Below are 68032 nucleotides of genomic sequence, written 5' to 3'. Positions count from 1 at the left end.
ATGACTAACAGGGATTCCATCATGATAAAGAATTTTATATACCTCCTGATAGATGATGGATTCAGTATGCAGAATGAGATACATTTTTTGATACAGCCAATGTAGGAATTAGTTTATTTTGAGTACGTATATTTGTCACAAAGATTTTGTTTTTCTTTTCTAAGTTGGAATTTAAAATACTTATTAATTGAAAAATAGGTTTGTTTGTTTTTTGAAGAGGATGGGATTAATTCAGGGGTAGAGTTTAGCAAGACATGAGCTTTGACAGAACAAGAAGGTGAAGGATTTGAGAATTGATGGCAGTGAGGAGTTGAACTGGTAAACTATAAGGTCAGGGATGGAAAGAAAGGAAAGTGAAAACAGAGCATGAAAAAAGATCCAAGTGGTGAAAAATTGGAGATTCTGATGATGGTCAAAAAATACATTTAGGAGGGGTGAGATTTTGAGAGAGTTGGAGTGATTTTAAGTTAGTTTTTTAAGGAAGTGGACCACTTGTAGGCAATGGTGAGATCCCCAGTGTGAGTATCCCTGTGTGTGCCTAAGATGGAGTGAAGGAATACCATAAGACTTAAGGAGATTGAACAATTAGGAGGTTAGGAAACTGGGGGAGCATCAATTTACATGTGTTGAAGTCTCCTACAATAAGAACAGATATTGGGAAGGAGAAGACAGTGAGTCAGGTGCTGAAATCCTTGGGAAAGGAAGGAAAATTACCTTGGCCTGGTAAACAACAATCACCATGTTTTGACTGACATGGAAAATTTTGATGCGATAAACTTCAAAAGAGGAAAGGTTGCAAAAAGAAACAAAAGAAATGATGACAAAAGCTGAAAGGAATATAAGAGTAAGAGGACTAGGATGAAGGGAATTTTGCTCCTTATGGAAAGGAAGGTTGTTGTTGTTCAGTTGTTTCAGACTTTCCACGACCTCATTTGGGTTTTTTTTTGACAGACATACTAAAGTGGTTTACCATTTCCTTCTCCAGCTCCTTTAACAGATGAGGAAACTAAGGCAAACAGGGCTAAGTGACATGCCTAGGGTGGCATAGCTATTAAGTGTCTGAGGCTGGATTTGAACTCATTAAAATGAGTCTTTCTAATTCTGGTGTGCTCTATCCAATGTGCCACCTAGCAGCCCCATGGAAAGGGAGGGCATAGTAGTAAAGGTAGGCTTGAAATCACTCCTATTTGGCTCTGATACTTAGACTAGTTTAGCATATTTTCTGGTTGAAACAATCAGAATTGAGTCAAGGCAACAAGCATTTATTAAGACTTTACTATGTGCCAAGCACTATATAGTTAAACAATTTGCATAAAAGCAAAACACTCAGAATCTGTAGAAAGAGATTTCTTATTGATTTGAGAAACTGAGACCAGCATGGTTCAAGGACCTGTGGTTGAAAAGGATGATACTGAGGAGAGTTGGCTCTATGGGCATCTTAAGAGAAGAGAACTAGGCTAAGCGAAATATGAAAAAAGAATCAGCTCTTTAATAGGGTAGGCAGAGATGGAAGGGACAAGGGTGAGATAGAGTTGAGAAGGACAAGGATTTGAGGACAGAAGGTAGAGTTAGCAATTGTTCGTGCCTAGGTGGCCAGTGATAATTATTGGGATAGGGAGATAGTAACAATTATAATGATAATAATTATTGTTAATAATAAATAGCAGTTACCATGCATATAAGAAAGTAGCTAGGTGGCTCAGTAGATAGAGCTGGGTCCACTGGGCCTGAAGTCAAGAAGATCTGAGTTCAAATCCGGTTTCAGATACTTACCAGCTGTATGATCCTGGGCAAGTCACTTTATTTCTGTTTACCTTAATTCAATGGAGAAGGAAATGGCAAACGACACCAGTATCTTTGCCAAGAAAATTCCATGGACATTATGATCCACAGGTCACAATGAATCGGATCTGACTAAAGAACAAGCATCTTTATAGTGCTTTATAGTTTGCAAAGTACTTTACAAATATTATCTCATTTGATTATCAGAACAACCCTGGGAAATAGGCGCTGTTATCCCCATTTTACAGGTGAGAAAACTGAGGCAAAAAGAGGTTAAGTGATGTGTCCAGAATCACACAAGTGGTGTTTGAAGCAGAATTTTAACTCAGATCTTCTTGACTTCAGGTCCAATGCTCTACTCATTATACTTGGTAGGAAGTTTGTTAACCATAGGGTAATCGTGAGTGGCTCGTGATCTGTGTACTTTTCTGTGTATGAGGCATGGATCATTGGATCTGACCTTCCTGATAGTTTGCATCATCTTACAAATTTCTTATGCCTTGATGGTTTTTAAGTCTCAATCTGCTAGTAACTCTAAGTTAATGTATCCTGTTTTGAGTAATTGTCAATGCTTTTGAGTCTTTTTATTTAGTATTTATTTTCTATGGAGGAAATAGATAGTTGTCCTAAACTTGATTCAAATTATGCATTGAAGACTTTTCTTTTGGGGGAGATCCTATACGTAAGAAAAAAAAAATCAAAGCTTTAACTACTGTCTCCCAGAGCTCAGGGTAGATGAATAAAGAAAAAAAGGATCTGAGAAAAGAAACTTAACCTCTCTCATTAGAGGATAAGCTCCTCTAGGAATAAACCCATTCAGTAAGAGGGATCCCTTAGATGAGAGGAAAGGGGCATAGCACTTCAACCCCTTAGGCCCAGTTGTGGGTTATAACTATTAGACATATAAGAACAAGGGTCATTTTTCAGTAGATAAATGGTCAAAGGATATGAACAGAGAGTTCTTAAAAGAAAGGAAAATTATCATCCACTATTTGAAAATAAAATTCCAAATTACTAATAAGAAGAGAAATGGGTAATAAAAACAACTCTAAGCTCTACCTCATATTTAATGGGTTGGTAAAGATAGCAAAAAAGGAAAATAACAATTATTAAGGGGCTGAGAGGATAGGAATACTAATGCTCTGTTAGATTTGAGAATTCATCTAACTATTACAGAAACAATTTGGAACTATAGCCAAAAGTTAATAAACTATGCGTACCCTTTGACCTAGCAATACCACCACTAAGTATATAATCAATGTGTAGAAATATTTATGGTAGCACCTTTTATTGTAACAAACTGGAAACAAGGTGGGTGCCCATCTATTGGGGAATGGCTGAATAAATTATGCTATATGAATGTAATGAAATAAATTATTAGTCCACAATAAATGACTGAAACTATAAGAATTCACAGAAAGTATCTATGAACAGATACACAGTACAGTTAGTAGAACCAGGACAATTTATAAAATGAGTACATTATAAAAGAAAACCACTATGAAAAGCTTAAGAACTCTGATCAATGCAAAATCACCAATCTTGACTGAAGGAAACTGACCCTGAAAGGTGATAGACCAGGGGTACAACATAAGATAAATATTTTCCTATATGGCCAAATTATGGGTCATTTTTATTGTCAATATTTGTTACAAGAGGTTTTAATTTTTTTTGGAAGGGAGATTTTTGCAGGGGACTGGGGACAGTAGTGATAGGGATAAAAAAAAAAGGAGAGAGAAAAAAGCATCCTTTAATTAAAATCCATAGGAGGAAGGAGGAGAAAGTTCAGAAAAGGACAATCAGGGCCAGATTAGTACTGAAAAATGATTATGTAATAAGTACTTAAAAAGAAGTTGTACAAAATAGAGAGTCTCACTTTCATATACAATCTTGTTTTTCTGTTTGGTGTATAAGAAAATGCCCATGTCTGTTGGTGTTTTATCAAGTTCACAAATCTTTTCTCCCTACCATCTTTGCATGTACATATATCTTTCCACTCTATCACATATACTCATCACTGAACAGGTGACTTGCTTTGGGTCATACTGCGAAGAAAGTGAGAGAGCTACGACTTCAATGATTTTTCTGTGACTGAAAAAATTGGTTGGCAACATTTGGACCTAAGAGTAAAGGCACTGAGATTAAAAAATAACTGGTTCTGTGGCAAATAAATTTCCATTGTAGAAAACACTCCTGTTACCAGGTCTACGGAATCCTGGAGAAGGGAATGTCAACATTGTTATTGGTATGGGTAGGTCCTTTTTTTTTTTTTTTTATTATTTGTGAAGGTTGCTTAGATCTAGAAAAATACTTTCAGCTCAGAAATCTGGATCTGCTTGGTTTGCTTTATTTGCATAGCCTTTACTTTTTTTGCAAGCCAAGGTGATGAGTCAGATTATGTCATTACTTTCACCACAAAATTTATATAGTACACAAAACAGGCCAGAAACCTTTCCTTTGAGGAGAACACCAGAGCAAATATTTAACAGAAGTTTAATAAAGATTTTAAGGTCATGAGATTTCTCAGGAGTCTATCTCAAAATCTTGTGGTACTTTTTTCCATATTAAAAATAGTGCTACCAGTCAAAAAGTCTTTATATTAATTACTTCCTTTGATTACAGCTTTTATCTATTTTTGATCCAGATCTATGATTTTATCTGTGTGGGGACTTCATTCCACACCCAATACCACCTGAAAATTCTTAAGTAACAGTTTCAAGAGTTACCTGGGTGGGTGGGATAAGGTAGTTAGCAAGTGATTTCAATCAATCAGTTTCATATTAAGGGTCAGGTACTGTGCTTAAAACCAGGAGAAACAATGACAAACATAAAAGTCTTCACCTGAATGGAACTTACATCCTAAAGGGGAGAACGCTGTAAATCTATAATGAGCAAACTTGGACAGAGTAAAATGATTAAATTTATTGACATATAATAAACCTTTTAATTTTTTACATCTTTCAAAAACATTCAATACACAACATACCCTCTTTTTGCCACAGTGGCTCGTTGTACATAATCTGGCGCTGAGTTTCACATGATCTTGGTATGATACTTTAATTATCATTTTTGTCCTCCAAATAAAAGTTCCCTGAAATTAGGCACCGCTTTTGCTTTTTTTCTGAATACTCAGAACTTAGCACAAAATAAGCACTTAAAAATGCTTGTTGGCTATTTGATGCAATCACACTTTTTAAAATTATTACATTGGGTAGTAAATATAATAAATATTCTATTTTTCCAAGCCCATAGGTTTTGAATGGAGTTTAAATCAGTCAACCAATAAAATCAGTAAACACTTATTTAGTGTGTACTAGGTACCAGGCAGGTGCTAAACCCACCAGAGATAGAAACAGAGACAAAAGACTGTCCCTACCTTCAAGAAACTTATAGTCTAAAGGAATTTGTTTCTAGGTGATTTCTCTGTTTCTTGGATACATTTCTTGACTTTCTGGGATGTGTGGCATGGAGTAAGACTGTGCTGTAGTATTCATTCTGTCTCCATTTGGGAATTTGTGTAACTTGGAAACAGTTCTGCTTCTCAGGATATCCGTTCATCCCTTCTTCAATGGCACAAAATTTCCAGCTCCTCTAGCCCTAGAAGTTCCAGGCCTCATTAAAAAACAAATCCTCCCAAATAATTTTTTTGGGATGAATATTTTAGCACTGGATGCTCAGCTTTTATAGGCTTACCTGGGCCCATACTGACAATGATTTTGGAATAGCACTGAACTTGAAAAATTGATTTTCCTCCAGGAATCTTAGTACTACTTCCCTACTTCCCCTAGTGCCCTCTGAGGCACCAAACCGTGCATCTCCCAGTCTCCCATTTCCATTTGAGGATGTACTAACTTATTTTTTTCCCCTGGAAGAAAAGCTTTAATTCCAAATCATACAGGCAGTCATGTACTGGTCAAAAATAAGTCCCAGGCCAAGCCCTACTTGGTCATTTTTTGGGGTTCCAGTTGGCACAGAATGAACATAAATAGCAATTGTTCCTATTTTGGAAAGAAACTCTGAGGATCTTCCTCTGCCAGATCAATCTTTATTTATTTATTTAATTTTTGGTTTTTGGCTAGGTAAGATAAAGATTCTTTTTATTTATATAAATTTATATATGTATAATATTTTATTTTATTTATATGTAAAATATTTTATTATAAAAATAAATATTTTATTTATATAAATTCATATATTTATAAAAATTCTTATTAAGCTTTAATCACCGAATGGGTTTGCCTCAGTTAAACTGATACACGTTAAAAACCCTAACTTGAAAAGGTCAAGGTCTCCCACATCAACTTGGGCCATCTGCAGTTATCCTGATCTATATCTGGCCACTGAACCCAGATGGCTCCTGAGGAGAAAGTGAGGCTGATGACTTTGCACAGCCCTCCCTTACTTAAATTCAATTCACTTGCATAGCGTGGCATCACCTCCCAGAGTCATGGCGGTCTTCATTCATGGAATGAAGGACAAATAACATCAGTCAATAAGGATTAGTCCACAACTCTCCAGGCAACTTTTCCACCTTGACCTCAGGCAAGGAACCTCCCCCTCTTCCCTTTTCAGATTCCTTTTCTGGATTGTCTTCTCTTATTAGTATGTGACCTCTTTGAGGGGAGGGATTGCTTTTCTTTTACTTAGTCCCAGCATTTAACACAGTGCCTAGCCAGTAGTGTTTAATAAATGCTTTATCTATCAAGAAAAATGACCTCTTTTCAATCTTTTGCACTCCAGTCTTTGTACTGTCTTGTCCATGACAAGAATTTTTTCTACTTAACAAATGGTTAGCAGCTTCTTCTTTTACTGGTCATCTCAATGTCCTCTAACTTTAGCTTTCTTCCAGGTTACTTACTCTTAAGGTCTGCTTTTTTTTTTTCTGAGGATTAATTAAGTTATTTTGCAACAATAGTTTGTCAGTTCCTGGTGTTGTATTTTTTTTTTTAACATTTCCTAGGGCTTCAGTGAGACAGATTCTGTTTTACTTTGGGTTTGAATGATTCTTAAAATGCTTAACTTCACACCAACACCTCCTGCAATACCTCTGTTAGTCACTGAAGTGTGCCCTGTAAGACATTTGTATGTTTCCTTGGAGAAACATTCACTCTTTAAAATCACATAATTAAAACTCAGCAGTTACAGAAGATGAAATCAAGGTGAAGACACCAGCTTAATTTGGTTTCATCTGGTTTAGGTCAGATATTCTGAGTCACTAGTATCAGCAGAGTTGCATGCTCAGTCATAGCTTTCACAAAAATGAAAACACATGCAGATAATTGCTAGTCCCAAATAATTGGCACATTACTCTAGGCGAAGTATACACAAAATGTATGAAAAATAAATAAAAGGTAGTTTTGGGAAGGAAGATACAAGTAGCTGGATGTCATTTTGTGTGAATTCCAGCTGGGCTTCTATGTCTGATGCAAAGAATCACTCAGAGCTCCCGAATTCAGATAAACAATTATTTTATTAAATATCCATTATGGAACATTTACCTCCTTTCATCTACTAAAGAGGCAGAGTGTTATCATGCCTAGAGCGCTGGCATTGAAGCTTGAGAGCTGGATTCAAGTTCTGCCTCAGACAGAAGATGGGCTGTGTGATCCTGAGCAAACTGGAAAAATTTTAAGCAACAAGCTTCTATTTATTCTCTGGACATTTACAATTTTTTTCCAAATATAAGATCATAGTTTTTACATATATTATCCTAGCTTCTTCATGCAAATTGGTGTAGATGTCTAACATTATTTTGTAATTTTGAGAAAATTAGATCATTTATAAATTTTTACAAGTTTTTCATGGGGAAGATAGGAGTTGCTAATATTTTTATGAAGAAATAGGAGTAAAATCAGTTACCGACAACACCTTTTTAATGTTAGAGTATTTTCTTTTGGTTTCATGCTTAAATGGCAATTAGCATGCCCATATCCTCCATTATTTATCTTAGCACTAATGTTCCCAGAAGGCTACATTAAGAGGGACATAGATCCATAAAGCACTTAGGAATAGTTTTACTATATACCTAGTCACTGTATTATAGCTTCCAAGAACAGGGAGGGGATAATATCACAGTCCTCTGCCCTTATCAGACCTCATCTTAAATACTGTAGTACCATGATTTATGAAAGATATCAATATAAATTGCAAAGTGGAGGACAACAGAAATGGAAAGGGACAAATGAAGATGGGCTAAAGGAATTGGACATGTTCAACAAAGGATAAAGGAGAATGGGGTAGGGGTGAAAGGGTACATGAGAACTGGAATGCTACCTTAAAAAATCTGAAGGACCATCTTGAGGAGGAGAGATTATACTCATTACACAGTACCTCCCCTCCAAATAAGAACAATGGGTAGAAATGTCAGGAAAAATTTTCTAACAATTTGATGAATCCAATACCAGAAAGAACTGCTTTGAGAGGTTGTAGGCTCTTCTTCCTTGGAGGTCTTTGTCTGCTATATTAAGAGTACGGATTCTTTTTGTATGAGTTGGACCAGTTAGCCACTGAGGTGCTTTACAACTCTCAAAGGCTGTGAGCTCACTACTAACTGAAGCAATCCATTTCACGTTTTTTCAGGTAATTGGCATTAAGTGACTTACCCAGGGTCACACAGCTAGTGTCTGAGATTCTGATTTGAACTCAGATCCTCCTGATTCCAGGGCTGATGCTCTATCCTTTATGCTACCTAGCTGCCACACCCATTCTACTTTTGAATAGTTGTCTAAAATCTGCCTCTATTACTTTTATACAATTTTTAAAATTTGTTTTCTAAGACCAAAAAAGACCAAGTACAATCCCTCTTCAAATATTTTCTTTTGTCCTCTCTACCTCCTACAAAGTCTTCTCCAGGCTAACCATCTCCAGATGACATTACCTCCTATCTTCTTAGCATCTTCAGCACTATGCTGGTATGCAATTCCTGTCTGTGACCTTCCTAAAACATGTTGCACAGAACCAGTTGCAATATTACAGATAGGCCCTGCCAGGCATACTATGGTTGAATTTGGACACTATACTTCCATTATGCAATATATCATATTTGCTTTTTTAGCTGCTGTCATGATGAGATTTATCTTGGGCTTACAGTGCACTAAAAGGTCCTAAATTTAGTCAGTCATGTTTTCTATAGACTGTAATGGAAGAGTTGGTCTGTTGAATTTGAGTGAAGGACTCTGCATTTATCACATTAAATTTTATCCTATTAGATTTGGCATGGTGAGGCAGTACAGTATAGTGGATAAGAAGGGTGAACTAAAACCATGAAGGTCTGGGTTCGTGTCTTGTCTCTGATATATACTGGCTATGTGACTCATGACAAGTCCTTTAGCCTCTTATTACTCTTGGCAACTCTTCACAACTGCACATTGCAGGGAAGGTGCCCATACATACTGGTAGAGGAGGGGCTCCTCATGCCAATGAAATTCTAAGTCCAGTCCTTATCTTTGTCAGATTATTTTCTTTTCCTAGATTCTGCTCATTGCTCTAGCCTGTCAAGATTTTCTGGGATCCCAATTCTGTCACTCAGCATATTTGCTATCCTTTTCAGCTTTGTGACATTTTCAATTTTACAAGTATGCCATCTGTCTGTCATGCAACTAATAAAAATGTTGAGAAGTAAAAGCTCTAGGATGAAAGCCTGGTGGCATTAACTAGAGTCCCTTCAGGTTGACATCATTCTATTAATAACTATTTGGGGGAAGAGGGAGCAGCTGTTTAACCAGTTCCTGAAACCTTCCTAACTGTACTATCAGGTAGCCCACATCTTTCCATCTTGTTCACAAGCGTATTATTATAAAACACTTTTGTCAAATGTCTTGATGAAATCCTTATATGCTATTTTTATGTCACTTTCTTGATCTATAAACCTTGACCAAAAAAAACCAAGTGAAGTTAATTTAATATAAAATTTTTTCTTAAAATTTTTATTGATATCTTGTTTTTGGATTGCATTCATACTTGATCACAACTGTCCCCTTTTTCTACCCTGTCCCATGTAACAAAGTATAACCCTTTTAACAAAGAATAACGGGAAAAAAGCAGCAAAATAAAACTAACACATACAGCCCAATCTTGTCTGATAGTACATGGTGATCGTTGTTTCCTTCCTAAAGGGTTCATAAGCTAACCCTTTATAGAGTGTTTTAAAATTTTGTCAGAAATGAAAGTCAAGCTTATTGGCCCACAGTATAAGGAATCTAATTTTTTTCTCTGTTTGAAAGCCAGGACATTTGCTCATCAGAAGGCCTTTGGCAACATTCCTTCCTTCCATGATTTTTCAAACATCGCTCAGCAATCATATCCCTTAAATTTTTTCACTACTCCGAGAGGCAGTTTTTTCAAGCCTAGCGATTCGAGGCCAGATAGTTTCTTACATTCTCACTTGAGTTTCTTTCCTTTCAACTATTTTTGCTTAATATTCCAAAGTCTAATGATAATGGCTTTCATATTCAACTATTGTTTTTTCTTTTTAAAAATTTATTTATTTATTGTTGCTTTTTTTTTTCTCACCAAGAAAAATCATCTCCAGGCTGGTAAGTTTCTTTGCCTAAGGAAAAAATCATGAAACTTCCCTGTCAGATTTATTTCCTTAGGAAGGAAAACAGAAAAAAAGAATTGAGTTTTTTGATATGCATCATTACCCTCCCAACTGCCTGCAGAGTGGCCCAATCTCTTTCTTGATTTTCTCTTGGCTCTAATATTGCTTAAAAAGCACTTCTCCACAGGGTATTGACGCACGGACTAATGCATTCTTAATGGAAACAGCTGTCTTATTCTAATATATTTTTATATCAGAACAATGAAGCTGGAGAGAAAAGTGGTTATTCTTAACCTAAGGCTTGTGGGTGATCATGAAAAATAGGGGTGGTTTCTTCATGTAATAAAAACTGCCCTGGACTAGCCATAAGATTTGCATTCAAATTCTGGTTTTACTACTAACTATACCCATGACCTTTGGACACAACCACGAATGGTGGAAAGTGAAAAAGCAGTAATCGGGAGTTACAGCCACTTTTCAAAGCCCAGCTTTGCTCTTTACTATCTGCATGACCTCAGGCAAGTCAAACATTACTAGAATTTAAGTTCCCTGAGGACAAAGGCTAAGTCACTCTTGCACTGGTACCCTCCACCGCCAGCAGTGTCCGGCGCTTGGTATGGGTTTAATGTTGCTGGCGAATCGCTCTAGATTTCAGTTTTGGTGTTTTTTGGTTTCTTTTTTGCAAAGCCAAGGGGTTGGCGTAAATGATCTCCACAGTCCCCCCAGACCTCTCTAGCACCGAGTTCGCTTATCTGTAAAGTGGAGATCACCACAGCGGCCATGCTCTCTGCCTCGCAAGGTCGCCGCACGTTTTATGAAGCACGAGGAACTCTTGGCCACCTCCAAGCCCTAAACACCTAGGAGCTGGGATGACAGCGATGAGAGGATTCCTCAGCTACGAACAAAAAGCCTTAGACGGCAAACTCTCTGGTTGCCAAAACTGGAAAAACGATTTCTGCAAGCGCTTACTTCTTCAAACTCATAGTATTGTCAGCCCTAGGCGTTTTTCCCAACTGTGAAAGCCACTGGAGAGAACCTGCAACTCACAAACCCTAAGAAAGAGGAAGAGGAAGTCGGCGAAATCTCGCGAGACCCTTTCCGCGAGCCTTGTTTGCGTGTTTCTTCTGCACCAGGCACGCATACGTATGTACGCACGCCCGTGCGCCGGCTCCCCGCTGCTCTCGCGAGCCTTGGGGAGGGTCCGTTGGGAAGATGGCGGCGGCCGCGGGCACCCTTCAACTTTTGCCGCCGGGCGCTTCGGACTGAGCCTCCCGGAGGCGGGGGGCGGAGCGGGCGGCCCCGGAGCCCAGCGCCCCGGGAAGCCTGAAGCGGCTCGGCCCCCCGCTGGTGGGTGGGGAAGGGTGTCTCCCGTTGTGTGGCGGGCGAAGGCCCTCCTTCCCCGCCTCCGGGATGAAGGCTCAGGGAGAGGCAGAAGGTTAGTGCTTGGGGCCGAGGGGAGGACGGGCCCGGTCGGGCGCGGAGACACAGGTTTGGGGTCCTGCTGGAAGCGGGTGGACCCCTCTCAGGTTGGCAGAGCCCTTGCCGTCCCCTGCTGTAGGCGGCGGGCCGGAAACGGGAGGAGAGGCGGTCCGCGTTGCTGCTGACGTCCTGGCGGGGGGTCGTCAGGGGAGTGGCTGGACCTAGGTGGCCTCGAGGATCCTCTACCTGCAAGCCCGAGTAAACTCTTTGTAAAGGAGAAGCAGAAGGGCATCATGGATGTTCAAGAAATAACAGACGTGCCACAAACCCACGAATAACTGCTGTTCCGATCCAGAGGCTAGCTTGTAGCACGAGCAGCCCTCCGATCGAGCGTGGGGTTCGCTGCTTTTTTTTGAAAAAAGTCTATTAAGTAGCACGAATAATAGCGCTTTAGAGCTTGCGGAGCACTTGGCTAGCTTCATCTCATTTTCGCTTCACCACAGCCCTGGGAGGTAAGTGGTGATTCCCACTTCTCCGACTGGAAAACTGAGGGAGACACTTCCCGTGGTTTCCTTAGAGTCCCGGAGATCTAGTAATGGCCAAGGCTTAGGTCCTTCCACCCTGTGCACTGCACCGGCATTGATAGAGTGTAGTGATGTTTGCAGAACTTGCGTACGTAGGTTTTCTCGTGCTTAACCCTAACAACGTTTCTGGGAGGTAGGTCCTGTTATTATCTCCATTTTACAGAAGAGGAAACTGAAGCTGAGGGAGATTGACTTTCTCAGGGTCATCCAGCTAGTGCACAGAATTTGAACTTACTCAGGTCTTCCTGACTCCGGATTCAGTGTTTTATCCACCATGACACCTAGCTGTCTATGGTCTTTAGACTTTGTTTTGATACAGTGGATACTTTCCAACAAATATCCGGATGACATTCCTGCTCTTACTTGTCTTTTTGCTGCCCACCCCCATATTCCTTATTCCTCTAGTTGTCAGTGCTTTCCCCTGTTACTTTGTATTGTTTTATACTTGCTTGTGTTGTTTCTCTATAGTAGAAAATAAGCTCCTTGAGAGTATAGGTTGTTTCTGTTTGGTCTTGGTTTCATTTGGTCTTCCTAAGCATTGAGCACTGTGATGCTATAAATACTTATTGGATCAAATGACAAGGTACATTCTCTCAAAACAAAACCATCTAATAATAGCATATCCTTCTTAAAACCATCTAATGTAGATGCTATTATTATCTTCCTTCTAAAGAAACATATGGTCTAGAGAATAGAAAGCTGGCCTCAAAACTGGAAAGACCTGGACTCAAGTCCTGTCTGTTACACATGCTAACTCTGTGACCCTGAGAAAATCACTTCATCTCTTAGTACTCCAGGCATCCACAAGTTGCAGAGAAGGTGTACTAACTTGATTTGCTGGAGGGAGTTTTCCTATCTGGGAGTTTCCTCTACTAGTGAGATCACTGGTCCGGTTCCTGTCCCTTTGCAGATGAGAAAACTGAGACTCAAAGAGGTTAAGTGACTTGGTTGCCTTTATATAGCTAGTACCTGAGGCTGGATTTGAGCATATGTTTTACTGAAATCCAGCACTCCATCCATGATTTCTCAGTGCTTCTTGAGAGATGACACAGACTCCATTTACAATTTAATGAGGAGAAAGGCCAAGTGTACACCTCTGGTACCAGGTCTGGTAAGATTCAGTTCCACAAAAACTCATCAAGAACATAATATTTATCAAGGCAATGTGTTGTGTACTTTTTATATAGAGACAAAATGAATGTTATTCTACTGGGAGAAGCTGTATATACACATATATGCAAACATATGCACACGTGCACACACAAACACAGACAAATAAATGCAAAAATATAATAGCTAGAGCTTCCAAGAAGCAGCATTAAGAAAGGGCAACATTCCATACATAGGGAGGAATGTCAACATCCTGTACAATGTGGGAAAAGGATTGTGACAGTCTGGTAAAATATGTTGAAGGCAGAGTGAAGGACACTAAATGTCCTAGAGACAATAGGGAGCCATTGAACTTTCTTGAACAAGAACGTGACATGATCAGATCTGTGCTTTTGGATTGTTAATTTGGTAGCTGTGTAGAGAGGATGGATTGGAGAGAAGAAATGGAAAATAAGAAGAATAGTTAGGCTATTGCAGTAGTCCAGATTAGAGAAAGTGGGAGCCTAAATCTGTCAACCAGCAGGCATTTATTAAGTGCGTACTCTGTGTGAGACACTGTTAAATACTGGGGATTTAAAGGCAAAATTGAAACACCCAATATCCTCAAGGAGCTAATTTAGAATAAGTTGAGAGAAGAGGACATATGTGAAAAATGGAAGCAAAGTTGACAAGTTGTAGTAGCTGACTTAATATGGGGAGCAAAATCAAGGATGATGCCAAGTTTGGGAAATTGATTGTTATAGAGGAATTATGGTGCTCTTGAAAGAAATAGGGAAACTGGGAGAAGGAGGGATGGATTTGTTAGGGAAGAAGATAATGAGTTCCATTTTGGACATTTTGATAATAAATGTGAGAGACCCAGGCAAAGTATGACAAGAAATTTGAAGGGGTGTTCACTTTCACTCAGAAGTAGAGAGGGAGAGAGAGAGAGAGTGAGCAAGAGCAGAAAAAGTGCCATATGAGAGCTGGCAGCTGAGTTCCTTAAGACTGATGCTGGGGCAACTTAATTCCAAGTATAGGGCATTGACTAAAGCATGAAAACAGGAGAGTGCATGGTGGAGGATGCAGAATGGGAGATAGAAAGTAGTTCAGTTTGATTGGAATATGACATTTGTGAAAAATCATGCCTAGACAGTATGAGCTAACATTATTGAAGCTTTTTAATACTTAGGAAGGCACTTTTCTTTCAGTAACTTTGTGAAGTAGATAGCACAGGTACCTACCTAAATATTTCCTAAATATTTAGAGTATCTGGGATACCAATTTGAGAATTAAGAATTGAAGATCTTGAAGAACAAGAGAAGACAGTGTTCTCCTGTCACTTGTTTGGGCTAAGATAGATAACAGGATAAGCCAAATGACTCATACATCAGATGACAATGGACAAGTAAACAATGCTAGGTTGTGAAAGTTCTTTAACGTCAGGGTCAGGAATTTATGCTTAATTTAAAAAAATGTTTATTGATTTTTTTTTTGGTTTTGCATTTGTAATATATTACTGAATATATATTCTCTTTATTCTGCCACCTACTGGGTCCTCCCTTGTAACAAAAAACAGTTAAATAAAAACACACACCAAATCCAATTGCATATATAGCTTTCACAGCAATAGTCCCCCTAACAAAAGGATGGAGATATCTATATTTGTCTCTTCTCTGGGGATAAAATTGATCATTACAAGTACATATCATTCACCTTTTTTTTAGTATCATTTTTTTATGTTATTGTAGTTCACATTTTATTTGGAAGGCCACTGAAGTCTTTTAAATACAAGGCATAATATGATCATAGAGGTGTGTTAGGAAAATTAATAGGTTAGTGTGGAGACTAGATTGGACATGAAATAGTTTGGAAGCAAGAAGTTAGGATCCAGTTTTGATCATTTAGGTGAACAGAGTTTTGGCTGTGGTCAGGGAAGAGAAAAGTACCCTGATGAGAGAGATTGTGGAGATAGAAATGACATGACTTGTCAGCTAACTGGATATATAGGGGATGAGGGAAAGAGAAAAATCAAAGATGACACCAGTCTGGCATACTAGAAGAAAAAGGTGTTGATGTCAGTAGAAATAGAGAAGTTAGGGAGAGTTGGAGGTTTGGGAAGAGGGGAGAAATGATGAATTCAGTTTTGCACATGTTGAATTTGAGATCTTGGTGAGATGTACAGATCAGGGTAGCCAGCATCCAGGTGGAATAGGAGCTGTGGGGGAGGCAGTATGAGGAGGAAAATTGGGCTTGGACATAATAGTGGATGAGGTCACTCTAGGAATACAGGTGATTGAAAATTTTTATTAGTATTCAGGAAACTTTTCAATGTAGGGCATGACTTTCAGGTCTCCTCTATATGAAAGCACTGTTTGATCTTGGTTATTTTGGCAGACCAGGCAAAGAAGAGGTATTTTAGGTGGAAAAGAAGTAGACTTTTTCTGATGAGAGGGAATAAGTATAGAGTCTCCAAGATGGAAATGGGTGAAAGAAGTGTGGAATACTAGCTTGCTAGAGTAGAGCCTGAATAGTTTAGAAAGTAGGGAATAAAGTGAATTAAGGTTCTGTATAGGAGTTGCACTTGGTAATGATTTCTTTTTCTTCCTATCCTTTGGTCCTTTATCTTAATTGAAGTGAACTTTTTATTATCTCTGCCATCCAGTTATCTTTCAACAGATTATATTATATTGAGAATAACACTTTGAAAAGTGATCCATATAAAATTGAACTCTGACAACATTCCCTTTTCAGCCTTCATTCCTAGTAGCTTGACTATGCCTTTCCCATCCATCTCCTCTTCACCTACAAAGCCACTACTCTAGGTCAAATATTCCTCTCCTTTCATCTGGGCTGTTGTAGTAGCCTCTTTATTATTCTTTCTGCTTCTAGTTTCACTTCTCACCAATCCATCTTACACACAACTGCCATATGAATCTTCCTAAGACATGGCATGACCATGTCTCTCCCTTCACCAAAAATCACTATGTACCAAGACTTAGTAGAAAACAACCAAGAAGCCTCTCTGCAAGAAGTCTTTCTCAGTTCTCCTTAATTTTTGTGCCTTCCCTCTGAGACTGTTCCTAATTTATCCTTTATATATATTCTTTGTACATAATTGTTTGCATATTGTCTCCCTATTAGATTGTGAGTTCTTTGAGACAAGGACTGCTTTTTGCCTTTACTTGTGTCTCCAGAATTTAATATGGTCAGTGCTTGGCACATAGTAGTTGCTTAATAAATGCTTGTTATATGTTGGCTAACCCAACCATAAAAGAATTAAAAAGACTGATTAAAAATATGTTTTTCCTTATCTGAGATTTTTTGGAATAAGACTTTTAAGTTAAGGTAGTTTAAAAGTAAAATCAGGTTTTGTATAATACAGTAAAGGAAAGTAAAGATGTTATTTGTCTTTCTTTTGAGTTACAATCCTGCATTGCTGACTATGTGTTGGACATCTCCACCTGGATGTCCTATAGGCATTTCAAATTTAACATGTTTAAGACAGAATTCATCTTCCCTGCCTCCTCTCCACATTCCTCCACAGCTTTTAGATGTGCCTGTTTCTGTTGAAAGCAGCACATAGTCCCATTACTTAGTTTCAAACCTCATAGTCATTCTTGACTTCTTTAACCCTGTCCTGTACTTACTTCCTCTGTAGCTAATCAGTTACAAAGACTTATAAGTTTTATCTTCATAACATCATATCTACCCCATTACCACCACTAAAACTTCTACCACCTTAGTTCAGACTCTTATGTGAATTATTATAATAGCATCCCAAAATATTGTAAAAAGTCTACCTACTTCTGCTCTTTTCTCTCTCCAGTAACCATTGCATGTAGTTAACAAAATAATTTTCCCAAGCCTTATGTCTGAATTTGGCATTCCTCTGCTTAAAAGTCTTTAAGGGGTACCTGTGTCTCTAAGATAAAATGCAAACTCTTTAGCCTGGCATTTAAAGCTCCAACCTTTCCATTTTATTTCCCTTCACATACTTTGGGCTTCAGTCTAACTGGCCTACTAGCCCCCCAAATCCATATTCAGTCTCTGTGCATTATATAGATATTCCCTGCCCCCCCCCCCCCAATGGCAGGGGTGTACATTCTGCAAAGCTCTAGTAAGGGCCCACATTTTACTTGATGTCTACCTACCTGACCCACTCAGTTGTTAGTGCTTTCTCCCTCCTTTAATTATCTTATATTTGCTTATCTTCATATATATTGTGTTTGAATTTCCTCTCTTCCACAAAAGGCAGCAATTACTTTGTTTTCGTAGTCTCAGTATCTTATACGTAGTAGGTGAATAACAAATATTTGTTGAATAATAAAATCTTGCATTTATGTAGGACTTTGAAGTTGGCAGAACATTTTATTTACAATATTGCTGTGAGGTAGGTGTTCATAGAATCATACACTTTTGAGCTGGAAGAGATGTTGGCCTCCTTATTTTACAGATGAGTACACTGAAGCCTAGTGAAGTTGTGACTTGCCTAAAACAGGTAGTAATCATCAGAGATGGGATTTGAACCCGGGTTCTCTGACTCCAAAGCCAATGCTGTTTTCACTGTACCACTCTATTGCACATATTGTTATCTCCATTTTTCAGATGAGGAAAATGAGACTCTACAAGATTAAATGACTTGCCTAAATAACTACTAGGTGTTGGAACCCCATATGCAAGTCTAGTTTTCTCTTAGCTCTGAGTTCGGTACTCTTAACATTATACTACCATATTGCCTCTATAAAGTAAATTACACATGCACTCATTTCCTCATTCTGACCTCTGGTTTCTTGATTTTTCTCATTTTTCACTGTTCATCTCTCTTACTGTTGCTTCCCTTCCCTCTAAACTCACCTTTGCTTCTTTAGCTAGCTATAACTGGAATTCCTTGCTTTCATGACCTTCCCACCATCCAGCCTGGAAATTCTTGTTTCTAGGAGAAGTATTTTTTCCTTCTTCTCTTTTCTTAAAATAAGTATCTTGAGCTTGAGTTGTTATATCTTTTCACTATGATATAAATTTTTGAGTATAATGGCTATAATCTTTGTGTATTCTCAGTATTTAAGATGATGTTTTTCATATGATAGTCCTTTTATAAAATATTTGACAGTTATCTTTCCCTCACCCCTTATATATAATCAGTTAGCAAGTGCTGTTCATTTTACTGCCAAAACATTTCTGGCACTCATACTTTCCCCCTATTCCTATCTCTGTGTTACAGGCCATCATTATCAATCACCTGGATTATTGCAGTAACCTAACAAAAAAACAGAAGACTGTCAGACTTAAAAAGACTTCACTTTTTTTTTCTTCTGCAGAACATGTTTTATACTACTACCAAAGTATGATTTTTTTTTTTTAATGTGCAGATTTAATTATGTGCAGAAATCTTTAGTGGCCACTTTTTGTTTTAAACCTTTTCTTGGGGGCAGCTAGGTGGCACAGTGAATAAATAGAGCACTGGCCCTGGAGTCAGGAGGACCTAAGTTCAAATGTGGCTTCAGACAGTTGACATTTACTAGCTGTGTGACCTTGGTCAAGTCACTTAACCCCAATTGCCTTGCCTTCCCCCCTCCAAAACAAAACAAAACAAAACCTTATACTAAGTCTTCTGCCTCAGCCAAATTGAACTGTTGATCCTGCCTTGAACATTCCCTGTACTTATTGTCTGCTAATACTATTTTCCGTTCATGATATTTCCTCTCCTACTTTCTTGACCACCTTTAAACCCAACTCATGCTACTTCTTCCATGAAGCCTTTACTTCTCTGATGTGCTATTTTAAAAAATTAAATGTTATTTTATTTTCAAAGGAAGATCTGCCTTCTATTCTCCCCACCTCCTTCTGATGTGCCCTGCAGCTCCATTGAGAAAGTAAAAAAGAAACTCAAACGCCTCCCCCCTCCCCAATCTCTATCACAGACATGTATAGTCAAGCAAAACAAATTCTTGCACTGGACATATATCCAAAAAATATGTTTCAGTTTATATTGAATTCATTGTCTGTCTCAGGAGGTGAGCAGAATGTTTCATTGGGAGTCTTCTTGAATTGTGATTGGTCATTTTGTTGATAAGAATTCTTAAGTCTTTCATAGTTGTTTGTCTTTATAATGTTGTAGTTATTGTACAAATTGTTCTCCAGGTTCTGAGCCCTTATATCTTAAAATTCCTCAGTCTGATTGGGAACGGTTATCCCTTTGTGGTCTCACAAAGCACGTTTGTACATTTGTGGCTCTCTAATATAATCATATGACAACATATATAGTTATGTGTTTGTCTTATTCCTTTTCTAGACTGTAAGCTTCGTGAGGCAGGAACTATGTTATATCTCCTTCAGGGCCTAAAAAACAGTACTCTTCATTTAGGAAGCAGGTTATAAATGTTTCTGAATTTTGCCCAAATGCTAGATAGATAAAGGCCATATTCAAATTTATGACATCAGTTTGCTACAAGAGGTTCCTAAAAAATGATGTAAATATTCAGTCATCGAACTATTTACAAGTCTTGATGATATGAAATATAAGCGACCTTCTAATTATTTTCTCTCTACTTGGTTGGACAGCAGTGTAGTTCAGCTATAGCTTCCTTAGTTGTGGTCATTAGCTTGTGTATCTTTGCATCATTAAATATATTTTATTTTAAATAGTCTTTCTGTGGTTCATCTAATGTGAGATATCCTGTCTACTGATTTTATTTGGTCTCAGGTGAAATCTTATAAGTACCTTTTCTTGTTTATCCATTTAATCATAGTATGTTAGGCAGTTGGCTAAATGGCATTTTAGTTGTAATTGCTTATAATCTGGTATTGATATTGTTGGCTGAGGTAGTAATATTTGAGCATGTCTATAAATATTTTTCAGGAAAACAAAGTATAGTAGGTCATGGTGTAAATAAGATTTCCTAATGATATATCTTTGTTTATATTTTAGAGGCTGAGAAACTGACTAAGATGAGTTCCCTTTTGGAAAGACTCCATGCAAAATTTAACCAAAACAGGCCTTGGAGTGAAACCTTCAAGCTCATTCGTCAAGTTACGGTAAGGATGACAAGAATCTGGGGCAAAGGGTTTTGCTGAAAGATGCTTTAACAGATTACTTGCAAAAGTCATGGAATTATAGACTTATTCAAACTGGTATATCTTCATGAATTCGCTTCTACAGTTTCTTTTTTTAAAAAATTTATTACAGTATATAGTCTCTATATTGTTGCTATCAACTTTAGAGATCCACTTATGAGATGGTTATGAAATCCAATTAGTGATGTTTAAAAAAAAATTCAGGATCTTGTAAGTTAAGACACTGGACAGCTTGAAATAGATTTAGTGCTGTAATGGAAAAGATCAGTGATCAGTGCCTTGAGTGCTTTACTTTGTTAATCATTTATCAGCTACAATCACTTTAATAGTATAAGAAGAAATTATGTGATTTATAGTAAGATTATAATCCTGAGTGAAAACCTGTATAACTGAAAATGTGATGCAGTCCCAGGTGAATACCCGTGTTAGCTAACCTTAGGAATGTGATATAAACATTATAAAGTTTGTATCTTAAGTATGTGACTATAATAATCATACTTTATATTAAAAAGATGAAGAAAATCCTCTGAAAGTGTAAAGGAACTTGATAAAGTAAGAAAATCCTATAAAAGGCTAATTGAGACATCATAGAAAGAACAAATTTAGGACATAAAGACCTGCAAAATGTAATCTTGCACCACACATCAGTCAATTTCTAGAGGACTTTGCTGCACCACACATTAATCAAGAGACCTATACATAACTGTGAATCCTGTTATTTGGAGTTTCAGAATGTACTGGGCAGACTGCAGACGACCACCTTTTTTTCTGTAATAAAGGTTGATTTGTTTGCCCAGAAAGGCTTCCCAGTTTCTTTTTTACAGTGCTGGACTTGGAGTCAGGAAGATTTGGGTGTGATTCCTGCCTCAGACAATACCTGTGTTTGTTTTACCCTTTCAGCCTTAATTTCTTAATTCATAAAATTGATGTATTCTTCTCCGTGTTGTCAGTCTGATAGAGGTGCTGTGAGGGCCTAGTGAGTCATGTGTATGGAGCACTTTGTTAGACTTCAAGTTCAATATAAATGTCATTTATTATTGTTGCCATACAAAGTGTGTTTGATAGGCCTTTCAAGTCAATTTAAACAATATTAAATATTACCTTGTGTGCTAATATTATGCTAGGCCTTAAGCGTAAATACCATGTTTAGATTAAGGCATATTTCCTAGCTTCATGTAGGTTACAATCTAGTAGGGGAATATTGAATAGGAATTAGTCTTGTGATTTCACTGGTATAGGGAATATCCAAAGAGGAAACTTCACTAATGGAAGTGGGCACCTTATCTGTTATTTATAGTCTTAGATAGTTATGTAGAATAATGGTGTCAAACTCAAATGCAAGGGTCTCTGCAGCAGCTACATATTGATTTAGAAAACACAAATTAACATTGTTATATTTTCATTTAATTTGTTAAATATTTCCTAGATACTATTTAATGTGGTTCAAGCAGCCACACCTGACCTTGAACATGGAAAGGTGATGTGATTTGTTATGTGTTTGAGGTGGTACTGGAACCTAGATCTCCCTAGCTTTGAGGCCTACTTTTTTTCCATTATGCCATGCTTCCTCTTCTAGTAGAGGTATATACATTTAAAATAAAACAAGAGTGCTAAATAATACATAAGTGATTAAAAAACAGTACAAGGAAAATATTTTGTGCCATTTGAGGAAGAAAATGGTCATTACTGATTGGGGAATCAGCAAGGCTTCCTGAGAATAGAGCATTTGAATGGGGCTTCAAAAAATAATCAGGAATTCAGCAGGAGTGGATACGAGTTAGAGAATGATAGGGAGCAATGTAAGCATAGGCATGAAAGTAGAAAAGCAGAGATTCTGTATGAGGAATGGTGAAGAATCCAGTTTGGTTGGAACATAAATGTACATTAGGAGAGGAAGAAAGCTGGAAAGATAGAATGTAGATTCCCTCATAGGCCAGACTAAAGAATTTGAACTTTTTTAGCAGGCAGTAGGTGATCCTGAAAAGTTTTGGGCAGAAGGTCATAAACAGATTTAGGCATGAGGGAAAAGCAGGGTAATACCGAGGGAAAAGCAGGGTAATACCGAGGAAAGAATCCTGGGTTAGGATTCAGAAGGGACCTGGGGTCTAAAAATCCTTCGACACTTTGTCTCCATGGCAGTCTTTTTATCTTGTTGAGCCTTTGCTTTGTCATCTGTAAAATGGGAATAATAATACCTGTGATATCTGGTGAGATGATAATGTCTGTAAAATCTTATGTGAATATTTGTTGTACTTATGGTAGAGATTCTGCTATAATTCAGCGGTTACCAATAAGGTTAATTCAATATTCTCTTTTCCCTATACATAGGAAAAGCGGGTTGTGATGAGTACTGGTGGTCATCAGTATTTGGTCAGCTGTTTGGAGACCTTGCAGAAGGCTCTCAAAGGTTTGTCTACACCCTTCAAATACACAGCCTTTTTTAGGTCTTACCTCAGTCTTAGATATCATATGATATAGAAGAGACAGTGTGGCACAGAGGAAAGAGCTTTATACAATGGAATTAGAAAAAATTTGGATCCAAATCCTGCCTTTGATATTTTTTGGCTTGGTGACCTTGGATGAGTTATCTTCACTTATTTGAGCCTCAGTTTCCTCATCTGTGAATCAGGGATAATGTTTTTAGTGTAGGACTTACCTTACCTATCTTTTACTGTGAGGCCCAAGTGAAATAACATATTTGAAGCACTGTGTAATTCCTAAAGCATTCTATCAAGGTTAACTTCTTATTATCCTTAACACCAAAACTACAAATTCATATGATTTTTGATTTCTAGGTATTAGCCTCTCCTTTTACTAAATCTAGTAACAGTTATTTCTCTGATGGCATGGTCTTCTTTGTCATTGAAGGACACACACACACATACAGACAATTATATGTGAAAAACTTCTTAAACCTCTCCTTTTAGTCCTTATTTTTAATGATAGAGACCAAAAAGACCAGTGATGACAGTTCAGTGTGGTTGCCTGGATTAGGCCTTTGTGTTCTCTTTATAATGAATAATTTGTTACTTTAGGAGTAAATAAACACTTTCATCAAAAGCATTTTACATTGTTAGTGGAAAATGTTTTTTAGGAAAATGATCAAAAGATTTAAAATGAATTCAGATAATCAAGTTGACAACTTGTCCGTTCACTCAGATCACTGCAGGTTTTTTGCTGTGACTTGTCACCAATAAGCCTGGATCATCTGAACTGTATATTATTTCTGTGTGTGTTTGTGTTTGATGTTGCTCCTAATTCTTTAATACTATCATAAAAAAATGTTTGTGCTCTTTCGGTTAGAACATAGCTATCCTTGAATGATGAAAGTTGAAAAGTTCAGTCTTTAGCTCTTCCAATAGATGTTCCTTTTTTAAACCCTGGTTAGAATCTAACCTTCTTGTGGATCTTGGTACCAGTTCCTTAAAATTTGGAATCAGTTTTACCAACCGCATGAGCATGCAGATGTGTGTTTTGGAATGTCATCGAGGTGCCTCACAATGACCCACTGCCAAAGAGTACATAACAATATGATAACTAGCTTAGCTTTGAACCTTCCTGGTGATATTCATTTTCACCTTTTTCCAGTGACATCTTTGCCAGCAATGACTGACCGTTTGGAGTCTATAGCAAGACAGAATGCGTAAGTGGTTTTCTAACTGTAGACACAGAACCATTTTAAGTCATTGTTGATTTTGAGGGTGGAAGGAGGGAGTTCTTCATTTATCTTGTAATAATTATTTTTTGTTTGTTTGGTTCCTGTCAGACTGGGCTCTCATCTTAGTGCCAATGGTACCGAATGTTACATCACATCAGATATGTTCTATGTGGAAGTGCAGTTAGATCCTACAGGGCATCTTTCTGATGTCAAAGTAGCTCATCATGGAGAGAATCCTGTGGTATGTGCTCCTGAGATTTCTCTAGAAACTATTGGCCTTATACAGGGAGACAAATTAAAAGTGAATAGTTGATAATTCTTAGGATTTAAATGACAGGTTCAGGTATTTAATGAGCCACTGCATATATCAAGGGTTCCTAACCCATTTCAGTCCAGATGCTCCTTTACTTTCGAGAAACCTTCCTCTGCCTGCTATAAAATATGAAATGAGTGCTAGAGTTTACTATACTTATGCATATAAATAATTTTTCCGTTAAGAGAAATTAGCTCTTTGACAGGCTTCTCATATTCTGTATGGGTATGCAAAGGTTTAAACCCTAGGTTGGGAACCCTTGAACTGAATAATTGACTTGCTTTAGTATTGTGTTTTATTTTGTTACATAGCTTGTTATTACATGGAATTTAATATAAAAAATTCTAATATGAATTTCAGTTCAAATTAAGTAAGTGGAAATACCAGAATAACCTGTTAAAATGTAGTACTTGGTATTGACACACAGTGATGCTTTTAAAGAGAGATTCAATATTTAATGAGCTTTTTTAAAAGTAAAATTCCTTTTTTTAAACTAATTACTGTATTTGCCTGATTTTGAAAAACCCCATTGGATTATCAGCTTAAACGGATGTTTTCATTTAAGGTTTTTATAAGATGTTGTAGGAAAAGAGGGGAGAAACTCAGTGTTCAAAAACGTTGCGTTTTGATTTTAGAAAACGATATTTTTATTTTCAGAGCTGTCCAGAGCTGGTGCAACAACTGAGGTGAGAAAGTGATATTTAAATTACTTGATATTATTGATTGATAATGTTGTTCTGGTCTGTGAAGGAACTTGAACTTTTGGTAGGTTTTCGGTATCTTTACTTAAAATTTCACAGCAACTTTTTCTAAGTTACTTTTTATATCTTGGCCTAATGTAGCCTTGTGAACTCTGCAGAGAAAAAAAATACCTGTAACATAATCACTAAATAATGGGATGTTCAGAGAAGATATTCAAGTAACATGAAGAAAATCTTCCAAAGTTTTCATTTTTAGAAAGACACTTTTTTGTTAGTCTTCAACACAATTCATTTATCTGCCTCTGTATGTAAGGCCTCAGGTGGGCCTTTTTCCTTTTGGCAAAGTTGCTTGTCTAAGTGCTTCTACTTTTTTGGTGTGGCACTTTTCCCTCCTTCCATCCAGTTCTGAAACTGCTGCTCAAAATGTTACGTGGAGAAGAAATGTGTTAACTTGGATCTTGTTATAGACCAGAAGACAACTTTGTTACTTGGATTTAGATGAACATTTCATTGGTTAAAGTAAACTTCGGTTTGCCTGTTGAAAGGTTCTAGGAGGAAGGATGCTTTAAAATTTTTTATATTTAACATCAAAATCTGAACCTTCAGAATCCTACATGGATGTATTTTGGAATATATGACATTAACATAATATAACATATTAGCAGAATAAATTAGACTTTAAGTTTAAGCTTGAAGTCTTAAAGACCTTGGTAGAAATATAATCAGAATATACCTATTTGACATTAACGTAAGTGAAGTGGGAGACCTCTTCTTTACTTCTGTGCTCTGGATCAAAAAAAATTTTTTAATGAAATCTTTTTGTATTTGTATCACCTTTATTTTCTTTCTTTCCTTCCCTATTTAGTGAGCCAGTAAAGTATGGTAAAGAATTTTTAAAAAAAGAGGGGGACAAAAGCATCTCAGAAAAACTAACCAACGTATTAGGTACATCTTAGCGCATTTGAACTATTCCACACCCTTAGTCCCTTAACTCTGTAAGGAATGGAATATGTTATTGACTGTCACAGTCTCAGTACTAATATGAAGCTGAAGTAGAAATTTGTATTTTTTTTTGCTTTTGTAAATTTCAGCGCAGTGTTAGCATATGTAATTAGATAGTTTGGTTGGTTTTTTTTAACTTTTTTCTCCCCTTTGTTACAAGGAATACTATATATTTGTATTATCTGTTCTGTTAGACTGTAAGCTTCTTGAGAACAAGGACTGTTTAAATTTGGTCCTTATTGTTTGAGAGTCTCATTGGGAAGGGGAATCAGGAGGGATAGAGTATATTTGGAAATTTAAGTATTATAGAAATAAAAGACATCTGACTGTGACCCTGTGGAGCATAGCACACCAATATTGTCTATGGGGTTTTCTTGGTAAGGGTACTGAGTAGTTTGCCATTTCCTTCTCCAGAGTCAAACAAAGGTTAAGTGGGTTGCCCAGGGTTACACAACTAGTAAGTGTCTGAGACCTGATTTGAACAGTCATCCTAACTCTAGGACTAGAGGGCTATATATTACCTAAATTTCCCTTTGGATCCCACCCCTCCCTCTTTCCTATAGAGACATCCATCCATCCATCATAAGAAAGAACTTTAACATCAGTAAAATTTAATTTTAAAATTTAAAGCAAAATTTTGATGCAGAATAATGAGAATAACCATAATATATTGGTTGAAACATTAGAAAGCTATATTATCGCCATGTTACTTAAAAAAAGAGATGAATGTATTTCTTAGCTCTAGTAGATTTAACTTTAGCATAGTAAGAATGCTGTTATTAATACCAAAAATAATGTTTATGTAAGTCTTTTAAGATTTGCAAAGCACTTTACAATTATTATCTCCTTTAATCCTGAGAACAGTTTTAGGAGGTAGATAATGTTATTTATCCTTATTTTACAGATGAGGAAACTGAGGCAGACAGTGGTTTAGTGAATTGCCTAGGGTCACAGAGCTAGTAAGTATCTGAGGCAGGCTTTGAACTCAAGGTCTTCCCAACTTCAGGTCCAGTCCTCTATTCACTGTACCATTTAGCTGCCTCAATCAGTATTCTGTTAATACTTGAAAATTTATTTATGAAAAAGAGTAATGTATCAGCATAGCATATTATTTAGGGACAGATTTCTCACATTTGTCCAAAGAGAAAGAATACAGTTTTCATGGTGGCACACAGTACAACTAAAGACTACGTTTTGGTTTTATAGATACTAAATTAGGTGGTAAAGTTGGGGGTGGTAGATTGTGACCTGTATTCAGACAAGTAAGCCATCCTAATAGTGTTAATTAATCAAGGTCTCTTGATTTTTTCCTGTCTTGTTTAACTTCTTGTTAGCTCCTTCATCATAATAATGAGTCTGGGCCAGGGATAAAAGGGGAAACAAATTGTTGAACTTTATTATTTAGCAAGTACAGTAAAAAGCTTGGTAGAGAAACAGATTGTAGTAAATGACTGAAATGAGAACTTTAGATTCACTTTCTTTACAGTGAATAATTAAGTTAAAATTAATTTTTATCTTTGTTTTCACTAAACATTTTTGTCCTGTAGGGAGAAAAATTTTGATGAGTTCTCCAAGCATCTTAAAGGCCTTGTTAATCTGTACAAACTTCCAGGGGACAAGTACGTTCTTTTAATTTTTCTCTTTTTTTGATTAAAAAATATTGTTTCATTATAGACCATTGATAGATGTTTGTGTGTTATTGTTGTGCTAAGAAATTTGCTAGAATTGTTTGTAAACCAATCCATTTTACTGTTTTTACCCATACTGAGATCTTGGAAAATAGAGCTAACAAAAATCTCCTAAAGCTAGATTTAAATGTCTGTAAAGCTGATTATAAGGGCAGAAGGGTGAGTTACTGCATGTTAAATAATGCTTATTGTACTGCATTAGTATTTTTAGCATTTTGAACAATGAAGAATAGGTATTGTGGAACTAGGGGGTCATTGTTGCTCCATCTAGGATTCTGTCAGACAGACTTGCTACTTGAGTATCTGGACTTGGATCCTTTAATCTGAAATTGCAAAATCAACTTTAGTGAATCAAACTGAAGCTCAATCAAACTGTTTAAGAAATGTTCGCTTCCAGTGTATGCATTCTCTCTTCTTAACTTCCTGGTTATGTATATTGAAGTGAAGGACACAATTTGTTTTGTAAAATGTGTCCTATTGATATCTTTTGTTTTTTATATCATCTACATTTCTGTGATGTTCCTTCCATATCTCCTCTCAAATCTCTTATTAACAAAGAAAAAAAGAGAAAAAAAGTTCAGCAATAGTAGCTAATGTAAATGATGTTTCATATCCACAGTGTTCTACACCCATAATCCACCCCTTTCCACGAGCAGGGATACCACCTCATATATTTTCTTTCAGACTAAACTTGATCAATATAATTTGTAGCATTCATTTTCTATTTTATTCTTATTGTTCTTTTCATTTATTTGTTGTCCAAGTATATATTTTTCCTCGTTTTTCTTACTTTACTTTGTGTTAGTTCAAGTATATAAGTATTCCTATATTTTGCTGTGTTCATCATATTCATCAGTTTATAGTACGGTAATTATTCGTTACATTAATGTACCATAACTTATTTAACCACTCCTCAGTTGATGGGCATCTACTTTGTTTTCAGTTCTTTGCTACTTCAGAAGTGCTACTACAAATATTTTGGGGTTTATGTTTCCTTTCTTTTTCTTACTAACTCCCCTGAGTAGATGCCTAGGAGTGAGTTCTCTGGGTCAGAGAGTATGGACATTTCAGTTACTTTGTTTTTAGTATTCCAAATTAATGCTTACAATTTCATGCCAAGTTATTTTGGCTTCTTTTTTTTTTTCCAATTCTCTCTCCAGCAAACTAAAGACTAAGATGTACTTGGCTCTCCAATCCCTAGAACAAGATCTATCCAAAATGGCTCTTATGTACTGGTAAGATTGGCTAAAGTCAAAATCACATTTTATATGCAGGACAGTAGTTCTCAGATTTTATTATCCTTTCATTCCCAAACTACAGAATTTATATGCTGTCAAAACAAACACCCTGTGCCACATGGTACCACCATGTTCCAAACACCTGATTATTCCTGCATTATAATCTCTTAGGTGTTTTAACCACCAGATAGTCATTTATATTCCTTAGCTCTCAGTTTTTGTGGTACCTTACTCTGCCAAGGTTGGCCTCCCCCATTTAGAGAAATACTGTTATAGTCTCTAAATATAATGTTGATCAGATGTAGAGTCTTACTAACATTGTATGTTAAAATAAATAATTACCTTGACTAGATAGCGAATTGGGCCTATTCTATTGACAATTATAGTTAAAAGTGTTCAAGACAGATTGAGTGTTGAAGGAACCCTTAAAGCTAACATGAATAAGGAAAACTAATGGTCATTTGTGGTAAAACTTAGACCTTTTGTCTTATAGGAAAGCTACCAATGCAAGTCCCCTAGACAAGATACTTCATGGCAGTGTTGGATATCTCACCCCAAGGAGTGGGGGTATGTCATTATGTTTTGCTTATTTTGAAAAATGGGTATCTTTAGGTAATTAACCAGTTTATCTCAGGTTTGTTATTAAAATACGCAATAGGTGAATGTTACTGATTTTTCAATTCAGTGTCCATTTATATGTTCTGGTTTTGACTAGAAAGTCTAGAGTGGTTTCTTTTGTTTCATTAAGGAAAGCATGGCCTCTAGAGCTGTTCGTATGACATAAAACATAAGTCATAAAAGATTATGAATTACTTTAGAGGGTGAATCACTGTATATTTAACTTTTTTTTCCCTGGAGGAATATGAATGACTTAATGACTTTTATAAGTAATTTCACCTGAATTATAGCTCTATTTAGACATAAACTAATTTTAATTTCTGTAGGTCACTTGATGAATTTGAAGTACTATGCCTCTCCTTATGATCTATTGGAAGATAAAACAGCAACCCCTATCATTTTGCATGAAAATAATGGTAAGTCTTGTTTTTCTATAGGGAAGTTTATAGATAAATCAGTATCATATATTTGGAGGTGGAATGGATCTTAGAGGCCATGTGGTTGAACAACCTCATTTTACAAATCAGGAAATTGAGACTTGGAGAGGTTATGTGATTTGAGGTAGGATTGGAATTCTGGTTTTCTTGACTCCACGACCAATACTCCATCAAATATTCAGTACTTCTTAAGCACTTATGCAGAAATAAGGGATTGATCATTGTGTATTATTCAGGTGAAATGGTATAGGAGTGGTAGGTGGCTTCTATTTGCTGTTTTTATTGTTAATTCTTCATTATGTACTTGACATACATTGACAAATATGAATATTCACATTTACCAAAAGCAGAAGTATGTTATATATGGAATCTTGTGTGTCTTAACCTATAAATTATTTTAAAGTATATATTAAAATTAACTCAGTAGTGCCAACACTGCATTTGCTTGTCTGTGTCCATTTCTGAACTTTTTTGCTCTAATTTACTTTTTAGAGTGTGCAGTATAATGTTTTTCTCTGAAGCCTGTCTGTGAATTATTGTAATTGGCCCTATGTTTTCTGTTTTCAGAAGTTCTGGGTAGTTTTCTTGTATTATTTCTTACATTTGTGACTTAGGTTGTCCTGGGATACCTATAATCCTTAAGTTGTCTTTATGCATCTTGCCTTTGGGATCAATATATTTTGCTTGTATGGAAATCATATTTTCTTTTAACTTTATTACTTTTTTTCTTCAGTTGTCTTTTACTTCTGTTTATTTACATTCCCAATCAGTTATTCTGTCTTTTGTCAGGAAGACTAGAATTCAAATCTAATCTGAGACACTTAGTAGCTGCAGAACCCTGGGCAAGTCACTTAAATTCTGTTTGCCTCAGTTTCCTCATCTGTTATATAGGGGTATTAATAGTATCTATTTCCCAGAATGGTGTGGATCAAGTGAGATGATAATTGTAAGGCACTTAGCATGTATAAATGCTAGTTATTAGCTATCATTGTTATTAGTATTAGTTATTATTTAGTGACACTTGATACAGTGGAGTCAAATTTTCTGTTATGCAAATTATTTTATCTGAGCAGGCCATAAATTTTGCTTTCACAATTTTGATTTCTCTTTTAATCCAGTAAGGAATGTCCTGCTTTGGTTCCACGTTATTTTGGAAATTCACAGGGTCTTCTGTTGCTGATTAATTTTTCATTGTCTTATAATATTTATTCCTAGAAGTTTGTACTTCTTAGATGATGTGAAGGCCATATTCCCTTATGTTATTAATATCTTCTCTGTTGCTTTAACATGTTTGTACTCAAGGTCTTTGGGCAGCTAGGTGGTACATTGGATAGAGCTCTGGACCTAAAGTAAGGAAGATCTGAGTTCAAATTTGGCCTCAGATATTTATTACCTGTTTAGGCAAGTCACTTAACTCTGTTTGCCTTAGTTTTCTCATCTGTAAAATGACTCAGAGAAGGAAATGGCAAACCACTTCATTATATTTGCCAGAAAATCCCCAAATGGGTCCTAAAGAGCCCTACGTGACTGATTGAAAATGCAGGGTCTTTAATTGTGTTTTTTCCTATTGAGATCTTGATTAATTTCAGTCACTTTTTCCACTTACATTTCCCTTTTATTCACTATATGTTTCCTTTACCTTTGATGATGGTTTCCTTAGGGGCTGGACCTCCAAGCCATTTTAACTTCCACTCATACTGCATAATTTTACAGGCCTCAGTCTCTGCCCCAACTCATTTCTATGTGGACACAGCTGACCACAGCTGGATGCTGGAGTCTTTTGCTCTGTCACAACACAGAGTGCTGCCTCACTGCTGACAGCCTGAGCAATCTTTCTGCCTTTTGGTTATCTACTACTGAGAAGAATTTGATGGGATAGAGTTGAGTTCTGTGTAAAGTCCTTGAGTTAGCTTGAGCGGCCCTGCTGCTGGAGTCTGATGAGTGGTAGAGAAGGAGGTGCTGAATGGGATTAGGCTCTCTGCTGTTGGTTCATTAAATTGTCATTAGGATTTTTGGTGTGCCTTAGCCCATGGAGACAACTAAAATTGCTTTATAGCTTGCAAAATGCAAATGATTCCCATTTTGGAGAGATGTAAGAGGCTGGAAGAGTAGAGAAAATGTCCAGTCTTCTATCTTTTTGGTTTTGTGACCTAGAAGTCTCTTGTTCATTTAAAAAATGTTTTTACTTTTTTTCCTTTTGTTTTGGTATCACAGTCATTATTTCTTCTCCCCTATAACTCTGTACCACCACAACCAGCTGCTTAGAATTATATAGAACAGTCAAGGAAAAAGATTCACCCATGGCCTTGTCTAAAAATGTTTTATTTTTCTTTCGTCTATCACCTCTCCCAGGAAGCAAATCACTGCATTGGTCAGAATTCTTAGGCCTGTTAAAATTGTTTTACTTTAAAGAGTTATAGTCATTGTATAAATTGTTTTCCTAGTTCTGCTCACTTTTCTCTGCATCAGTTCATAAAAGTCTGTCGAGGTTTCCCTTTTGTCATTACTTATGACACCTATTAGGGTTTAAGTTTTCTGTGGATTTCTGAGAAATGTTTTCAGGTCATATAGAATCTTGTTTTCTTTGCTGCTGGATTTACTGTTATAGTAACTTGTGTAGGAATTATGGAAAATAAGAATTCATAGCTATCCCTAATTAGTTTCCTTAGATTTTTGTATTAAACCTAGAATATAATGGTTAGTATAAATAGGTATTTCTTTCTTGTATTGTGTTTTCCTGTGTCTGGTTTTTCTTATTGAGGGTCTTGGTTGATTAGAAAAAATAGCTTTTGGTATCTCAGCGGAAAAAGGTATTACTAATAGCTAAATTTTGTAGGCAATAATGATAATTAATAAATAGTAATCATTTGCAATTACTTCTACAAATTACTTTCTTCATAGCACCGCTATGAGGCAGGTAAAAACAGGTTATAGAAAACAAGACTCTCTGTTTAAGAAATTTTAACTTCCACATGTTAATTAATTTGAGGTAGCTATAAGACCACTGTTTGAGGAGAAAGAAATTTTAAAATTCACAGAAATATATGAATCTACAAAATATCTGTAATTCTCATTCCTGGTCTGCTTTCCTCAGCATGGAGAATTCCTTGTATGAGAATTTTCTCCACCTAGGCAGCTCTGTGGCTCAGGGGATAAGTCCTATGGGCTGAAGGGCACGTTGCTCAGGGTTACTCAGCCAGGTAAGAGACAGGCAGGATCTAAACCTTTGTGACTCCAATCATGGTTTTTCCGCTTTGCCATTCTGCTGCTATTTATAAATGTGGTACAAAATAACAAATACATACATATACACACATGTCATGCACACACACATATGTAAAGTACATGTATAGGATGCAAGCAGAATTCTATATAAGATAACCAAGGGAAGGGGTGGTATCATTTTTGACTAGGAAGATTAGGAAGGCTTCCTTGAGGGAGGTAATATTTGAGTTGAGTTTTAAATTTGAGGAGAGGACATTTCAAGTCATGAGAAACAGTGAGCAAACTTTGAGCATAGTGGACACAGCAGGTATTCTTGTAGACTGAAATGTGGAGGACAAAGAGGAGAATATTCAGAACAGACTATTGCCTGACTTTGAATGGCCTTGATTGTCAAATTAAGGATTTTGAACTTTATATGATGGACGGTAGGAAAACACTGAGGAATTTTGAACGCATAAATGATGTGACCAAAACTACGCATGAGGAAAATAAATTTGGCAATTGTATAAACTAACCTGTATTAGTTTATCAACTTTTTTAATCTATGTGGAATTCTAATGCATTTTTTTTCCCTCTTTCTCCCTTTCAGTTCCTCGAACTTTGGGCATGAATGCATCAGTCACAATTGAGGGAACTCCATCTGCCATGTACAAACTCCCAATTGCACCATTGATTATGGGATCACATCCTGTTGACAACAAATGGTAAGGAAAGATTATTTCTTAGTTAGATGATCCAGCTTCTAATCTAGTGGGGAACAAATGTTAAGAAAGATGCTATTATTTTTATTTGTTTCTTTCTCTGATTTACTACATTTAAATTGATCACATGTGATTGAATACATCCATATAGTATTGCCATTCATTTCCTTTTATCCATGATAGGACAAAGGTATTGCATTAAATACTGAAATATTGAATTAAATATTGAAAGGTGTTTATTAAATAAAATTTAATCATGGTACTTCTTAAAGAAGCTGGGTATAGATAACTGTGCTTCTTCCCCTTGTCTTAACAATTGCTCTTGCTCTTCTTTGGCCACACAGCTAGTGTGTGCCTCAGACTTAACCTCCTGAGTATTTACAATCATAGGATCATAAGACCTGACAGAGGCTTTAGAGGCTCCCTTGTGTAATCCCTCAGTTTATAGAGGAAGAGAATGATGCCCAGGAAGCTTAAGTGACTTATTTAAGCTTTACCTTTTGTTACTAATTTGGGAACATGTTGTAGAAACAAATGGGGATCCCAAAGTTATGCTTCTGACCAGTGTTTCAACATGTGTTAAAAGGGGAATGAGAAAAGGAGTAGGAGTCAGGCAGCCTGGGTTCTGATCCTTACTCCGCCACTTATTCACCTTTGACAAACCACTTACCCTCTTCAGAATTCCTTTCTAGTTTCCTCTTCTGTAAAATGAGCATTAGAGTAAAGTAATTGAAATAGTGAACTTGAAAGTCATTATGTTTAAGTATGGGTTTGTGTACATGTTTGGGTCTTGCTTTTAAGTTTTTGAAGTCAACTCAGAACTTAACTTTTTTTTTCAGGACCCCTTCCTTCTCCTCAATCACTAGTGCCAACAGTGTTGACTTACCTGCCTGTTTCTTCTTGAAGTTTCCCCGGCCAATTCCAGTATCTAGAGCATTTGTCCAGAAACTACAGAGTTGTACAGGTGAGTTTTGGGTATAGAGTCATACATTTACCATAAATATGAAAGGAAATTCTTCAAATCCAGATCTGTATTGTGTGAGGTAGCTAATGCTAAGAACATCCATAAAATAGTTGTTGAATAAATGAAGCAGAATCTTGAGGGGAAGAAGCTAAATACTACAGTCTGGTCATTATTTTATGCTTTGTTTCCCTAGGAATTCCATTGTTTGATACTCAGCCTCTCTATGTGCCTCTCTATGAATTGATTACTCAGTTTGAACTATCAAAGGATCCAGATCCGGTACCTTTGAACCACAACATGCGCTTTTACGCGGTAAGTGAGTTTCAGGGAGCATTATCTAGGTCCTCAGGTTATATTTCCTTTCCTTCCACTCTGGGAGCATTGTTGAGAGTAGATAAAATATTCTTTGGAATTACTGAACCATATCCCTTTTCCCTTAATCTTTTTATATAGTAGTAGTCCCCAAAGCTTTGGGCTGAGATACTGGACCTCAATGATTTGCCAAACCAAGTGACCAAGCCACTGTTGATAATTTTAAAACATTACATAGATACCATTGTTTAAATGTCTTCAGATTGAAGCTTCTTAATAGTATTTTTATTATTGTGATCTTACAAGTTGGTGTTTAGAATTTCTTTTCTTTTGATCATTTCAAATTAATAAAGTACTTTAATTTGGAAATGTCCTTGAGTGACACAAATGAATTGTCATGATTAAAAGAGGGGAAGGTATAAAGTATAATGTGGAATTTATATTTTGAGGATTCAATACCATAATGAATTATCAGTTAAAGGTATATAATTTCTTTTTTCCTTCCTCCTAAATTAATATGGACTCTCATTTGTGTATATTGATTTAATTTCATTCTTTCCTGTAGATATAGACTTTTCAAGGTCCATTTAACAAAGTTGGAATTTGTCATATTAATTGGTTAGTGAACTTGTGGAGATTTATATTATTCTTCAAACTTTGTTGTTGCTTTTTATGCACTAGGTTTTGGGAATACTCCTTCATGGTACTTGCTCACTGCATTTGATTGTTTTTTTTGTCGCCTAGGCTCTTCCAGGCCAGCAGCACTGCTATTTCCTCAATAAGGATGCCCCTCTCCCAGATGGTCGAAGCCTCCAGGGAACTCTCATTGATAAAGTCACTTTTCAGCATCCTGGCCGTGTACCACTCATCCTCAACCTAATCAGACACCAAGTGGCCTACAACACCCTTATTGGAAGCTGTGTCAAGAGAACCATTCTGAAAGAAGGTGTTGCCTCTTTCTTCTCATGTGTTTACTGGCAGGGTCTGGAAGACTTCTTATGAAGGAATTTCTGCTTTAACAACATAGGTGACATTTCTATAAAGCTTCAAGGTTTGCAGACTACTTTACATACATTCTCTTCTCTGAGCCTCACAATAGCCCTATGAGGGAGTGAGGTGCTACTGCTGGGATTGTTATCCCCATTTTACAAATGAGGTGACTGAGAGGTTCAGATAGCTGAGGTGATTTGCCCATGGTCACAAATCTATTAAGTGTTTTAAGAAGTAGGAATGAAACCCAGGTCTGTCTGACTCCAATTCCAGTACTTTTATCTACTGGGGTTGTTCGACCTTGATTGGGGAGAGCCACTCAGTCCTCACAGTCCCAGACTCCTGACTGTGCTTCACCCCAACCATCTTTCCTTCTGATCTCTCAACCTGTTGTGGGAACAGGAATTGAATGAACACTACCGTTGCTTCTGGAAAAGGGCATGTTACGGCATTGTTCCCTGGATCCAGGCACCATCCCTGAATCCTGGTGCTTCTCAAACCAAAACACCCTTCTTCAGCATGTCCCCTCCCCTTCCCTTCTCCCTCTACATAGTGTTTACTATGTGTTAGAACATAAGCTTCTCAAGAGCATTTTGTCTTGAGCTTGGAACATAGTAAGCCCTTAGTAGATGCTTTTTCCTTCACTCCTGCATATTGTTCTGTGCTGTTTCTCTCTGAGGAGAGTGGTAGAGTTGATGTTAACAGTAATAGGCAAGATGAATGATGATCAAAATCAAGGGGAGCAAAGTAAGTGCTGACTGGATTCTGTCTCATTGGATGCTGTTCATATGGTTTTGAGGGCTAGACTTGGGAGTCAGCAAGACATAGGTTCATATCCTAAGTCAGACACTGTCTGTTCTGGATCTCAGTTTCTCATGTGTAAAATGGACCTTTCCAGCTCCAGGCTCCTATCCTGTTAGTTTTTACACTTCTGTATCAGGAGTTGCTGCTCAGAACTACATTTCCCATCCTTTGACCCTGTACTTGCCTTCTAGTTGTAGCCTTATCACCATGGTTGCATAGTCATTGGGCTGAGCCCAGTGCGTTTTTTTTGTTGTTGAAATTGTACAGCTCTTTTCTAGGCAGTGAATTGGGGGCCAGCAGAGACGATAGCATGATTTCTGGCTGCCTTTGAATTCTTTCCCTAATCTCTGTATGTTTCCACTTCTACTATTTATGTCTGAGTAAGATTTGGTTCAGTGAGAGTAAGTAGGCAAGAAGAGTGGAGGTGATAAAAACTTTAGGGCTTATATTCAGAGGAACAAGAATTATATTCAAATGTAAAATATATTTGTGAATAGCCCATTCACTTTTTAGAGTGCTGAGGTTTATCTGGTACTTTCTAGCACTCCCCTGAGGTAGGCGGTGCAATTAAGCTTCAGTAACTTGATTAGAGTTTGTGAATTAAGAGTTCATATATAGAGAGAGAATTCAAACCAAGGTTCTCTTGGTTCCTTCTTTTCGTCCACACTGCTGTTCCTAAGTAATTGTAGTTACAGAACATCTTAGGTTTGACTGGCCTGTTTAATGTTCTTGAATATTGCCATTTGGGAAATCCCAGGAGAGATTCCTGGTCCCACTTAAAATGTTTGAGATAGCAGATCTACTCAGAATTTTTATAGATTTAGATATTATTATATTATGTTATATATTTCTTGTATAGAAATGTGTCCTTCATGTAGAATACTTTTTGCCTCTGAAATGTTGAAAAACTCAGTTGGGGCTTGGCATATTGAGTGAATATATGTAAGAATTGTGAGGTTCAGAGGCGTATAGACAAGGATATACCTCTTTCAGGCTCGACATTCTTGCTTACTAAGCCATGGGCTGGCCTGCTGACAGCTGCATACTCTGTTAGAAATGCAGTGTTTCTGGGCAACGAGTCTGGATCTAAACTCCCACCAAACGGAATGAAAAACTTCCCTCAGCAGCTTTTGTTTCCATTGCTCACTTCCAGCCCAGAGTATTCAAAACTGCTAACATTTTCCAGTCTTTAGAGGATTAACTGTATCTTTATATTGGAAAGATGTACATTTTGATGTATATCTTTTGAGAAAATATTCAGTGCATGGTTACCAGAGCTAATTGCAGCCAGCCTGTAGTCTATTTCTTTTCTGTATGCTAACTTCTATAGATGGCATGACAAGCTATGTGTATAGAGCTTAAAGACTGGGCCTCCAGAGAATGCATCTCTGTGATTTCAGAGTCTACAGTTTATTTCAAGTCTTTGTTTTTTCTGACTGCTTTATGGGCCTTTCTCCTTTCAGATTCTCCTGGGATCCTTCAATTTGAGGTTTGTCCTCTTTCTGATACCTGTTTCAGCGTGTCCTTTCAGCATCCTGTGAATGACTCCTTGGTGTGTGGTGAGTTGTGTTGTGTGTCCATTATCAGGGGGAGGTGTTCATAGAGATTTAAGAAATATATTTAATTAAAGTTAAAAGTCAAATCTTTTCCAAATAGCCCTTGTGTTTGTTTTTCAGTGGTAATGGATGTACAGGATTCAACCCATGTCAGTTGTAAACTCTACAAAGGATTGTCGGATGCTCTCATCTGCACAGATGACTTCATTGCCAAAGTTGTTCAGAGGTAAAGCTGTTCCTTTTGCAAAACTATTAATGGAATTTGGCTGGAGGCATGTTGCCTTATTTATTCTTTAAGTATGTATTAGCACTAAGGTGAAATTTATGAGGGAAGTAGAAATTCACTGCTTTGAATTCACCATCTGTTTGTGCTTTCTCTTTCAAAAGTGACAGTTTAAATTGGTGCTATAAGGCCATTATTAACAAAAGTTGAGATCTTCTAGCTGGTTTGGTATTAGTGCATTTTGGAGAGGGAAAAGAATGTTTCTTCTAAAAATACCTATGGCAAAAGAAATATGCTGCCCTCTATTTAGGTCTACCTTAATGCCTGTACCTATTGGGAAAGATCTCTGTGAAACAGATGTAATTGTCAAAAAGCAGTTTGGGAGAGGGTATTTAAGCTAACCAGCCTTGCGCTAAGCCAGAAAGTTTGGCTTGCAGTTTATTAGCCTTTCTAATGGAAATCATTTTCAAACACACCTGTTGGGGTTTTTTAAAAAATAATTTTCCTTAAAAATGTTATTTCTTAATTACTTTGAAATGAGCAAAATTTGATACCAACAGTAGTATATTTCATGTGGTGGTACCTTTCAAGAAAGAAATTTACCATAGTTTTCAGTTCCTGCCTTTTTTTCATTTCTGTATAAAAGTAAGAATTTGGGACTCTTTTTTTTGATGTGTATGCACAAGTTTAAGTGTATTTAGGGTCAACCATCATTGGAATGAGTAACTCATTCAAAGCTTTGGCCTTTGATAGAGATACTTTTCTTTTTCAGCCTGTTCACTATATATGAAAACCAAAATCAACAGGTTTGGGTCAGCCATCATTGGAACATCATTCAAAGCTTTGGTCTTTGATAGAGATAATTCTCTTTTTCAACCTGTTCACTGTTATGAAAACCAAAATCAGACAGGCTTAAATGAGATGTCTAAATATCACATGTTAAACCATCAAAACCTGTTTCCTTGAATGAAAATGTAACATTAGTCCTAGTCAGGGGCCATTGCAATATTAACTTGTCTTTGTTCTGTCTTACAGATGTATGTCCATTCCTGTGACGATGAGGGCTATTCGGAGGAAAGCTGAAACCATTCAGGCCGACACACCAGCCCTGTCGCTCATTGCAGAAACAGTTGAAGACATGGTGAAAAAGAACCTGCCCCCGGCTAGCAGCCCAGGGTATGGCATGACCACAGGCAGCAACCCAATGAGTGGTACCACTACACCAACCAACACCTTTCCGGGGGGTCCCATTACCACCTTGTTTAATATGAGCATGAACATGAAAGAGCGGCATGAGTCGGTGGGCCATGGGGAGGACTTCAGCAAGGTGTCTCAGAACCCAATTCTTACCAGTTTGTTGCAAATCACAGGGAACGTGGGGTCTACCATTGGCTCGAGTCCGACCCCTCCTCATCACACGCCGCCGCCTGTCTCCTCGCCAGCCAGCAACACCAAGAACCACCCGATGCTCATGAACCTTCTTAAAGATAATCCTGCCCAGGATTTCTCAACCCTTTATGGAAGCAGTCCATTAGAGAGGCAGAACTCCTCTTCTGGCTCACCTCGAATGGAAATGGGCTCAGGGGCCAATAAGACGAAAAAGAAGAAGTCGTCAAGAGTACTGCCTGAAAAGCCCAAGCACCAGACCGAAGATGACTTTCAGAGAGAGCTGTTTTCAATGGATGTTGACTCACAGAATCCCATCTTTGATGTTAACATGACTGCTGACACGCTGGACACTCCACACATCACTCCAGCACCTAGCCAGTGTAGCACTCCTCCCACAACTTACCCACAGCCAATACCTCACCCCCAGCCCAGTATTCAGAGAATGGTCCGCCTGTCTAGTTCAGACAGCATTGGTGCTGATGTGACTGACATTCTCTCAGACATTGCAGAAGAGGCCTCTAAACTCCCCAGCACCAGTGATGACTGTCCACCTATTGATACTCCTGTTAGAGACTCTTCAAGCTCTGCACATTCCCAGAGTGCCCTCTTTGATCCTGATGTTTTCCAAAACAACAATAATGAGAACCCATATACTGATCCCGCTGACCTGATTGCGGATGCTACTGGAAGCCCCAACAGTGACTCTCCTACTAATCATTTTTTTCCTGATGGAGTAGATTTCAATCCTGACTTGCTGAATAGCCAAAGCCAAAGTGGTTTTGGGGAAGAGTATTTTGATGAAAGCAGCCAGAGTGGTGATAATGATGACTTCAAAGGATTTGCTTCCCAGGCACTAAATACTTTGGGAATGCCAGTACTTGCGGGTGATAGTGGAGAAAATAAGTTTAAAGGCAATAGCCAAGCTGACACAGTAGACTTCAGTATTATTGCAGTGGCCAGTAAGGCACTGGGGCCTGCTGACATAATGGAGCACCACAGTGGAAGCCAGAGCCCTTTACTGAGTACAGGAGACTTGGGGAAGGATAAGACTCAAAAACGGGTAAAGGATGGCAATGGCACTGGGAATAGCAGTCTTTCAGGGTCAGCATTAGACAGTAAACCAGGAAAACGTAGCCGGACCCCTTCCAGTGATGGCAAAAGCAAAGACAAGCCTCCAAAGCGGAAAAAAGCTGACACAGATGGGAAGTCTCCCTCTCATAGTTCTTCTAACAGGCCTTTTACTCCACCTGCCAGCACAGGTGGGTCCAAGTCACCTGGAAGTTCAGGAAGATCGCAGACTCCTCCAGGTGTTGCCACACCACCCATTCCTAAAATCACCATTCAGATTCCCAAGGGGACCGTAATGGTGGCCAAGCCCTCTTCACATAGTCAGTACACCAGCAGTGGATCTGTGTCTTCCTCAGGAAGTAAGAGCCACCATGGCCATTCTTCTTCCTCATCTTCCTCTTCCACTTCTGCTTCAGGAAAAATGAAAAGCAGTAAATCAGAAGGTTCTTCAGGTTCCAAGATGAGTAGCAGTATGTATTCCAGCCAAGGATGTTCTGGGTCTAGCCAGTCAAAAAGTTCATCCCAGTCTGTAGGGAAACCAGGTTCTTCTCCCATTACCAAGCATGGGCTTAGTAGTAGCTCTGGGAGTAACAAGGTGAAACCTCAAGGAAAGCCATCATCACTTATGAACCCCTCTTTGAGTAAACCAAACATCTCCCCTTCCCATTCAAGGCCATCTGGAAGCTCTGACAAACTTGCTTCTCCAATGAAACCTGTACCTGGAACTCCCCCATCCTCTAAAGCCAAGTCTCCTATCAGTTCAGGTTCTGGTGGCTCTCATATGTCTGGGACTAGTTCAGGCTCTGGCATGAAGTCTTCAGGGTTGGGCTCCTCAGGCTCATTGTCTCAAAAAACACCCCCATCATCTAATTCTTGCACAACCTCTTCCTCTTCCTTTTCTAGTGGTTCCTCCATGTCTTCATCTCAGAACCAGCATGGGAGCTCCAAAGGGAAATCTCCCAGTAGAAATAAGAAGCCATCTTTGACAGCTGTCATAGATAAACTGAAGCATGGGGTTGTCACTAGTGGCCCTGGAGGTGAAGACCCAATGGAGGGTCAGATGGGAGTGAGTGCCAATTCTTCTAGCCATCCTATGTCCTCCAAACACATTATGTCGGGAGGAGAATTCCAAGGAAAGCGAGAAAAGAGTGATAAAGACAAATCAAAGGTCTCTGTCTCTGGGAGTTCAGTGGACTCTTCTAAGAAGACTTCAGAATCCAAAAATGTGGGGAGCACAGGTGTGGCCAAGATTATCATCAGCAAGCATGATGGGGGATCCCCCAGCATTAAAGCCAAAGTGACTTTGCAGAAACCTGGGGAAGGTAGTGGGGAAGGGCTCAGGCCTCAGATGGCCTCCTCCAAAAACTATGGCTCTCCTCTGATCAGTGGCTCCACTCCAAAGCATGAACGTGGTTCTCCTAGCCACAGTAAGTCACCAGCATATACCCCTCAGAACCTTGATAGTGAGAGTGAATCAGGCTCCTCAATAGCAGAAAAGTCCTATCAGAACAGCCCCAGTTCAGATGATGGCATCCGCCCACTTCCAGAGTATAGCACAGAGAAACATAAGAAGCACAAAAAGGAAAAGAAGAAAGTGAAGGATAAGGATCGGGACAGAGAACGGGACCGGGACAAAGACCGAGACAAGAAGAAATCTCATAGTATCAAGCCAGAGAGCTGGTCTAAATCACCTATTTCTTCAGACCAGTCCATGTCCATGACAAGCAATACCATCTTACAAGATAGGCCCTCAAGGCTCAGCCCTGACTTCATGATGGGGGAGGAAGAGGATGATCTTATGGATGTGGCTCTCATTGGCAATTAAAACCTTGTTTTCTAAAAGAAAAAGAAAAAAAATGCACCAATTAAAAGCTCCATCTAAAGAGAATTGTAGAAAATCATCCTAAGGGATTAAACCACAGGGGTCTGCTTTGCCCCAAATAATCTTGGGTGACATGGTTTTGACTGTACTTGGCAACATTAGACCTAGAGACCCTAGTATTGATCTCTGACTATGGGGTTTGTTTCTAGGCAGCCAAGAATTCTGTGTTCCTTTGCCAGAGAAAGTAGAAATTGCAGACTTGCTTTGGGTGGGGGGAAGGGATGTGGGAAGGGAAAGGGTGGGAAATAGTTATGCTGAAAATTTTCATATATATTTTTTTCTCCCTTTATCCATTTTTAGGCCATGTTTTAAACTGTCATTTTAGTGCATGTGTTGGAAAGACTGGGAAGGAAATGAAAAAGCAATACATTCCTTGATGCATTTGCATGAAGGCTGTTCACCCTTGTTCACTCGTCCATTTGAGGCAGGCGCAAATGAAGGATCTCAGTTGTTTTTAGACACTAAATAATGCAGGGCGTCTGTTTATGAGGAAGTAGTCTTGGGGACGGGAAGGTGATTTTAGCTATTTATTTGTCAATATTTTAATTCCTTGTTTTTATGCAGTGTTTCTCTTCTAGTTCTATGGGGTGTAGAGTTCAAAGAAATTGAAAAGAAAAGAGCAAGGCCTGATAGTACAAAGTATGGACCCAGAGTTGTCACTGCAGCATTGGGTCTAATCAGTCTGATTAAAGCCCATTTTTGAAGTCAGTTTAACAAAAAAACCAGAATGCTTTGAATTCTATACAAGAATTAATTTCATACAGTTTTTCATAGGGCTTATTGACACCCTAAAAATTGTTAGGGGGTACTTTCCTCCTCCTGGGGAGGGTAGGTGTTGATTTTAATTTCTTTTTTTCCTTTAAAAAAAAAAACCCAGAAAACCTGGGATGGCTTTCAGGATGTTAACATGTTTTTAAATACAACAGAATTGTGGTTTAATATCACAGCTCCCTAGTTTAATAACATTTAAATCACATCAGGGCTAACACTTCTTCTGTCTTTAAATGTGCCAAAAGCCCTCATTCCAATATTTTGCCTGCAGGAGAAGTGATTGCCTTTCCTGAAAGCTGAGTTCCCTATCTCCCTTCATCTGAAGGAATGGGGGCTTAGATCTCTGGTCACTCCACTGTGTGCTCCCTAAATGAGAGAAGTTATGAATTTGCATCCATAGTTTCTCTTGAATCAATTTCAAGCTCACTAAAGAAGTGAGGTGCCTGGAATGATAGGTGGGCATGGAGATATATCATAGCTACTATGTAGCTACATAATTGGACCTTTTGGAGAAACAGGTCTTCATCTGACTTCTTAGGGAATACAATAATAGTCATTATAGAAAGAAAGAAATCCAGGAAAACAGTCCAGGTGCAGCACAAGCTCTCATATTTGGAGGGTCCTCTTGAAAAAAAAATTTGCGGCCTTACTTTGATTCTGACACCTGCACTGTGCCATCCTTGATCCTGATCTGCATCAATAGGATGGGGCCTTCTATCCAGTACAGCTCTTCTGGGCTTTAAAAAAAAAAATTGCGCCAGGTTGTGCACTGTTTTTAGTGTCAGAGTTGAGTGACCTTGACAAATGAGAAAGTTTTTTTTCCAGCTCTGTTTCTGCAGGTTGGAAAGTCAGCTTTGGCTTTTTCTCCGGGACTGTCTTGAGTTCTTCCAGTGTTCTCCCTTGTTGGGTCATCCATAGGCCAGGACTGACTTTTCACCAACCCTGCCACCTTTGTGTCCCTAGGTAATAAATAGGAAGTAGGAAATGTTGCTAAGTAGAGCAAGGACAGTTATCTTTTGCCACATCAGAATCAAGTGACTTGGGTGACACTAAAGAGGACATGGGCAAGGTGATACCAGAGAGCTTTATCTCGAGATGCTGATACAGTGGCAGCCTCTCAGACATAAAAGCAGGTAGAACTTTTCACAGGTTGTCATCTGGTTTCTATCCTCTTCCATTGACTTCTGCAGCAAAATAAGTTTTAAGTTTTCTTTTTTGTGGGCAAAATTTTAAAAAGGGACATTAGGTAATATTGGAATACCAGGGGTTAAACTTTCCCAAATGGTTATTACACAAACCAAAACAATTAAACTGGGAAGCTTTTTCTCTCTTTCTCTCCAACCCAGATCAAAGAATCCTGAGTTAGGATGTAGATGAAGGATAAGCCCCAGCATTTTCTGGATGAGCACGTCCCACACATTGACCCAGCATCTGAACTTGCTTAACAGGAACCTGGGGTTAACCTGCTGCACCCTGCATGACAACCAGGGAGCACTGCATTTCTTCATGGGGTGGAGGAGAAGAGTTGAAATAAACCAAGCCTGGAACTCCTCCCTCCTCTTTCAAACAGCAAGGAAATTAAGCCTACATGTACTGTACTTTTCTTCAGCTGGTGTCTTGTGTATATTTAGTTTGACCTGATTCCCTATATTCCCCTCTCTATTCCCCTCTCCCCCAGAAGCAGAAAGCAATCTTCAATTATCAGATTAGATTTTATTTTGTCTTTTGGTTTTCTTGTTAGGAATGGTTAGTTAAAATAATAAGCTGCTCCAATGCACATGAGGATTTCAAATTATTCCTCCCCCCCCCCCCAAAAAAAAAATGTTTTTAAAGCAAAGTATTTGAGAGGGAAATGTGAAGCAGGGTATTACTTGCCAAAACAAAGATTGAAGATGTTGGTTTTATACTGATAGGATTCTCTTTCCTTGGGTCCAGGTCAGAAAATGCAATACAGCAGTATCATGAACTCCAGTTAGAACAGACTTTTTCAGGGAGCCCATGAGTTTATGCAGTATCCATGATTAAGTCACTTCTTGCAGATGCCACAGTAAAGGAGATACTTGTTCATAGTGCAAGGGTGAATGAATATTCTCTTTGGTGGGGAGGGGCTGTTATTTTGTCTTTATTTTTACCTTGGGGTTGGAGTCTTATCTTTTAGGGGGTTTAACATCAAAAGCAAGGATGGAAATTATACTAAACTGTAGGAACTGCCTTGTACAGTTCTTGAGTTCAGAAATGTGCATCAGGAGCAGGGGTGGGTCTTTTCTAAATCGTCATAGAAAGAATGTTTTCCAATTTGACTTTTATTTGTGCAATTCTGTAAATACTTTGGGATTTTCCTTTTTTTTTGAAAGTAGACTAAATGTTTTGTGTGTTTGTTTTTTTCCAAAACATTGCAAAAGAACCTGTTTATTTACTTGCAAATAAATTCCTTTGATAAGAAGCAATCTTGTCCCAAGTGTGATAGTTTTGCTCCTGAAATCTTACTTTCTCCCAAACTAAATGTAACTCCATATTTTTCCAAATCAACTATTCCTTTTTATTCATTCATTCCACAGAAAATTGTCTTTAAAATAAAACTTTTTTAAAAGCCATGGAAGACTCCCTGAAGAGATATCAGTGTTATTGAATCAATGGTGGCTTTGGCGTGGGTGAATCAGCATAAGCTGGAAAATAGGTGAAGAGATTATGTATTTCTTTTATCTTAAACTCCTTCAAGGGAAATGAATAACCCTTTAATTATATTTAATCACACTGTCTGTGGTTAGGCAGTAAAATCCTTTTCAATGGTTCATTTAAGTCTACAGGAATACGGCTATGGAGGCACAACATTTGAAGGAGACAAACACAAGACCAATGGGTGTTAACAAATAACTAAAATATGTGCGAAGAGCATTGATGTATGGGTTTTCATTCTAGAATCAGCCTGTGGTCATGATCATATTACAATAATAATATGGAAAAATGAAATACACAGACTTTTATAAGGACGTGAATGAGTCATGGCTACTTACAACTCATGTTTGATGATGCCATACATCAGGAAGTGAGAATTTTATGAAAAACTGACACAGTTTGATAGAGCAATACTATTTTGTCTTAAAGTTATGGGTATAGGACCCTGTTGCTGGGACCTTAAAGTCCAACTCTACCACAGACAAGGCTATGTTAATTGGCCAAGTGATTTTTATTTGTGAAGATGATAATTAACTAGAGAAAACTCCACAATTGTCCTTATGTTCTACTTTACTCAATTTTAAACATCAGACAATGTACAAATGCTTATTAAAGGGGTGTGAGAAACTAGTTCGATTCCTTTAACTTTTTTTGAACACATATATTCAAGGTAGATAGTACTGCTGTACACTAGGTCCCAGCTCCAATGTTCTAGCTGGTGTTACACTGGGAAAGTGGAAATTCATTGCGAACATCTGTACGAGTATTAACATCTTAACAAAGATTTAAAGGAGAGGGAGTAAGAACCCTTATTTAAAAAATTTCTGCCATCAGGTCAATGACTACATCATTTGACCTGTGAACCTGTTTCCTTATCTGTAGGATGGAACTATTTGACAAACGTTTAAAGTTCCTAAATGATGCTAAGACAAAACAAAAACAAAAGATGCCTGCTCACAAGGACCGAATATTCCAATAGGGGCATGTAACATTTAAAACAGAAATCCCTAGCGATAGATCACTGATTTCATTGATGTAGGGAACTTTTGGATGAGGAAATTCCTATGAAATCTGGTAGACACCTTCGCTGTAATTCAATTTTAGCATTTCGGAGCAGAGAGATTACTTCACTTGCTGAGGACTAAAGGTTTTACTACCTTCTCCAGGGCTGCCTGTCTTATATTTAAACAGTAAAACACAAAATTTGAGGAGGGGGACAGATTATAAAAGATTTCCAGAGGGCAGTACTTAAGTTGAGCCTTGAAAGGTGTCGATAAGGAGGAAATGTAATTCCAGGTATAGAGGCTTAGAGAAAGTCTATTCAGAGGCATATATATGGTGGGAGATAGAATACTGAATTCGGGGACCAGCAAATAGGCCAACTTGGTCGGAACATAGCAAGCATTAAGTAAAGTAATATTTATGAAGATTTTGGCAATTGTGTCGAAGATGAATTGGACAGAGGATGGGAAACAGGCAGTAGTTTTATTTTTTTTTATTACTTGTACTATCTACTCTACAGAGTTATTGTGAGATCATCACTTTGTAACTTGTAAAGCATCATAGAAATAATTATTGCCCAGAATACTCGTTCAGATGGTTTCCTAATCAGTGAAATGCCTTCCTACTCCGGGGTTGGGCATCATCTTCCTAAGTCATAGTCCTCTTCGAGAACGAAGGACCAACCACATACACACAGCCAAGACGTCAGAAATAGTAGGAGCAATGATACAAATATTATTACAAGTAAAGACTTTTACTTTAATAAAACCTTTCAAATGAAAAGGCGGGAGATTCACTCTGATCAAGCTGAGTCTAAAAATGTTCCTATCTCCTGGTCCCTCCACGCTTGTTTCTCCCGCTAAAATGTCGTCACGAGCAGGGTTTCACCAATCTGCATCTTGATTGGAGGACGAACAGACCTAGTAGGCCATTGGGTGAGGGAAGCGGGACGAAGGCCGAAGGGGCGGGGCCAAGGCGGACCAGCCCCGCTCCTCCCAGTCTCACCTCCCCCACCCCCACCCCCACGCGCCCCTTCCCCATCCCTGGCCCGAGACTCACTAGCCATGCTGGTGTACCGCACCCCCTGACTCCCCAAGTCCTGGTCTCTCTCCTTTCCCCCTTGCCCCTACTTGGCGCGGTGGGGGCCCTCTAAACTCCTTGGTGCCATGCGCCCCCTCCTCAGCCAGGCCATGCACGATGACACACACCCCCCGCAGCAGCCTCCGGGGCCTCCCCGCCGCTCCCCTTAAAGCAATTTACGGGGGCGGGGGAGGCGGCGGCGGCAGCAAGAACACCAACACGGCCCTAAGCGAGAGAGGTTCGGAAAGACAGAAGAGGAAAATGGCTCCAAGCCGGGACCGCCTGCTGCATCGGGCTCAAGTCTACCGTGAGTGCTAGAGGGGTGTCAGGGGGAGAAGCGGCTGGGGATCCTGGAGAAATGGTGTCCGGTACGGGGGGAGCGCACACACACTGCCCCGGGTGATCCTTGAAGGCGTTTCGCGGCCGATCCCGGCGGGGGGTGGGGCAGGGGGGCAGGTGTTGGGGGTGGGGAGGTGCAGGCTTCCCGCAGCTCGGGAGCCTTCCTCCTCCTCCTCCTCCCGACGTGCACGCGCAGAAGCGCAAGCACTTAGGAACACCGCCCCCCCAAATAGACACACAGACATACACACCGTGTACACTCACACACGTACACTCTGCTTTCCTTTCCCTCCCCGGACACAGAAGGGGCTTGCCCTGCTTAGAGGGACTAAGGATGGGCGGAGGTGGGGGCTCGCCTGGGGAGGAGGGGGTGGTCTCTGTCGCCCCGCCGCCGTCGCCGCCGCCTAGCGCTCGCGCTCGTGCTCGCGCCTCTCCTCCCTCTCCCCCTCCCCCCTTCGTTCCTCCCCTCCCCCACCCTTGCTGGGGCCCCGGCGGCGCTGCCCAATGAACGGCGGCGTTGCTGGCAGGTGGGGAGTGTTTTTGTTTTGGGTTGAAGTTGAGGCTGGGGAGAGAGAGACAGAGAGAGAGAGAGAGAGAGAGAGAGAGAGAGAGAGAGAGAGACAGACAGACAGACAGAGAGAGAGAGAGAGAGAGAGAGAGAGAGAAAGAAAAAGAGAGAGAGAGAAGAGAGAGAAGAGAAGAGAAGAGAGGAGAGCCAGCGGCCCCCTCCGCGGGAGGTGGTGGAGGCCCCGCCGGAGTCGCCACTTCTGCCGCCGTCGCTGCCGCGGCCTCCTCTGCCTGGGCTGGTGCCTGCTTTCCTCGCCCTCCCAGTACCGGGCCGTCCCGGCCCTCCCCGCGAGTCCCGGCCAGGCTCCCCGTCTGCACGCCGCAGCGCCCGGTCGCGGCCGCGCCCGCCGGCCCCATGAGGAGAGACATGAACGGGGTGACCAAGAGCAGGTTTGAGGTGTGAGCCCGGGGCTAGGGGGGTGGCGACAGAGGGAAAGAGGGGAGGGAGATTTCCTTTGCCCGTCCACCCCACCCTGGCCAGGCCCCGCCGGTCCGTCCGTGCGTCCATCGATCCGGCTGCCAGGTTTCCTTACCGGCCCCGCTGCAGTCCAGCTGCCCCGCACCCTCCTCCTCCTCCGCCGGCCGGGCCATGGACGCCGCCCGGCGGGGCCGTGGCCTCCTCCGCAGACAATGAGCCCTCGAAGGCGCCCTTCCCCCTCCATCCATCCAGTACCTTGGGGCGCCCTCCTTTCTGAAGCGGACCCCTGCCCCTCCCCGCGTCCAAACTCCTCACAACTCTCCAGCGGTCCCAAGGGGCGACCGCCGCCCTCCCCCCTTCCCACCCCCTTCTCGTAGAATGGACTCCCGATTGAGATCCTGGGTGACGGGGTAGGTAGCCAAGGAGTGGGGAGGAGACCTCTTCGTGCCGGACAGTCCTGCCTTCAACTAGGGAAGCCAGAGTGGGAACCTGGGAGACCTCGAGTTCTGGTTTCTTGTTTATATTTTTGATTGGTTTGGGTATTGTTCTCAAACTTCCTCTTCCCTGTTGTTTGGCTTTTGGGCTGTTAGTCATTGTTTTGAGGGGTCTCCTTAAGGTATATTGGGGGGAGAGGAGAGATCCGAGAGACTAATTCAGAAAATCCACCCCAGTCTAATTATTGGTTAGACGCTGTGATTCTCATCCCCCCCTCTCCCAACCCCCGACTAGTCCTTTCCCTCCGCCCCTCCGATTTCGGAGGTTATGCATAACTTCCTAGAATGATATAAAATTAAAGGCTGGAAGAGGAAACGTGAAAACAAAGTAGATGTCCTGGTGCGAGTTAGGAAGCAAACTACAGTATATTTTAATTGTCTCTAGGTGGATTACGGTAGCACAGTAATGTAGGAAGGGGACCAGGATGATAAGGCTTGACTTCCACAAGAAGCAGCGTTATATGGCCTTTTTTGGCCGAGACTCAGGTTGACCTGGGATCACACACAGCTCAGTGTCCGTAGCCAGGTTTTTTTCTTCATTTCTGTTTGAAGGATGACATTGGAAAGAGCTAGTTAGAGAAGTGAGAGTTGTAGAAGTTCTTAACACCTCTAGGGAGAGGATCTTACTAAATGATCTTTTTGACTTTATATGGTTTTGCCAGTTTGAATGGGGGAATAAAATACATTGTTACAGCACTACAGAAAGAATTAAAGAAGTTTCTAGTTTCCTTAGTATGTTTCTTAAATTGTTCAGAGGTTAAGAAAAGTATAGAAATGTATTGTAAGCTTCCTATTGGATTTGCACTTTTATAGAAGCTAGGGTTCCTAAATAAAACTCAGACATAAAAAAGTATATTGGTTTCAGATTAAGTACCGATATATAATTCTGGACTGCAATTAAAATATTATTGAATGGAAACTTGACTCACAAGAATCTTGAAAGGAAAGGCCAAATGTCCAGAGATCTAAATGGTGATTATAAGGACTTTATTATTTCTCGTTTATTTTCTGTTTCTTGATTAAGCTTACTTTGCATTTTAGGTAGCACTTCTTCGGAGCTATGCTTTTAAATTATATTGCTGCCCTTTTGCATTTTATTATCGGTATTAATTCATGTGCAAAAACAAGAACAATCAGATTTCTCTCCGAAGGAAATATTTCTATTGAAAAAGTCAAATTACTTTTTATAGGCGTGTAGCATGTAAGTAGAAGTTTATGAAAGTGACTTTGAGGTAGGAAAAAATAATTAGAAAAATTACTTGTGTAATGTTACTGGAAGTATGATTTAAAATATTCTGAACCAGGGGACAAATGAAAGATTTGGGATGAGGACATGTTTTAGAGAATTTCTTCATCCAAAATGAGTTTGTCTTAAAATATTTGCTTTTAACTGTGTTTCACTAACAAAATTTTTAGTAAATTGTTGAATCTTATTTAAAATAACATTTTTGATAATGTCATTAAAATGTATCTTCCATCTGTGTACATCCCTGTACAAAGTTTTATATTTGATAAGATAAGTAGAAAGATTACATGGACAGACTTATACTTTAAGAAAGTCTGTAAGTCTACAATGAGAAAATCCTTTAGTGTTTTGGACTTGTTAAAATTATTAAATTTATTAAAATTCTCTGTGGTGAGAAGGCTTTACATAGTATGCATTGGAAAGACAATTCTTTTCATCTCTTGCCCAGAAGTGAAAGTGCTGAAAGTTTTTGTAAAATGTAGCATTAAGTATGAATTCCTGTTAAATGTTTTGGTAACGTTGTATGTAGACCAGCCAAAAAAGTAGGGTATTGTGAAATAAATACAGAGTTGACTTGAAAAGGCTCAGGTGATGAGAAAATTAGTATTGTTAACTTTCTACATAACAATTTTAGTGAGATTGAATATCTGCAAAAGTAAAAATAATGTCATTAAAGCTAATCAAACAGATATAAAATATAAACATGTGCCAGACACTATGGCATGGATGTCCTCTAACTGCTCCTGCTTGATACACTATCAATAAGTTTAATAGGCAACATAGAGGTACATGGGTAAGCTGCAATATATTACCAGTGAAGGACTGTTCGGAGAAATGTACCGATGGATATCAGTGATGCACCACTCAAAAAGGCTGGTGATATATGGAGATAAAGGGATAAACAATGAAAAGCCTTCATTTTTGACTGGCAGCCCTACGTTGTTAAGAGGTTAGAAGGCCTTTGCTCATATTGGGTGGATTCTTTGTATTAGAGATTTATGGAAAGTCATAGAAAACATGTCACAAAGATGAGAAAGTATGGATGGATTGTCATCTGTACAATTGGAGGGAGCTCATGATCACACATCCCTTGTAGTAATGAAGTGGTTACTATGTAGTTAATATCCAGGCAATTGAAATGCATCTTCTAAAATTTATCATCCTTTAAATTTTGTTTCATTTTCACTTCCAATCCATTCTTGTCCCTCAAGTTACAGGTATGTTTTACCTAAATTGTTAGTGAAGTATTATTTTAGAGTACAATTGTATAAAAACAGCAGTTTAAATTGACACTTTGAGTAAATTATGTTACATTGGAAGTTATAGTTATCACACATTTTACATAATTATAAAATGACTTTGACATAGCAGAGTTGTATAAAATATACTTGGCATTTACTAATGTCTTTGTACTCAAAAGAATTGATATCTCTGGGAAAGAGATACTGTTAATCCCGTTTTACAATCTTCAATAGATTTCTTAATGTTATGTCACTCATCGGTATCTTTATCATGACATTTCACTCTTGGAGAAAAAAGTACCTTATTTAGATACATAAAAAATACACACCCTAAAAATTTTCACTTGGATTCTTATGGTTTATGAAGGCATGCAGAATTTCACTTCTCTGCTTCGTTTTGTATCTGTTGTAACATTGGAGAATGAGAATTGATTTGGAGTTTTATTCCAGTATGTGTCTTCAAGTGACTATGTACCTTGGAGAGGATAGCTCAGTCAGCTTCTTCCCTTGTAAGATGAAGGTATAGAACTTAATCATGTACAAGACTCCTTCTACCTCTAAGATAATGTGATTTAAAGATTTCTAAAATTTCTGCATGAAAATTGGTTCATTTGAAAATTAGACTTCATTAAGAAGTTAGTAGTTGTCAGTGGGTCATTCCATTCTGTTTAAAAAACTATATGATGGGGGTTTAGAAAGCACTAATAAGATAAAAGAATTTGGTTTTGAAGTATCTAGAGGTTGGAAAGTTCAAATGGTGGAGACACTTTTCTTTGCTTGTGGTTTAATGAGTTAAATTTATATAAAACCCAAAGTAGAAACTGAGGGTATCTAACCTTATTGTTGAAGGCAGTTATCTTTTTAAAAAAATTTGTTGATGTTCATTAATGATGACAAGTTAGCTTCATTTTCTTTAAAAAAATTTTTTCTTTTTTAATATTATGAACTTAATTTAAATATCAACCTTTTCCTATGGCAGGAGCAGAAAAAAATTTGTACATGAAACAATCTGTTATGTACAATGTTAATTTTAACATTTATATACAACTTAACCCTAGTTCCAGCGCTTGTCTATGCCCCTTTCTGAACTTCCTTCTGCTCTCTTCAGCGTATTTTTTTTTTTGGTGTTTCATTAATGTTCCTTTTTCTCCAGTGCATCAAATATTCTGCCTCAAAATTTCTTTGTCCTCCCCCTCCCCAAAGCCTTTCCTTATAATGTGTAAGTGTAGTCAAACAAAACAAATCCACACTTTGACCTTGTCTAAAAACCTTTGTCACCATTCTGTGCTTTTAGAACATCACCTCTTTGCCAAGAGATAGCCATGATTCATGATTAGTTTTCTGCGGTTGTCATTGGTTATTCTATTGATCAGAATTCCCTCCCAGATTGAAAAAGTGCTACTATAAATATTTTTGTGTATCTGACTCCTTTCCCGTCTTTGGTTTCTTTTGGGGTATAGGCCTGTCTGTGTGATATTACTGGATCAAGTGGTATACAGTTTAGTGATGAAGTATAACTCCAAATTGCTTTCTAGAATACAGCTCTACCAACAGTGCAATAATATGCCTGTCTTCTCATAGGGCCTTCAACAATTGTCATTTTCCATCTTTACCAGTCTAGTAGGTGAGGTGGAACATTGAAGTTGTTTTAATTTCCATTTATTTCTCTTCTTATTAGTGAGTTAGACTATTTATTCATATGGTAACACCTTTTGAGAGTTGTCTGTTCACATCCTTTGATAAAACATTTATCTTTTGGGGAATCAGCATCTCTTGTTCTTACATTTATTAATTCCCTACATATTTTGAACATCAGAACTTTATCAGGGAATTTTGTTGCAAAAGGTTTTTCCTCTCCTATTTGTTTAAAACCTTTTCAATTTTATGTAATCAGAATTGTTCATTTTATCTCCTGTAACCCTCTTTGTTCCTTGTTTGATCAAGAACTTTTTCCTTATCCATACTAGTGAATAGTATCTTCTTTCCTGCTCTTCTACTTTGTGATATAACTTTTTATACCCAGATTATGTGTCTATTTGGAGTTTATTGTGGTATAAGATGGAATATGTTGATCTAAACTTAAGTTCTTCCTGACTGCTCTATAATTTTTCAAGCCATTTTGTTTGAGTCCTAGTACTGCAGTGGCCTTGTGTTTATTGAGCATTACGCTGTGTGGGATTGATTCTTGCTCTTGTGTGCCTGATCTGTTCCGGTGACCTTTTCTATTTCTTAACCATTACCAGATTATTTTGATGGTTCTTGCTTTGCATTATAGTTTGGGTCCTATTAATACTAGACTGTTATTTCCTACTTTTTTTCATGATTTCCTTTGGGATTCTTTACCTTTTGTTTCTGTAGACTAATTTTGTTACTTTTTTTCTAGTTCTGGCAGAAAGGAAGGAAGGAAACAAGTATGTATTAAGCACCTACTATGTGCCAGCTTCTGCACTAAAGCGCATTACAAATATCTCATTTGATCTTTGCTACAACCCTGTGAGGTAGGTGCTATTATTATCCCCATGTTACAGATGAGGAAACTAAGGTAGGCAGGTTAAGTGACTTGCCCAGGGTAACAGTAAGTGTCTGATGCCAGGTTAGAGCTCAGGTCTATAAATTAACCTTTTGATATTATAACAGCTTAGGTTGCACTTTTGCTTTGATTATATTGTCATGGACAACCACAAATAATTTATATCTTTCAGTTAATTTAAATTTGCCTTTACAGGCATACCTCGTTTTATTGCACCTCACAGATACCACGTCTTTTAGATGGAAGATTTGTGGCAACCCTGCATCTAGCCAATCGGTGTCATTTTTCTAATAGCATGTGCTCACATCATATCTCCATGGTACATTTTGGTGATTCAGTATTTCAGACTTTTTCATGATTTTATATCTGTTATGTTAATCTGTGATTAGTGATCTTTTTGTTATTATTATAATTGTTTTGGGGTACCACAGACTGTGCCCATATAAAATGGTGGATTTATTTGATAAATGTTGTATGTGTTCTGATTGCTCAGCTGACCAGCCATTACTCATCTCTTTTTCTCTCCTTTATATTCATATTATTCTTGTGTGTGGTTTGGTAGATGGACTTTTAGTTATTTCATACATTCTCAGATTGTTTTGAATAGATTTTATTTTTCTTCCTGATGAATTTTGTTGATAATGTATAAAAAAGAATTATTTTGTGGATTTTATATCTTGCTGTTATATTGAATTTATTAATTTATTAATTCAATTAATTTTTAGTTGACAGTGCTTCTCTTAAGAAAACTATCATCATCTGTAAAAAATGATAATTTTTTTTACTGATGAGATAATATTTCTAAAGCACTTAGCACAGTTGCTGGCACATAGTAAGTGCTTAATAAATTACACATTTCCTTCTTCCTCTTTCCCCTTGCTCTTCAGTATGCTTATTTCCTCAAATTTTTTATCTGGTATTATTGCTATAACTAGCCTTTCTAATATGAAACAAAAGAGGTGACAAAGGACATTCTTGTTATGCCTCTAATCTTACTGGAAAGGAATTACAGATGATACTAACTTTTTGTTTTCTGAACCATTAGTTGCTATTCCCTATATTAAGGATTAGTCCATTTATTCTTGTGTTTTTTGTGTTCTTGACATTGGCAGAACCAGGCAATCATTGTACAAAGAAACAGCAATATTGTAATAATGATCAACTGTAGAAGATTTAGCTATCTTGATCAATACTGTGATCCAAGACAGTTTCAGAGGACTAATGATGAAAAATACTATCCACCTTCAGAGAAAGAACTGAAGTATAGTTTTCTCACTTTATTTTTCTTGCTTTTTTTTAATATGGCAAAGAAGGAAATCATTTTTTTGTGATTTGACATGTATAATTGATATAGTGCATGCCTTCTCAGTGGGTGGGGGAGGGGCAGCAGGGAGGGAGAAAATTGGAAACTCAGAATTTAAAAAGAGAATGTTAAAAATAATAATTTTTTTAAAAAGCAAAAAAAGAACCAAAACCATAAAAGGACATTACATTTTCTCAAAAGTCTTTTCTGTACTTGCTTATTTTATTTGTTCAGTTGTTTCCAGTCATGTTAGACTCTGTGTGATCCCATTTGGGGTTTTCTTGGCAAAGATACTGGAGTAGTTTACTCTGTCCTTTTCCAGATCATTTTACAGGTGAGGAAACTGAGGCAAACAAGGTTAAGTGACTTTCCCAGGATCACACAACTAGTAAGTGTCTGAGGCTGCATCTGAATTCAGAAAGATGAGTCTTTCTGACTCCAGGCCTGACTCTCTGTCCACTGCTACCTAGATCTCCCTATGTCTATTTATATAACATGTAACTCATGGTTTTTGTTATTAATATGCTTATAATTTTCCTAATATTGAACTAACCTTACATTTCCACTATAAATCCACCTTGGTCATAGGATTTAATCTTTTAAATATGTTTTTGTTAGCCTTTTTGCTAATAATTTGGTTGACATTTTTGGCATCACTATCCCTGCTTTATATTACTCTGTAAGAGTAGCATATTTTCTCACAGCAGAAGTTTTGTACAACTCCTTTGTCTATTTTTTCAAAAAATTTATATAAAATTGAAATTAGTTCCTTGAATGTTTAATAGAATTCACTTGTAAATCCATTTGGTCCCAAGGGTTCATTTATGGCATGTTTAATTTCTTTTTTTGATATTTGATCATTTAAACTTTCTTCTGTTAATCTAGATATTTTATATATTTATCACTATTTGTCCATTTCATTCATTGATATTTTTGGCATATAATTGGAAAAAAGTTTCTAATTCTGTCCTTTTATTTTCTTTTAATTTATTGTGAATTCTTTCTCTTTTTAAAATTTTTATATTGTGATGTGATTTTCCCATTTTTTTCAAGTAAATTGGGTAATGTTAAAAAACTAATAAAATGGATGTTGTGGTTTATCCTTCATTCTCTAAGAGAATGATGACATCAGGGAAATGATGACGTCTTGCAGTTGATTTTGATTTGAGTGAGGGAGGGCTGTGCAAATTTACCAGTCTCACTTTGTCCTTCAGAGCGTTTTGAGTCCAGTGGCCAGATATTGGTCAGGACAACTTGAGATGACCCAGTGGGGGCCTTGGCTCTTTTAAGCTAAGGTCTTTTCAAGTTCTCACTTTGAATGAGGCAATGCCCATTCAGTGAATAGATCTCTTTAAGAAGTGAGTCAAGGGATGGCCCCTTTAATCAAAAAAAAAAAAAAAAAAATCAAACTGGGAGGGAAAGGTCCCCAGGGTTTCTGGCCAGGAGAGAAAGTGTAACTATTTACATTCACTCTGAGCCAGAAGGGCTCGAAAAATAGCCATTTAGTGGTGCTTGGGCAGGGACCTAATGTTGTCCAATCCCTTAGGTCTTGGTTTTTGAGAAAAATATCTTAACTAGTTAGGCCCAAGTTAACTAGGGAGGTTGCCTAACTCCTAATTTTATTTATCAGTTCAGTGAGTTTTTGCCTTCAGTTTTGTATATTTTTTTGTTTTCAGAAATTCTGTTTTTATGTTTGATTGGAATATTAAAATTTGTTGCTTTCTCAGTTTTTTTTTTTAATTTCATGCCAGTTCATTCATCTGTTCTTTCTTTTGTTGATGGAAATATTTAAAGATGTTTCCCTCAGGACTATTTTCATTGCATCCCAGAACTTTTGCCATATTATCTCATTGTTGCCATTTTATTTGATGAAATTATTTATCGTTTTATGATCTGTTCTTTGATCCAGTTTCTTTTTTTTTTGAGGGGGGCATGTTTAACTTTTGTTCTGTCAACTTTCAAAACATTGCTGTTTTCTTTTTAAACAAGAAAAGGCTATGTACATTCTCAGTGTCAAGTGCTTTCAGTACAACACCAGTGAAACGCCACTATGTGGGGGAGTGCCAGCAAGGATGCAGCTGGAAAACCCAGAAGTCCTAGTGCTGGGCCATGCTAGGCACATGCCAGGCTATTCCTGGCCAAATGTCAGTCCAGGCTGTAAACTCTATGGTAAAGCTGGCCCCCCACTGGAAGGCCCAGGAGCTGAACTCTAGGGCAACCCCATCTCTCCAGCCACCCCTTGAACTTTGAATGTAAGAGGGCAGAGGCAGGTTGTCTTTACCCTTGGTTTCGTGTCACTGACTGCTTGTTTTTCTGTAGCTAAGAAGATTTTCATTTAGCTGGGCATGAAGTTTCTCTTGTTAGAAAAGACATTGGCTCGGAGTTCTTTGCAAAGCCTTGACTGATTCCTGGGGAGTAAGTGCCAAGAAAGCAGAGAAGTAGGATCTAGGTCTTCCAATCAAAAGGAAAAGTTTGAAAAACCTTCTATGGATGAGGTGACCTGATCCACAGTTTCTTAAGAAATTAAATTACTTAGCCCTATTTAAAATTGAGCTCTTTCTTCAGAGGCCACATTGATTGCAATTTTTATTGTCTTGTCAGTAAAAGGTTTATTTCATATTTTGACTTTTTTGCATTATTATAGTTTTTTTTATGCCCTAATACATGGTCTTTACAATGGCCTTTACATTTTTTGTAGAGAGGCCGTGCAAAGTTGAGAAATACGTGTATTCTTTTCTATTACCATTCATTCATTTCCAGATGTAGGTAGGCCCTTAATATTCTTTCTTGTTTATCTTTTTGTTAGAATTACTGAGTTCTGAAATTGACATGCTGAAGCTCCTCAACTATTATAGTTTTGCAATTTCTGTAATTTAACTTTTCCTCGAAGTACTTTGATGCCATGATATTTGGTGCATATATATTAAATGTTAATATTATTTCATTATTTATGATGCCTTTTAAGTTTAATGTAGCCTCCCTGCTTGTTTCTTCTAACCATGTTTTTACTGTTGCCTTGTCTAAGCTTTATAATTGCCACCCTGGAGTTAATGTCTCCTTAGCACCTTTGGGATCAAATACAAAATATTCTATTTGACATTCAAAGCCCTTTAATGATGGAGCCCTCCCCTACCTTTCTAGTCTTCTTATACCTTTCTCCTCACCATGTACTGTCTGATCCACTGACACTGGTCTCTTACCTGTTCCACAAACAATATATTCTATCTTTTGGCTCCAGGTACTTATCTTTGTCTTTCATTCCTAGAGTTCTTAATCCTTCTCACTTAGCCTACTGAGTTTCCTGGCTTCCTTTAAGTACCAGCTCAAGTCCCATTTTATGCAGAAAGACTTTTCTAACTGCTCTTAATTCTAGTACCTTCCCTCTGTTAATTATTTATCCTATTTATCTATTTTTCCTAAATTTTTATTTATAAAGCTTGTTTTTATATATATATATATATATATATATATGTGTGTGTGTGTGTGTCTATATATATATATGTATCCATTTGCATGTTGTCTGCCCTGTTAATTAGACCGTAAGCTCCTTGAGAGGGAGGTACTATGTTTTCTCTTTTTTGTATCTCTAGCCATAGTGCCTTGCACATACATTGTTAGGCACTAATGTTTATTGATTGAACAATATACTAGGTGTCGATTTTCCCCTTCTAGGATTATACTTAGTTTTGTGGGGTTTGCAAGGTAAGTTATTCTTGATTGTAAGGTTGTTTGCCTTTTGGAATGTTAAATTTTTAGATTTTCTTTCCTTTGCATTCATTGTCTTATATGATTTTGTGGTTTCTTGGTATTGCAGTGTGTTTTTTTTTTCCTTTAGCTTTGAAAACTGTGCATTTTGGCACAATGGATAGAGAGCCTGACTTGAAGACAGGAAGACTCATTTTCCTGAGTTCAAATCTTGCCCCACACACTTAATAGCTGTATGACCCTGGGCAAGTCACTTTAACGCTGTTTGCCTCAGTTCCTTTTCTGTAAAATGAACTGGGGAAGGAAATGGCAAACTACTCCATTATCTTTGCCAAGAAATCCCCAAATGGGATGATAAGAGGCATTCTCACCTGAAAAGACTGAACGGTAGCTATCTCTGGTTCTAATAGATCTAAGTGATATACGTTTATGATTTCTTGAAATATGCTGTCTAGATGTTTTGTTTGATTGTGTTTTTCAGTTAGTCTGATTTTAAAATTCTTTACTAATTTTCTAGCACAGTTATTTTTTTGTGCTAGATTTCTTACATTTTCAGTTCTTTGAGTCTTTTCTAATATTTCTTGCATTGGAGTCCTTATGTTCTAATTTTTCTATTCTTTTTTTCAGAGTCCACTATTAATATAGGATTTTTAGCTTTCTGTTCTAAGTTATCCTCTTTCCATATTTCTGTGGAACAGAACTCTTTTCTATCTAGAACTCTTTATCTGAACCTAATTTCACTTTTTAGCTTTTGCTTTAGTTCTTCTACACAGACAGTCCTGTAGTACTTGTGGACATGTAATTTTTTTTCCTCTAATGCTTTCTTGTATTGATGTGGACATAATCTTTTTGTTTGCAATTACTTCTTGGGGTTCTCATAACCCATAGTAAGTTTTTCATTTGCTTTAGTATTTTCTTCTGTTTACTGATATTTCCACTCATAGTTCTTGGATTGAGACTGTGGTTCTGTCCCTCCAGTTCTCCTCTATTAGTAGAGTAGGCCCTGTTAGGTCTTGTCTCTTCCTGTCCCTTCTGTGAGCTGAATGCTATTGTCATTCTGGATTGGTTGACTGATACTAGTATTTTACCTACTTCTTAGTCCTCAGCTTTGTTCTTCGACTCCTGGTGCTCCAGTTTGAGTGCTGCCCTTGACCAATGGGGCTAGCACAGGGCTGGGGAACTTGTGGCTTTGATGCCGTATGTGACCCTCTGGGTCCTTAAGTGATGCCCTTTGACTGAATCCAAACTTCACTGAACAAATCCTATTAAGAAAAGTATTTGTTCTGTAAAACTTGTACTCAGTCAAAAGGCTGCACCTAAGGACCTAGCCTGAGGCTGTAGGTCCTCCCACTCTCCCATGATAATAAATGTTTATTCGTTGATCTGTTTCTTTTTCCTTAAGTTGTTCCCAAATAAGAATTTGTTAGATTTTAGTCCTCCTTCAAGGTTGTATTCCCCTTCCTCAGGTACTAAGTTGTCTATCTTTTCTGCCGTGGCTCCCTTTGTTCTCTGAGGAGTAATCAGGGCCTGTGTCCTTTTGCAGTGGACCTATCGTCTCTGGCTCTGTCCCCCATTTAAGTTCTGATCAACCAGGGCCAGGATCTGGTTTCAGTACATGTTTATTTGATCTCATGCTGTATTCTCCAGTGCATCTTCTCTCCACAGGCTTCTGGCTATCTTTATGCAATTCTGGATTGCAAATAGGAGCTTAGTTTCTCTCTTTCTCTTTTTTTAATCAGTGCTTTATCTGGTACCTTTTTCAGCTGTGTGCTGGGTTGTAAAAGTGAAAGAACTGGGCTCCTACAACTTTTCATGACATCTTAACTGGAGATGAGTGGTGAACTTCATTTTCCAGGTTTTTAAAAGTAGATTTTTTTAATTGATTTTTTTATATCACTTATATTTCTTGTTATACCACTCCTCTTCCCAGAGAGCTGTCCTCTATAGCATAGAATATTCTTTTAAAAAGAGGAAAAAATTCTGCATAACTAATATTTACTTTGAGTGAATCCTATTCCATACCCAAGGACCCCTAGCTCTAAAGAGGAATGAGAGGGAGGTGTCCTATTCATCTTAATTTGGAGACAAACTGAGTCATCACAATCTGATGATGTTTAGTTTTTATTGTTTTGTGGTGGTTGTCTTTATTTATGTTACAATGTAATATAAAAGGGTTTTTTTGGCTCTGTTTACTTAACTTTGCATCAGTCCACATACTGTTTCCCAGGCTTCTATGTATCATACTTGTAGTTTTTTACAGCACAGTAATATTCTGTTATGCTCATGTTGCACAGCTTGTTTTTCATTCCCAAACTGATGGACCTCAAATTTGTTTCCAGTTCTTTGCTTTTACAAAAATTGCTGCTAAAAATGTTTTTGTGTATATGATTCTTTTCCTTTTGTTAATGACTTCCTTTTGGTTATATGCCTTGTACTGGAATCACTGGGTTAAAAGGTATGAACATTTTTTTTTTAATTTATATGCTTTTACAGATATCTTTTGTTTTTCATGTAGGCCGTAATTGTCAAAGATATATAGTTTGCTTCTCTTTTAATTCCCTTATGGCATAATATTTAATGAATTAATTAAACTATTTTGATTTGTTTTGAGATTTGGTGTTTTGTTTTTTCGTTAGCTAATTTCCCCCTGTATCTCTCCCCCTTCCCAGAGAGCCATACCTAATAACAAAGAACTTTTTTTAAAAAGAGGAAGAGAATAATAATTTAGCAAAAGTATATAAAAAAATGATATGTGCAAAGAACACCTGATCATTGTTACCCCTGCCATAAGCTCACTTCTGCAAAGGAATTGGAGGTAGAGGGACGTGTTATCTTGCTTTTTGGGCCACACTTTTTGTTTCTAATGTTACAATAATTAGTTTTTTACATGTATTGGTTCTGCATACTCACTTATTATAAGTTTGTATGCTTCTTTCCTTGCTTCTCTGTATCCATAATTTGTTAGAGCATAGTAATATTGTATTTCATTCACCTCACAGTTTGGTTAGCCATTTTCCAATCAGTGTACATCTATCTTATTTCCAGTTCTTTGCTACCACAAAAAGTGTTGCTATAAATAATTTGATTTACGTGGAGCCTTTTTTTTCCCCCAGTGACAACCTTGGAGCACATCTCTGTTAGTAGAATCTATGGGTCAAAGGATATGAACAATTTAATAATTTTTTTTGTATAATTTACAAATCCTTTCCCAAATAGTTAGACTAATTCACAGCCCTCTACTAATGTATTAGTTTGTTTTGTATTTCTGGAATTCTCCCAACATTGGTTATTCCAGTTTTTTGTCATCTTTGCTAATTTTCTGGTTGTGAGGATTGTTTTGATTTGTTTTTCATTTGTTGATTTCTGGCATGTTTTCATAGGATTGTCAATAGTTTTCTACTTTTTTGAGAACTATTTAACAACTTTATCCTTTGATCATTTATCTATTGAGGAATGTCTTACATGCATGTGTTTTTGTCAGTTTTCCATGTAGTTTGCATATCAGACTCTTACAGGAGATGGAATACAAAGACTTTTTTTCTCCAGTTAACTACTTCCTTTCTTATCCCAGTTGCATTAATTTTGTTTATGAATAAATTTTCCATTTGAAGCTATCTATTTTATATTTAGTAATTGCCTCTATCTTGTTTGGCTAAGAATTCACACCTACGCCATAATTGTCAAAGATATATAATCTGCTCTTTTAATTCCTTTATGGCATGATATTTAATGAATTAAACTATTTTGATTTGTTTTGAGATTTGGTCTAAGTCTTAACCTAATTTGTTATGAATACCTGAATGCTTTATAGGTTCCCTAAGAGTTTTGGTCACATAAGAGTTTTTTCCTAGGTAATTTATGTTTATGTGTTTATTTTCTGACATTATTTTGAATTTTCCCATTATCTAATTTGTTCCATTGATAGATTTCTCTATTTTTTTTAACCAGGACCAAATAGTTTTGATGATTGGATTTTATAATATAATTTCAGATCTGGAAGTGCTATTCCTTGTTCATTCCTGTCCTCTTTTAATTATTTTTTTTTTTCAATGTCTAGATCTTTTTTGTTTTTAAACCTCTAAATGAATTTGTCTACTTTTGTAAAGTATGTGTTTGGTAGTTTGATTATGGGAATCTGAACTAATTACTAAATTACAGTAATTATGGTAGTATTGTCATTTTTATTATATTAGCATGACCCAACCTTTAGCATTGAAGATTCCTTTTGCTATTTCATTTGTTTTTTTCTTGAGGGAAATAATTTTTAATTGAATCTGCACAAATATTCAGTGTCCTTTGTTAGATTGATGCTCAGACATTTTATATATTCTCTAGTTAATTTTGAATGACACTTATCTTTCTACTATTACTCGCTGGATTTTGTTCATATATGTTACAAGCTGTTGATTTTTGTGGATTTACTTTATTTTGTAGTCTGCAATTTTACTGAAGCTATTATCTCATTTAGTTTCTTGCTGATTCATTAGGATTTTCTAAACAAGCCATTGTGTGATCAGTAAATAGGGAGACAAGAGTTTGTTTTTTGCCTTGTTGAAATACCTTCTAGCATTTTAAGAACTATATAAATAGTACCTGGGAAAGATAGGTAAAGAGGAGACTAAACTCTCCCTAAATCCTAGGGAAACAGTAAAGAAATTAAATGAGACAGTAACTTTAGTAGAGTTGCGGGGGAAAAGGACATCTTTACTTTTTTTAATTGGAAAAGCATCTAATGTTTATCCTTTGCATGTTTCCTTTGTCCTTACCATTTTATGTTATTTTTAAAATATCTCTGTGCCTAAATGTTGAACAATTCTTGTATCCCTGCTATAAGTTTGACCTGATCATAATGATTTTGTTTTAGATAAGTCAGTGCAACCCTGGCTAAAATATTAAAATGTTTTTTGAATCAACATTCTTATTAATTATATTTGTCCATTTTTTCTTTTCTTTGATTTATGTTTTACTGATTTGGGTATTAGGACTATGTCTTATGAAGAGTTTGGTAGAATGCTTCCTTTCTCAATTTTTGAGATGTGTAAAGGAAAGGTGTTTATACTTGGTTTATTGTGAAGTTGAATTATTAAATTCTACTTGCATTTTGTACTTTAATTCCTTTTTAATCAGTCACTATTTATTAATCTCCTATAATGTGCTAAGTGTGCTAAGTGCTGTGGGGCAGAAATATGAAAATAGGCAGTCTTTGCCCTCTGGGAGCTCACTGTCTCATGGGGAAAGACTACACAGTAAAGGAAGTCTAAAAGCTGGGAGAGAGGGGAGCATGAAAGAGTAGAAGAGTGAATTGTGGGGAAGTCAGAGAAGTCCCAAAATAATGCAGCCAAGTGAGAAATGAGACATGAGCTCCCTCCTTGAATGAACGAGACAGAGGGAGATGAAAGGGTAGATGCCAAGGCTGATGGGATCTTACAGGATGATGAGCTTTCTGGGTCATAATAAAGAAGTTAGAGAAGTCTCAAAGTAGTATAGCCAGGTCAGGGATGTTCTGAGCTTAGCTCCCTCCTTGATTGAAGGTTTTGGAGCTGACTCCACCCTTGCATGTGAGGGACAGAAGGGTGGTGATGAGGTGTAGAATACCAGGGTTGATAAGATTTCATCAGATGATGAGGTTTTCCCAATAATGAGCCTTGTAGGGTGTTCACATGGTATTCTTTAGAAGTTTAATAGAATTCAATTTTAAATCCATTTGGAAAACATTTTTCCCTAAGTTATCTCCTTTAAAGCTGGTTCTGCTTTCCTTTCTGAGACTGGATTATTTACAGCTTTTATTTGGCTTTCTGTTTGAGCATTTTATATTTCTAGAGGAAATTCTTTTGTATTGTCAGTCTTGTGATCAACTTCATTTTCAAATAAAAGGAAGAAAACAAGCCTTTGCTAAGCACCTCTTATGTACCAGTTACTGTGTTAAGCACTTTACAAATATTATCTCATTTGAGCCTCACAACAGCTCTGGGAGGTAGATGCTGTTATTATCCTCATATTACAGAAGAGGAAACTGAGGCAGACAGGTTAAGTGACTTGCCCAGGGTCATATAGTTAAATGTGGGAGTCTTCTGGCTTTGAATCCTGGTCCTCCTAATTCCAGCCCTAGCACTCTATACTGTGCCTTCTAGTAACCTCAGAATAAAAAGAATTAAACTTAGTCTTTAGTCCCTTAAAGTAATGACATAATGGATTTTTTTTTCAACAAAAGTTTTTCTTTTTGATGCTTTTTTTGGATATAGAAGTAACTCCTGAATAAACACTCCTGTCCACCATCCTCTTTTCTTCCAATTAAAATAGATGCAACTTATTCTGCACTTGTTACTCATCTGTACATCAAGAAGATCTTTTCTGGTACCAAGATGTTATTATAATTAATCTAGTCTAAGCTACTTTTACATGCTTTTTAAAAATTTATTTATTGTAGCCATTCTTTATTTTCTGCTTACTTGATATTGTGTCAGTTCATATAGATTTTCCCATGTTTTTCTGTATTCCTTTTATCTGTCATTTCTTATTGTATAAAAATATTTTGTTACAATCATATATGACAGTTTGTTCCCCAGTTGATTGGCATCTGCTTTGTGTTTAGGGCATTTTTTTTGCCTTTCCTTTATCTTTGACTTTCTGGGTTAATACCTGTATTATTGCCCCCATGGCTTTTTCTAACTTAAAGAAATATGAGATATTCTACATTTAAACTGTCACAATGAAATAGGACAGACTATCTTAGAGTCAAAATTTTGAGGTGTTAAAAAGTCATTATCAACAGATTGACTTTTGAGTTTCACACTATAATTTCAAATCTTCATAAAGATTGTGCATTATACTTATTAGATATCTCTAGTTAATCTTATTATAATTTTCACATTGTATTGCCACAAATACTTATGGAAGATCTTGATGGTCTTTGTTTTATGTCAATATTTTAATAATTCATCATTCTCACCTTTGCTATACATACTTCTTATATGTCAGTTTTGTCTGGCTGGAATAATTTGTTGAAATGTAACTCTAAGTCCTTCCCTTTTTTTCCTTTGGAGGTTTTTCTTTTTGTGTCTTGTTTTTGTGCTAAGTTAAGAGAGGTCAGTGACTCTTTTCTAAGTGTATGGATGACTAATTCCCAGTGGATGACTACTGTTTGACAGATTAGAAAGAGATTACAATTTTTGGGAAATATAATTTGTACTTTGGCTTTGCAAAACAATTACTAGATTTTCAAAATGAAAATATTCTGATACCAGAAAAATCCAGGGGGAAAAATACCTTTAAAAAATACCCCTAACAGATCATGTTTAACTGATTATATACGATTTGTTGTTCAGTTGTGTCCAATTCTTTGTGACCTCATTTGGGGTTGTCTTGGAGAAGATACTGGGGCGGTTTGCCATTTCCTTCTCC

General features: G+C 37.6%; 2 protein-coding genes across 3 annotated transcripts in view; both read left to right on the top strand.

The window, feature by feature from the left end:
* The first annotated feature begins 11465 nt into the window (after positions 1-11465).
* On the top strand, positions 11466-46477 carry MED1 (mediator complex subunit 1). Of its 2 annotated transcripts, XM_072646280.1 has the most exons (17): positions 11466-11756; positions 20345-20451; positions 22819-22897; positions 24079-24133; positions 24257-24389; positions 25119-25147; positions 27712-27783; positions 29013-29087; positions 29584-29657; positions 30035-30124; positions 33960-34074; positions 34911-35035; positions 35229-35347; positions 36092-36293; positions 38605-38700; positions 38818-38923; positions 39956-46477. In XM_072646280.1, the coding sequence occupies exons 1-17, from the start codon at positions 11732-11734 to the stop codon at positions 43200-43202; spliced, it is 4749 nt and encodes a 1582-aa protein (XP_072502381.1). In that variant the 5' UTR covers positions 11466-11731; the 3' UTR covers positions 43203-46477. The 2 variants fall into 2 exon arrangements, with proteins under 2 accessions (XP_072502381.1, XP_072502382.1); XM_072646281.1 differs by lacking the exons at positions 11466-11756; positions 20345-20451; positions 22819-22897; ... (1 more) ...; positions 24257-24389; positions 25119-25147 and adding an exon at positions 25171-27123.
* A 2241-nt stretch (positions 46478-48718) lies between these two features.
* FBXL20 (F-box and leucine rich repeat protein 20) overlaps positions 48719-68032 on the top strand; it is a 113074-nt gene continuing 93760 nt past the window's right edge. The window contains 2 exon segments of the mRNA XM_072646287.1: positions 48719-49078; positions 49080-49095. Of these exon segments, the coding sequence (XP_072502388.1) occupies positions 48906-49078; positions 49080-49095 (189 nt within the window). The 5' untranslated portion in view covers positions 48719-48905.

The sequence above is a fragment of the Notamacropus eugenii genome, chromosome 2 (assembly GCF_028372415.1).
Source record: "Notamacropus eugenii isolate mMacEug1 chromosome 2, mMacEug1.pri_v2, whole genome shotgun sequence".
Classification (NCBI taxonomy): Eukaryota; Metazoa; Chordata; class Mammalia; order Diprotodontia; family Macropodidae; genus Notamacropus; species Notamacropus eugenii.
Note: the sequence above shows the minus strand (reverse complement) of the source record. Positions and strands in the feature narration are given on the sequence as shown.

Coding starts and splice junctions, on each gene's coding strand:
- MED1 (XM_072646280.1), top strand. CDS start 11,732: ATGAAGGCTCAGGGAGAGGCAGAAG. Junction 20,452..22,818: donor AGCTCATTCGTCAAGTTACG/GTAAGGATGACA, acceptor CCCTATACATAG/GAAAAGCGGGTTGTGATGAG. Junction 35,348..36,091: donor ACAACATGCGCTTTTACGCG/GTAAGTGAGTTT, acceptor TTTGTCGCCTAG/GCTCTTCCAGGCCAGCAGCA.